General features: G+C 33.2%; 1 protein-coding gene and 1 long non-coding RNA gene across 8 annotated transcripts in view; both read right to left on the reverse strand.

The window, feature by feature from the left end:
• Positions 1-31347: 31347 nt before the first annotated feature.
• Positions 31348-33205, reverse strand: LOC134271032 (uncharacterized). Of its 5 annotated transcripts, none has more exons than XR_009992938.1 (5): positions 33151-33205; positions 32601-32738; positions 32343-32457; positions 31997-32075; positions 31453-31550 (listed from the first exon to the last, which is right to left on the reverse strand). It is a non-coding gene; the product is annotated as an uncharacterized LOC134271032 (long non-coding RNA). The 5 variants fall into 5 exon arrangements; XR_009992939.1 differs by lacking the exon at positions 33151-33205 and adding an exon at positions 32907-32962; XR_009992940.1 differs by lacking the exons at positions 31453-31550; positions 33151-33205 and adding an exon at positions 31348-31365 and having other exon boundaries at positions 32601-32840.
• A 10611-nt stretch (positions 33206-43816) lies between these two features.
• The window catches only part of LOC134271052 (uncharacterized), a 28434-nt gene continuing 161 nt past the window's right edge, over positions 43817-72089 (reverse strand). The window contains exons 2-12 of one of the 3 annotated variants that reach the window (XM_062753316.1): positions 62819-62921; positions 60421-60576; positions 56282-56409; positions 55522-55663; positions 55019-55120; positions 54578-54700; positions 54311-54426; positions 48129-48275; positions 46478-46661; positions 44992-45103; positions 43818-44375 (exon numbers count right to left, since the gene is read on the reverse strand). In XM_062753316.1, coding sequence (XP_062609300.1) covers positions 43994-44375; positions 44992-45103; positions 46478-46661; positions 48129-48275; positions 54311-54426; positions 54578-54700; positions 55019-55120; positions 55522-55663; positions 56282-56409; positions 60421-60576; positions 62819-62855 — 1629 coding nt within the window. In that variant the 5' untranslated portion in view covers positions 62856-62921 and the 3' untranslated portion in view covers positions 43818-43993. Of the gene's footprint in view, positions 44376-44991; positions 45104-46477; positions 46662-48128; positions 48276-54310; positions 54427-54577; positions 54701-55018; positions 55121-55521; positions 55664-56281; positions 56410-60420; positions 60577-62818; positions 62922-72089 lie in introns of all 3 variants that reach the window. The other 2 variants (XM_062753321.1, XM_062753326.1) reach the window with 2 other exon arrangements.

Consider the following 72089-nt stretch of genomic DNA (forward strand, 5'->3'; position numbering starts at 1 on the left):
TATTATTTCCCGATTCCCCAGGCAAGATACTTCATTTGAATCACATTACCTATGTATAATAAGCAGAAAATAATATATATTTTAATACTATTTTGACAAATAAATGTCTTTTAATGTGATGATATTGAATATATCACACTTTATTTTATTTCACATTACCTAATTCATATCTGCTTTCTCCAAAAATATGCTGAAAGTTGACATATCTCTCCACACGTAATGCACCTTTTCTTCAGTTGATGGCCTAACACCTGCAATTGTGCCTGCCGAAAAGGGGTATTCCTGGGATGGTTTCTTCAGCATTGTCATCCAAGTCAAAATCACTTTCATCTTCAGAATCAAAGGCAGATATTGTATCAGAATCAGATTTAGAAAGTGCTTCTCTCCCTCTATCATATGGATTATCACCCATGCCTGTCATTTGCGAACAGGTTGCAGCACTACCTGTTATATAATTGAGGTAGCTATGCAAAATTTATTGAACTTTATAGGCGTGATAAACATTTGTATATATGTCGCATTAATGTGCGTACATCTCAGTTTTATAAACGATCTCGTCGTTGTCTGTTCATTACATATTTACAAACATTTCTCTATTATATAAATGACCATGCTTAAATAAGGCTGATCAGGTTGAACAGGCAGTAAAATGGTAAAGATTGTATTTATCCATAAAAGTTATATTGTTACTCGCTTCTACAGAAAAAACCTAACAAACTGTCTATTTAATCGACCCTAACTTTGCAATACTTCGCAGAATAGGAAATAAACTGTATACCTGACGTATATGCGTGATCTAGATGGATATTATCATGCTATTTCTCTTCTTCATGTCTTGACTTCGCAAAAAACTCTCCGTTTTCGATTTCAGTTTCGGATTTGCAACATATTTTCTGTGCTTTCAAACCGTCCTTGCATTTACATTTTTATCATTTCAAAGCTTTTTACAGAGATAGATTTTGCGCTATTCGTTAACCATTGTTGAGATTATGATTGTTTGAAGAATTTTCTTATCTCTAGTAAGAAAGACTTCTTTTAAGCGGTGTCTGTACACATTTTGACACGAACAATGCACTCATTATACGTTAAAACATGGACGTATCCCGTTCTACCTTAATCACCAATCATTTAAAAAGAAGTTCAAGAAGTAAACATCTCTGCAACAATATCTAATAAGAGAAGTGTGTGTTCTATGTTCTAAAGAAGAATACATGAATTGTGTTTTTAAAACCAAATCCGTAAAATCCGTTGACAGCAAACGATTCCCTAACAATCAAAAAGAAGTACGGTAAACAAGGATGAAGGCATGATAATACGGAGATTGGTGTTTACACGTATAACTGTAATTGAAAATAAACACACACCTGTATTTCAATTTCATTATATACAAAATGGACTCTTGGAGACTAAATACTGTAGAAGCACACCTTTTCGTGGGGATAAAATTTCGTCGATTTATCTATCATCAAGAGTATTTCCGCGGGCATTTCATTTCGTTGTTTTGAAAGTAAACCAATTAAAAATTTGCGTGGGATGTAAATTTGTTGATCAGTGTTAACAACGAATATTTGTGCTTGTACAAAATATAATTTTTTCGAAAAGGAAGTAATAAATATTGGACAAGCATTTCTCTGATTTAAAGATCTTTAAAGCATAATTACACAAACAGATCAAAAACTATGTTTGGCAGCTTACTTGTCGCTTTCTTTTGAGGTATTTCAAAACCTGAGTCCTAAAAAAAAAAAAGATTAATAAATCCCTGACAGAATGTAGTTCATGCAAAACCATTGCACACTACATACTTATGCGTTTTTTTTTAAAATCATATTTGCTTATCGGAAAGTATTAATGTATGTATCTAAAAAATGGTAAGGAAAATCGGAAACTTTTTGCTTTTTTTTATACAAATTTTCATAAACGTTTTGTTCTTTTATGTCTTCAATGGAATGTGAGTAAGTTATAGATACTTATTAATGAGGAAAGAATGAAATTAAAAAAAAAGTATTCTGAAATATATTTTTTCAATACCTTCTCACAAATTAAATAATCAAGCTTTTCAAAACAATCAACAAATTCACAGGCAGTCTGGTTACATTTTTGACATTGATGAAACATTTCTCTCTCATGGATATCAACTGCAACACCTGTCAGAAATTGAAATTATCTGTATAGAACAACTAATAAAATGCATGTTTTAGATATTATTTTTGATAACAATATTTAATCCATAATTGTTTGCTTGATAAGAACTTCGACTATGTTGTATTTTTGTTCCATCGACTATGTTGTATTTTTGTTCCGTTTGTTTCCTCGGATATCACAAAGACGTCGAACAAATGTCAAAATACTTATATACGTATTCATCTTGTCAAGTTTCATTTATATACTTGTACTGCAAATATATCTAATATATTGAATGCCATTTACATTTTATATAACCAAGAGGCCCAGGTGCCACATTGCTCACCTGAGCAATTGGCTAGGAAAAAGCACACATCAGATCAGAACTAAAAGTTTACTGATGGGACGGGGGTCTTGAATTTTGACCCCCCAGCGGGTCATGATTTGAACAAAATGGATTCTACACTACCTGAGGATGATTCCCTATAAATATCACTAAGCATGGCTTTAAAGTACTTGAAAAGAAGATTTTTAAAGGTTTCCCTTGATATTCCAATGTAATTCAAACTTTAATCGGCCATTTGGCCCCACTCTGCTGCCGGGGGTGATGATTTGAACAATCTTGAATATACACTACATGAAGAAGATTCCACATGAGTTTCGACTTTCCTGGCCCAGTGGTTCTTGAAAAGAAGATTTTTAAAGATTTTTCCTATCTATTCCTATGTAAAACTTTTATCGGCCATTTTGGTCCTACCCTACCCCTGGGGGTCATGATTTGAACAAACTTGAATCTACGCTACCTAAGGATGATTCCATATGAGTTTCATTTCTCCTGGCCCAGTGGTTCTTGAGAAGAAAATTTTTTAAAAATGTCATTGATTTTACTCTAATTCATAATTATCTCCCCTTGGAAAAGGGCGTGGCCCTTCATTTGCACAAAATGGAATACCCTTTACCCAAGGATACTTTGTAGCAAGTTTGGTTGAAATTGGCCCAGTGATTCTTGAGAAGAAAATGAAAATGTGAAAAGTTTACAACAAAGACAACGCCAACCACGACAACGCCAACGACGACAACGACGACGACGACAACGACAGACAACGCACAAATTTTGATCACAAAAGCTCACTTGAGCCTTTGGCTCAGGTGAGCTAAAAAGGGATAATACAATGCCATGTTTAACATTCAAAAGATAAAAAAATCCAGTAGGAATGGTGTAGTGGTTAAAAGAAGAAAAGATAATAATAAATTATAGTTTTCTTACCTCGATCATACCCAGTATACACTTCTTTTGCGATGCTTAGCCAAAATAACCCTCTCTGTCTCCTTTGCAATTGCTTACAAGCCAAAGTGGCGTCAGTCAGGGAGACGTTTCCAATTAAGTAAGACGAGGGAGATCTTGTTTTACAGATCTGCATTGATGATATCCAGTTTGTTTTTATCTCTGATTGAATAATATTCATGTGTTAGTATAACGCAAAAGTCGACATGAAAAAATGGGGGGGGGGGGGTAATGAAAACTGAGACAATTCAAGGAAATTTAAATCCACCAATCAAAATATTCAATAATAAAAATTGTAATTGCATATTTGAGATAGTCGAGATTTTTTCTCATATTTTTTCTTTCAAAAATTGAAATAATTTGTTACATTGTAAGCACAAAGTATGCATTCCATTTAACTTACAGATGATTTCTATAATGGGAAGACATGTCAATTTATTACTTGCTGTGTGTTACTATTGAAATATCCCTAGTTCTAGGTGTACCAACTTTTACCAAAATAAAGCCAAAAAGCTACACATAGATAAACTCCAATCTATAACATGATCATACAACATTGTCACACACACACCCTTCTTAAAAATAATTGAACTCTTATCTTATTCTCTATTAATCTAATGTAAATGTACTTGCATATGTAGATTTTCACCCTAGATAATATGTAACTCATAATTTAAAAAGACTTTAACACTTTTAGCAATCATTTCCAACGCTTAATAAAAATCCGGGATTTCTGATATTCTTTCTGATATTATGGATATTGCTTTTTCAAGAAAAATGAACTCGTAAATTCGTTTAGCTTATCATATGTCATTTGAAAAGTTTTTTTAAATTGATACTTCACAGTTGATATCATAAATATACTTGAGTTTTTTACTACATTTTGTCTATGTGTTTTCTGAGATTAAGTCCTCTAACAATCTGTTAGAATCCCTTTTGGACTAACTGCGTCCCGTTATTACAGTATAGAACTATTTTGTATTCATAGGTAACATAATGTATTCTATGGACTAACTGCGTCCCGTTATTACAGTATAGAACTATTTTGTATTCATAGGTAACATAATGTATTCTAAAAACCTCTTCAAGGAAAAATATCAAGTCTCTTTATGTGGCCTTTAAGTCAACATTTAGATGCATTAAAAATACAACATTTAGATGTATCTGTGATGTTTTATATCATTTTCATACATCCCTTTAAGCGCAAAAAAGGATACCGCAGAGCCTGGCACATATAGTTCATATTTGGATATTTTACAAAAAATAGACGTTAATGGCGACCTGCTATGAAACGTTATATACGTGATCAAGTGAAATTTTCCATTGTCATCTTCCCTTATTTAAAAAGCAATATACCATTGTTTTCTGCATATGTTTAGTTTATATGTCTTACTTGATTCGATTCACAAAAGCATGCTCAAAATTTGAACTGTTTTCATGGACTCTTGAGATTGCGTACTGATTTCATTAAAGATAAAATCTGTGAAAACTATTTCATGATTCTGAACGGATCTTAAGAAAAATAAACTCTACAGGAAAAATGAGATAATGTAAGTTAGAAAGCATTCCACTGATAAAATATTTCACTCTTCGATCTTTTTGTCAGTGAATGAATATGAAAGAGTATAAAAATGAATTCATCAACAGAATATATAGAGAATTGGAAAATGAAAAGGAGTATTATAATAATCCTTTATCAAAAAAAAAAAAAAAAAAAAAAAAACAAAACAAAACAAAACAAAAAACAATGTTATACATTGCCTACTTCTTCAGTTAAGCTGGAAAGTAGGATGGATGCAAAGAAAATGTTTGCAGATTTTCTTGAACAATACCTGTCTCGTAGTTTATATTACTGTAGATGTTGATCCGGTTGGCACCACCACAAGTTTGCCTTGGGTCCCCAGTACACCTCATATTACATTCTCTTTCAGGCTTTTTTATAAATGATGTAAAAAAATTCCCGCAAAAGCATTCTCCACCAAACTATAAATAAAAGTAATCTCAAAGTTCTTAGTGGGAATACGTATTTCTCCTCTCTGAAAAATTGTATCATAACTCAAGTGAGTAATCAAGCAAGTTCAAAGAATTGTGATCCACTGGCTTTCAGAGTCTTGGATCAGATGTAATAATTTTTGGCAGATTGTTTCAGAAATGGACGGTTTCCAGAATATCATTCATAAGTTTTCATCAAAGTTAAAATATTTCAATATAAGGTTAAAGATGAAGGAAAAAAAAAAGAATTGAGATAAAATACTATTTTTTTTTAAATAAAGGAAAAATCGTAAAGGTCAAGTTCACAGGGTCAAACATCATAGAATATTTGATAAGGTCTTGTCGCAGGTAATGTTCATTGAAAGATAATTATAAAAGTCATATCTTTTCATTCAAAAATTATGACCAAGGTTACATATTTTGAAAGAGACCGAAAATCTGACAGACAGATTGAGAAAAAATTAGATAAAATATCCCCTGTAAAAGCAGAGGATGAAAATGCGAACAATAACTCCGTAGAACTGGTAGTCTCTACAAAACTCCCTACAGCTTTCTACAGTCAAGTTAAAGTCACCTTTACGGTTTTTTCCAGATAAAATTCGATTTGGCTGGTCTTTAAAACATCCTAGATACTCTGTAAAAGACAGAAACGAAATCAATGGAAAGTTAACTTGGATTTGCTTTGGAGTTCTTTAAAGACTTTTGATAAGACAGTAGAACTGATAAGAAATGTTTTGGTTAGCTCTATGGATATTCCTTCACGCTGTCGTTTTCAATCAATTTTCAAAATATAGGGTGACCTTTGAGTATTGAACGTTTTTACTATAAAATGTTTATTTAAAACAGTATGAACTATCCCCAAAATGATTTCTATCAATTTTGCTATGTGTCTTAATGTCAATAATACATAATCAGTGAAATTTGTTGAAATTTCGCAAATTTACATCAGTTGTTGTACGTCACTGTTGCCAAGGACGGTACCCATTTTTGTTGCCCATTACACAATTTTTGTTTATTGAAATCTACATGTTTATCTGTCTATAAAACAGGCATTGGTTGCTGTAACTTTCACATATTTCAGTTTATATATTTTTGGAATATTAACAAGTTTTACAACTGCTTTAATTAAGCGTTTAATTTTACTCTAGTTTACTGATTCTTGACCATTCACTTTTAATGCAGTGTCTCAAATAGCCCTTGTTTTCTAGCTTCCTACGATGAAATAATGCGATGAAAAGTGGTCACACAAACTGTTATCAATAGATTAAAGATTCACTAATCAGAGAAAGTCAAGCTTTATGTCATATGACTACTATGTTGTATGCCATTGAGCTAATGACATTATTTATTGAACGTCCTGCGTATGTTAACACGTGTTTTTATTTGTATTCCAGGTATAGGAACTCAAATTAATTCTATAAACCTTCCTCCCAGGGAACTCCTAGTGGTGTAAATTTTCAGTTTCTTCCGACCGAAATTGGTCATATCTATTGAGAAGCTGCTACGCTATGCAATATTGAAAAATGATTTGACTATTTATAAGATTTCTATATATTCGATTAACTTACAAGCTAGATATATTGGTGTTTATAGAGAATGGGGCATGCAAAGGTATCTCTTATAATATATTCCAACTATTTTATGTTCTTTGTTTTTATCATATATGAACATGTACTTGGACATTACCTTTATAGACACTGGCTCCAAAGTATGACTCAGAACAATTTGAAGAGTATGAAAAGCCCTGCACAGAACCACCACAGTTTACTGCAAGACATGATCCCCCTCTTTTTACTTTGTCGGCTTCTGTAAATTTTGATTGTATTGTTTACATTCATAAAATTGAAATTTGAAACAGAAAATTTCAGCTCACATAAGCAGGAGGCTCAAGTGAACTCTTCTGTTCGAAGTGCGCATGCCCTCTATCAATCGTTTGTAATTTGTTCGAGAATTCAACATCTCAAGAGCAACTAGGCCAAATTAATCCAATCTGGCTCCAATGCACCCTTGTATGAAGGAAATTAAGTTTGCTTAAATAAAGAGTCACACCTCCATTTGAGGGTATATAATTTAGTATTGATAAATACCTTATATCACCCTTTAAAAATCTTCTAAATAACCAATGGGGAAGAAAAAAATATATGATAACTTCTATATATTTCGTAGAATCATTTTTTACTTCAAATCTTGAATCCAGGGTTAGGGGTAGAATTAAAAGGAGCAAACAACAAAAATCTTCTAAAACTTTTCTTTTAAAAAAAAAGATGATATATTTAAAAGAAAGCATCCCCCGTTTGTATAAAATGGAAATTTTCAAATTATGACAACTTGGAGGAGAGTAAAAGTTACAATAAACAATAATTGTTTTATATTGGATTACAGCATATACTATAAGAAACTTTAAAAAATATATTATATTTCCAAGAACAGCAAATTATTATATGGTAGCTGAACTTTTATGGAAGAAACCAATGTAATGTAGATTTAAGCTTTTTTTGCTTTAAATCATGACCTCGGGATAGACTGTGGCACAAAGGGAGAACAAAATCGACATAGAAATATATAGGCTTTAAAAAAAATTCACTGATGAATAATAAACTAGTTTATAGTCATGGTTGTATAGAAACACCAAAGCTACAGGTATAATATATTTAAAATTATTCAATTAATGAATCCCAGGAGTACTTTAGGGCCATGATATATTGTCAAAATTTTAAATAGTAAAAATGAAGTGTGAAAATCTAAAAAAAAAAAGGAGAACAGTCGGTTCATAGTAACTCAGGTAGATCTTACCCATTGGATTTTTGTCTATCTGTTTGTTTCTTTGTTTGCTTAAATATCCTGAGAATTTTTAATGATACTTAGACGCCATTACTTGACGCTGGCCTTGGATATATGCAAGTTAAGAACTGTACTCGAAACTTTTCAGAATTTAAGCAGAAACGCTCTATTTTGAATCACAACCTACTGTGACACGGGACCTCTGTTTATACGGTCTCATCTAAATAACCGGTGTCCATGTTCCACAGTTGCATCCCAGCCCGCAATATAAATTCAAAGATCAACTTCCCCGCGTCTCTAGAGCAAACGCTCTGACCACTGCTCTACGCGGGTTATTCTCTTGTTTGTAATCTCTTTACTATGATGTTAGACATATAAAAACTTAGAATTCGTCGGAGTTATATCCGACGTAATTGAAAATGGAAATAGTTATAGGTACATGTATATAACATGCTAAATTGTTTCAATGTATATTCTACCTTATATTTATTGCCAAGTAAAGTGACAATAACCAAAGAAAAAAATGTACGATCTTTTGTAAATGTTAACCCAAAGAAGGAGGTTTTGCATTCTAATGAAAATGCTATAGCAATTAAAAATGGACCATAATGTCTTTTATTAAAATTTTAAAGGATGATGAGAAATAAAAAAAAAGTTTGGATACAATGAAAAAAAAGGATCATGTAATGTAAATATCCTTATATTGTTAAATAGAAATGCTAGAAGTGAATTTGAAATACCTGAAGTATATACAGTAAATGCATTAGGACCCCCGCATTCCAAAAACTTTATTGCTCCTTCATCATAACATGATCTGTTGCACCGATCAGGTGAGATGGTCTCTTGAAAAACGGAGTCTTCAAAGCAGACACATTCTCCTGACTAAAACATTTTGAAAAACAAAGGATTCATTAAAAAAGGCATTGAAACTTCTTATATGTAAATTTAAAAACTATTTCTGAAATATAAAATGACATGTGTATTGCAAAAAGGGCTGTTCTAGCTCATACATTTCATTGAGAAATAAACAACTATTTCAGGTGTGACGTAGAGGATTGACCTGGGTTGAAAGTTGACCCTGGTTGCATTTTTATTGATGACTATTAGAGACCAAAGGTTATGAAATAAATTTTTACAAGGGACCATTTTTGAACAGCTTGGTAATTATGATTTTGAGCTGTTTTTGAACAGGTAGCTATTTTACACGATTTATCTCTATCCGCTTATGCGTCTGAGTTTCAACGATTCTATTTTACAAGAATTTAAAAAAAAAGAAAAAGGGTTGGCATCATTTCGAATTTACATGTGTATGTGTGTACGTTATTGATCAGTATACAATTTGACCATTTTTTTTCTTTAATGCCGCTGATGACCATGACAAAAAATTTACCTAATATCGGGACACACACAGTTTGATTAAACATTTTGACTGTATCCATGTCATAACATATATAAAGGATACCTGAATTCCAAAATGAGTTGAATTTACAGTTGCACATATCTCTTGACAAAAACCTGCCGATGTAACGTTGAGAAAAAAGTTGTACGTTCTATGTTCACTGACGACTTTCGAATCATAACACCCTAAAAAGAGGGAAACGACATCATTGTAATGACAGTAAACTGTGTCATCTGACTATTCTTTTTTGTAAAAAAAAAGTAATATGAAGAAAAGTTGAGCCCCAGAGTCACGAAAAATACCTAAAAGTTTTATCCAGGGTGAATATCGCCGGTAAACACCAGTCCAGTGCTGGACAGAGTTCAAAGTTACACCACTGGTTTTCAGGGTATCATTAGAATTGCTGCAATGTTGTTGAGCTTCAAACCAGTTCCATGAGTTTTGTATGCAGATAGTAATATCAGCTAGATAATATAAAATTTATGATGCAAAATATATTTATATATACTTTTTTTCTAAAATGTCAAACAAGCATTGAAAAAATACATATTATTTTCTTTTCCTTAACAAAGTGAAGAAATGTGTCATTTCATGTTTTGTTCAAAAACCTCAGATTTCACGACTGCAATAAAATCTCTTAAGAAAGATTTTCTTTGGGGGATGAAAATTAAATGAAACTTATTCTTAAGAGCAAAACAATTTAATCGTCACTTCGTTTGCGTCTTAATCAGTCCAAGTTTCATATCGTCTTATAATTAAAAGCCCTTGAAGAAGGCAATGGCTATCATTTTCTGATAGACTAACTATATTGCATTGAAAAAAGAAAAGGAAAAATATACACATATATCTCTTAAATTTGCTATACAATTTACACAAATATTGCGAATTAAAAAGTTCTCTAGGTAAAGAAAATTGGTGACCAAATAGCAATCAATTAGTTTAAGAGTAATTTTACTACGAACACATATGAGGCAGTGTTTAATAATGTTGTAAAACTTGTAGAAAGAGAAAAAAATATTCGAAATAAACATTTTCATACATAGTTTGTTTGTTTGCATTCTTCTTCTTTGGAGTCTTGTATTTCGTGTTTAGAAAAGATTGTGAATGTGACAAATCTATTGTTCTAATTATATGTTTTATAGTGGCAAATTTCTGTCCCCTACATGCAAGATAAATAATGTTAACATACAGCATGTGGACATGCAATTTGTTTTGGGTCAAGATTGATTATTTTTGCATAATTATGTTAACATGCAAGTTATCGATCTATTTAGAGGATCTAATTTTGATATTGGAAATGTTACACATAAAAACATAATATTTGACATTTTACAGACTAGATGCTAAATGATTATGTTGACATGTAATCTTATGTTATCATGCGAGTTCATTATGTCAATATGAGAGATATGCATGTTGATAAGCAAATTATTAGTTTGCATGTTGACATAAAGTATTTGCATGTAAAATTGTAACTCAAATATGAATAAAAAAGTATTTCCATATTGACACAATCAGTTTTATGCCTATATTTTTATGTTGTATGTTATTATAATTATATACTGTAGGTTGCAAGTAGACATAAATATCTTGCATGTTCACATTAATAATGATCTTGCATGTGAGCATAATTATGTTGCATCTTGTTTGTATAATATGATATACCTGATTTGGTAAGTAAGTTTACTACAAATAAAAATTTGATTCTCTAAAAAGATTGGTAACCTTATGGCAACATATGTTTGTGCATGAAGAAATAATTTTCTTTTACATATTGACATACTTTTTGCATGGAAACATGCAAAAAATGTAATCTATCTTGCCTCTAGGGGGCAGAATTTTGCCACCATAATGTGTATATCTTTAGATATAAGTATTTATAACATAGATACTTTTACATACATAGTGGGGTATGTTGGAATATTAAATCACTTGACAGGTTATACGTTTAATCTTGACATCAAAAATTTATATTACAAAAAAATAATGCTTCTAATACCTATTTTGTATTATCGTTGATTTTTGAATTTATGATTGATTAAGGATGTTTTACGAAATTGTCCTCCATTTAATAGACCCTTTTCCTGTGACATATTTTGCCTAGGAGTTATACCCCTTAGCCTCCATCTCGTAGGGCAAAGTAGTGAATTTACCTCTTTGAGCGACCAATTTTAAACATGCATGCAAGAAATAAATGGGGAAAAACATTCACAATCTAATTATTATGAATTAATAGAGGCTTTAACAAACGTATATTCATAAGACTAATAGCATTATCTTTACCTCAGTAACCAGTAAATACAAATTAAACTTGGTTAAATAATGAAGGGATCTTGGAATGTTGCCATACAATATGGCGGCTAAGGGGAATAACTCCTACACAAAATATGTCATAGGAAAAGGGTCTATTGAACAATGAGCCTCTAAATTGTTTACAAGAAATCAGTCATTTATTGGATGTTCTTGGGATTGAATTCCATAACAAGAGGCCAAGGGGCCACATCGCTCACCTGAGCAATTGGCTAGAAAAAAACACAGATCAGATCAGAACTGAAAGTAAACGGGGGGGGGGGCTTGAATTTTACACCCCCCTAGGGGGTCATGATTTGAACAAACTTGAATCTACACTACCTGAGGATGATTCCCTATAAATATAACAAAGCCTGGCTTTGAAGTACTTGAAAAGAAGATTTTAAAAGGTTTCCCTATATGTTCCTACGTAAAACTTTGATCCGCCATTTTGGCCCCACCCTAACCCCAGGGGTCATGATTTGAACAAACTTGAATCTACACTACCTGAGGATGATTCCGCATGAGTTTCATCTTTCCTGACCCAGTGGTTATTGACAAGAAGATTTTTAAAGATTTTTTTCTATATATTCCTATGTGAAACTTTCATAGGCCATTTTGGCACCACCCTACCCCCAGGGGTCATGATTTGAACAAACTTGAATCTACACTACCTGAGGATGATCCCACATGAGTTTCATCTTTCCTGGCCCAGTGGTTCTTGAGAAAAAGATTTTTTAAGATTTTTTTCTATATATTCCTATGTAAAACTTTGATCGGCCATTTTGGCCCCACCCTAACCCCAGGCTTCATGATTTGAACAAACTTGAATCTACCTACCTGAGGATGATCCCACATGAGTTTCATCTTTCCTGGCCCAGTGGTTCTTGAGAAGAAGCTTTTTTAAGATTTTTTCTATATATTCCTATGAAAAACTTTGATCGGCCATTTTGGCCCTACCCTACCCCCGGGGGTCATGATTTGAACAAATTTGAATTTACACTACCTGAGGATGATTCCACATGAGTTTCATCTTTCCTGGCCCAGTGGTTCTTGAGAAGAAGATTTTTTAAAAATGCCATTAATTTTTCTCTAATTCATAATTATCTCCTCTTGGAAGAGGGGGTGGCCCTTCATTTGAACAAACTTGAATCCCCTTCACCCAAGGATACTTGGTACCAAGTTTGGTTGAAATTGGCCCAGTGGTTCTTAAGAAGAAGATGAAAATGTGAAAAGTTTACGACGACGACAATGACAACAACGACAACGACGACGACAGACAACGGACAAATTTTGATCAGAAAAGCTCACTTGAGCCTTTGACTCAGGTGAGCTAAAAACGCCTCATGAGCTAGAATGTCAGATGTAAGGACCTCAATTGAAACACTACATTCCTTGAATGCTTCAATTTTTTAGCAACTTCTTGTTCATACAAATCACGCGACGACTATCATTTAAGGCGACATAATTATGTTCCCCTAACGGAGTTTGGGAACATGTTTTACTCTGTTTCTTATTATGTTCCCCAAACGAAGTTGGGGAACATATTGTTTTTACTCTGTTGCTTTTTAGTAGTAGTATTATTATTATTTTTCTTCTTCTTCCTGGGTACTTTTTTGTCCGGGAATGATCTTGTAAACTGTTCGTCCGATGTAAGTAAAACCTTTTTAGCGTAAGTAGACATGTTATGTAGATTTGCGGAATCAAGGTCATTTTGCGCGCACGTGCTTGCAAGAGCGTGCACGTGCAACTCGTGAAATGACCAATATAATAGATATAGCCGTAACTTTTCTATTTTTTGATGAATTGCTTTGAAACTCATAATGTGAGGATATATTAGTAGTATAGACATGACGACATGGTCAAAATAGCAAGATCTCACGTGCTTGCACGTGCGCTTCGCTCTGATTGGCTGAAACTAAAGTCTCAATATCTTTCTTGTTTTTTGACAAAATCACTTGAAATTTTAAACATAGTCATACATTATGAAGGTCTACAGCATGATGTATAAGAATTATCATAAAAGCATGCGCATGCACATGTGCTGCAATCTGATTGGCTGAAACTTTAAATGCCTATAACTTTCTTCATTCTCAACAGAACGGGATGAAATTTAGAATATGGATAGGTATGATGAATTACTAAATTATGCTACTATCAGAATTGAATGTAAGGACACGCGTGCATGCAAGTGCACGCGCACAATACGCAAAATGACCGATATAATTGAAAAACGGTAACATTTATGTTTTATGATTTTTCTTATTGATTCTCACGACATAAACAAATGTTAATGGTTTAGACAACATGCTATGATAATCTTGCATGTGCATGCACGTGCGTGCGCGTGCAATGAGTTAAATGACATATAGTCGGTATCATTGTAGCTTTAATAATTCTTATATGAAATCCTTTGATAATGAGCATATTTTAAAAATGTCTTGCATGAAAATGGCACAAAAAAGGGATTTGGGGAGCGTTTGGGGAACATCTGTAACGGTCCCCGTTACAATTAAAACTAGTTATTATTAAGGTCTTCCGTCTTCAGCGGAAGACCTTCTTGTTATTCTACGGTTTCTTTTTCACTTTTTTTCCTTCTATATTATTAAGGTCTTCCGTCTTCAGCGGAAGACCTTCTTGTTATTCTTAGGTTTCTTTTCCACTATTTTTAAGGTCTTCCGTCTTCAGCGGAAGACCTTACTGTTATTCTTAGGTTTCTTTTCCACTATTTTTATTATTATTATTATTGTTTTTTTTCTTACCGATTTTGTGCACGCGAGTTCTCGAAAACGGCTCACTCGATTTTCATGAAACTTTCAGGACTGATAGAGCATGGAAAAAACTAGATATATAATTTTTTGTTTTGATGACGTCACTTCCGGTTTTGAGATTTCCGCGTTTTAGTGATTTTCAGAGGGTCACTTTGTCCGGTAGTTTTCTGAAAAACCACTCAACACAGAAGCATGAAATTTTCAGTGATGCTAGAGCAACCTTTGGAGAAGTGAATTTCGTATATCACAACCACCGGAAGTACGAAGCGCCGACGCTCGCTATGGCCCGAAAATAGTCCTATCGATAATTTCAAAATTTTTAACACCTTTTCTACGATAGCCTTTTACCTAGAAATATTTTGTTAAAACATGTAGAACAAAAGAAATGTAGAATTTGAAGATCTTTCAAATGATATCTCGAAAAAAGTGCTGGCCCCTAAAATTAAGGGCCTACGGGGGCCAAAAGTTTTTCCTTAATATCTCAAAAAGTATTGAGAATTTGTAATACATCAAAGAAGCAAAGTTGTTCAAAATGTCAAGCTCAATCTGCTAGAGTCATCAAAATGTGTCCGGCGTCGTCACTTCCGGCTAAACCGGAAGTAGTCGAAAAACGAGTATTTTTGCCGCTCTTGACGAGTTTTGGGGTAACATGTCTTTTGGAGCTTAAAAATTCATTTTCCGTCCGTAGTCGTCACTTCCGGTCAAACCGGAAGTAGCAAAAATTGGCTTATTTTTGCATTAATTAACTTAGCTTTAGAGAATTCAAAGCACTTTCGGGCGTTATTTCTCATTTTTGTTAAAAATGAAAGCTACATTCTGGTCAAATCAAACAGGACGGAAGACCTACTCGTTGCTTTGCAACGAGCTTTGCTCTAGTTATTATTGTTTTTTTTCTTACCGATTTTGTGCACGCGATTTCTCGGAAACGGCTCGATCGATTTTCATGAAACTTTCAGGACTGATGGAACATCAATAAAACCTTATATATAATTTTTCATTTTTATGACGTCACTTCCGGTTTCGAGATTTCCGCGATTTAGTGATTTTCAGAGGGTCACTTTGTCCAGCAGGTTTCTCAAAAGTGCTTTTAGATAGAAACGTAAGATTTTCAGCGATGATAGAGCTTCCTTTAGAGCTTACCGATTTTGTGCACGCGAGTTCTCGAAAACGGCTCACTCGATTTTCATGAAACTTTCAGGACTGATAGAGCATGGGAAAAACTAGATATGTAATTTTTTGTTTTGATGACGTCACTTCCGGTTTTGAGATTTCCGCGTTTTAGTGATTTTCAGAGGGTCACTTTGTCCGGTAGTTTTCTGAAAAACCACTCAACACAGAAGCATGAAATTTTCAGTGATGCTAGAGCAACCTTTGGAGAAGTGAATTTCGTATATCACAACCACCGGAAGTACGAAGCGCCGACGCTCGCTATGGCCCGAAAATAGTCCTATCGATAATTTCAAAATTTTTAACACCTTTTCTACGATAGCCTTTTACCTAGAAATATTTTGTTAAAGCATGTAGAACAAAAGAAATGTAGAATTTGAAGATCTTTCAAATGATATCTCGGAAAAAGGGCTGGCCCCTAAAATTAAGGGCCAAGAGGGGCCAAAAGTTTTTCCTTAATATCTCAAAAAGTATTGAGAATTTGTAATACATCAAAGAAGCAAAGTTGTTCAAAATGTCAAGCTCAATCTGTTAGAGTCGTCAAAATGTGTCTGGCGTCGTCACTTCCGGCTAAACCGGAAGTAGTCGAAAAACGCGTATTTTTGCCGCTCTTGACAAGTTTTGGGGTAACATATGTCTTTTGGAGCTTAAAAATTCATTTTCCGTCCGTAGTCGTCACTTCCGGTCAAACCGGAAGTAGCAAAAATTGGCTTATTTTTGCATTAATTAACTTAGCTTTAGAGAATTCAAAGCACTTTCGGGCGTTATTTCTCATTTTTGTTAAAAATGAAAGCTACATTCTGGTCAAATCAAACAGGACGGAAGACCTACTCGTTGCTTTGCAACGAGCTTTGCTCTAGTTATTATTGTTTTTTTTCTTACCGATTTTGTGCACGCGATTTCTCGGAAACGGCTCGATCGATTTTCATGAAACTTTCAGGACTGATGGAACATCAATAAAACCTTATATATAATTTTTCATTTTTATGACGTCACTTCCGGTTTCGAGATTTCCGCGATTTAGTGATTTTCAGAGGGTCACTTTGTCCAGCAGGTTTCTCAAAAGTGCTTTTAGATAGAAACGTAAGATTTTCAGCGATGATAGAGCAACATGTGCTGATGTGACGCACACCTTTCTTATTCTCCGGAATGCAGCACGTTGGCGCTCGCTATGGCTCGAAAAAAGACCTTTCGGGAATTCAGAAATTTTTCACACATTTTTGGCAATATCTTTTCACACGTTATTATTTTGTAAAGACATATAGAACAAAAGTTGTGAAGAATGTCACGTTCTTTTGAAAAATATCAACGATAAGGGACTGGCCCTTATAATAAAGGGCCAAAAGGAGCCGAAAGTTATTCCTTTATATCTCAAAAAATATTTAGAATTTGTAATACGTCAAAGAAGCAAAGTTGTTCAAAATGTGATGCTCTATCTAATAGCGTCGTCAGAATACGTCCGGCGACGTCACTTCCGGTCAAACCGGAAGTAGTCCAAAATTGCATATTTTTGCTGATCTTGATAGGTTTTTGGATATCATATGTCACTAGAAGCTTAAATCTTAATTCTCCGTCCGTCGACGTCACTTCCGGTCAAACCGGAAGTAGCCAAAAATGGACTAATTTAGTGATAATTAACATAGATTTGGAGAATTAAACCATTTTTGGACTTCACTCTTTTTTCTAAAATGAAAGTTACTTTCGGTCAAACAGGACGGAAGACCTACTCGTTGCATTGCAACGAGCTAGGCTCTAGTTATTATTATTATTGTTTTTTTTTCTTACCGATTTTGTGCACGCGAGTTCTCAGAAACGGCTCGATGGATTTTCATGAAACTTTCAGGGCTGATAGAACATCAAACAAACCTGATAAGTAATTTTTTGTTTTGATGACGTCACTTCCGGTTTTGAGATTTTCGCGATTTGGTGATTTTTAGAGGGTCACTTTGTCCGCTGGTTTTCTCAAAAACGGCTTAGGATAGAAACTTGAGTTTTTCAGCAATGATAGATCAATATATGTAGATGTGACATACGTATTTCATTTTCACCGGAAGTGCTGCATGCCGACGCTCGCTATGGTCGGAAAAGGGGCATGTCCAGAATTTTGAAATTTCTAACACTTTTTCTTCGATATCTTTTTACATACAAATATTTCGTTAAGACATATACAACAAAAGAAGTGTAAAATTTCTTGATCTTTCAAACGATATCTCGAAAAAAGGGCTGGTCCCTATAATTAAGGGCCGAGAGGGGCCAAACGTTATTCCTTTATATCTCAAAAAGTATTGAGAATTTGTAATACATCAAAGAAGCAAAGTTGTTCAAAATGCTAAGCTAAATCTATCTGGATCGTCAAAATTCATCCGGCGACGTCACTTCCGGTCAAACCGGAAGTAGTACGAAAATGCATATTTTTGCCGTTCTTGACATATTTTTCGATAGCACATGTCACTGGAAGCATAAAAACTTAATTTTCCCTCCGTCGACATCACTTCCGGTCAAACCGGAAGTAGCCAAAAATAGCTTATTTTTTTAAGGTTTTGACGCAAAATTGAATTTATAAAGTCAATGATGACGACTTAGCTCATTGCTTTCTTGTGTTGATGTCACTTCCGACACTTCCGGTCAAAACAGGACGGAAGACCTACTCGTTGCTTTGCAACGAGCTTTGCTCTAGTTATTATTGTTTTTCTTCTTACCGATTTTGTGCACGCGAGTTCTCGGAAACGTCTCGCTCGATTTTCATGAAACTTTCCGGACTGATAGAACATCAAACAAACCTGATATATAATTTTTTGTTTTGATGACGTCACTTCCGGTTTTGAGATTTCCGCGATTTAGTGATTTTCAGAGGGTCACTTTGTCCGCGAGTTTTCTCAAAAACGGCTTAGGATAGAAACTTGAGTTTTTCAGCAATGATAGAGCAATATCTGTAGATGTGACGTACGCATTTCATTTTCACCGGAAGTGCTGCACGCCGACACTCGCTATGGTCCGAAAAAGGGCATGTCGAGAATTTTAAAATTTCTAACACTTTTTCTTCGATATCTTTTCACATGAAAATATTTCGTTAAGACATATAGAGCAAAAGAAGGGTAGAATTACTTGATCTTTCAAACAATATCTCGAAAAATGGGCTGGCTCCTATAATTAAGGGCTGAGAGGGGCCAAAGGTTTTTCCTTTATATCTCAAAAAGTATTGAGAATTTGTAATACATCAAAGAAGCAAAGTTGTTCAAAATGCTAAGTTGAATCTATCTGGGTCATTAAAATACATCCAACGACGTCACTTCCGGTCAAACCGGAAGTAGTACGAAAATGCATATTTTTGCCGTTCTTGACATATTTTGCGGTAACACATGTCACTGGAAGCATAAAAACTTAATTTTCCGTCCGTCGACATCACTTCCGGTCAAACCGGAAGTAGCCAAAAATTGCTTATTTTTTAAGGTTTTGACGCAAAATTAAAATTATAAAGTCAATGGAGACAACTTAGCTCATTGCTTTCTTTTGTTGACATCACTTCCGGTCAAAACAGGACGGAAGACCTACTCGTTGCTTTGCAACTAGCTTTGCTCTAGTTATTTTTATTGTTTTTTTTCTTACCGATTTTGTGTACACGATTTCTCAGAAACGGCTCGCTCAATTTTCATGAAACTTTCAGGACTGATACAACATGAAAAAAACTAGACATATATTTTTTCGTTTTGATGACGTCACTTCCGGTTTTGAGATTTTTGCGATTTAGTGATTTTTCAGGGGGTCAGTTTGTCCGCGAGTTTTCTCAAAAACGACTTAAGATAGAAACTTGAGTTTTTTGAGCAATGATAGAGCAATGTCTGTAGATGTGACATACGCATTTCATTTTTACCGGAAGTGCTGCACGCCCACGCTCGCTATGGTTCAAAAATTGGCATGTCGAGAATTTTAAAATTTCTAACACCTTTTCTTCGATATCTTTTCACATACAAATATTTTGTTAAGACATGTAGAACAAAAGAAGTGTAGAATTACATGATCTTTCAAATGATATCTCGTAAAAAGGGCTGTCCCCTAAAATAAAGGGCCTAGAGGGGCCGATAGTTTTTCATTTATATCTCAAAAAGTATTGAGAATTTGTTATACGTCTAAAAAGCAAAGTTGTTCAAAATGTCAAGCTTAATCTGTTGAAGTCGTCAAAATGCGTCCGGCGATGTCACTTCCGGTCATACCGGAAGTCGTCACAATATGCATATTTTTGCCGTTCTTGACATATTTTTACGTAACATATGTATCTGGAAGCATAAAACTTAATTTTCTGTCCGTTGACATCACTTCCGCTCAAACCGGAAGTAGCCAAAAATAGCTTATTTTTGAAGGTTTAAATACAAAATCAAAATTATAAAGTCAATGGAGACCACTTAGCTCATTTGCTTTCATTTGTTGACGTCACTTCCGGTCAAAACAGGACGGAAGACCTACTCGTTGCTTTGCAACGAGCTTTGCTCTAGTTATTCTTTTGTTTCTTTACCACTATTTTTATTATTATTATTGTTTTTTTTTCTTACCGATTTTGTGCACGCGAGTTCTCGGAAACGGCTCGCTCGATTTTCACGAAACTTTCAGGACTGATAGAACATCAAACAAACATGATATATAATTTTTTGTTTTGATGACGTCACTTCCGGTTTTGAGATTTTCGCGATTTAGTGATTTTCAGAGGGTCACTTTGTCCGCGAGTTTTCTCAAAAACGGCTTATGATAGATACTTGAGTTTTTCAGCAATGATAGAGCAATATATGTAGATGTGACATACGCATTTCATTTTTACCGGAAGTGCTGCACGCCGACGCTCGCTATGGTCCGAAAAAGGGCATGTCGAGAATTTTAAAATTTCTAACACTTTTTCTTCGATAACTTTTCACATACAAATATTTCGTTAAGACATATAGAACAAAAGAAGTTAGAATTACTTGATCTTTCAAACGATATCTCGAAAAAAGGGCTGGCCCCTATAAATAAGGGCTGAGAGAGGCCAAACGTTTTTCCATTACATCTCAAAAAGTATTTAGAATTTGTAATACGTCAAAGAAGCAAAGTTGTTCAAAATGCTAAGCTAAATCTATCTAGGTCGTCAAAATACATCCGGCGACGCCACTTCCGGTCAAACCGGAAGTAGTATGAAAATGCATATTTTTGCCGTTCTTGACATATTTTTGGGTAACACATGTCACTGGAAGCATAAAAACTTAATTTTCCGTCCGTCGACACCACTTCCGGTCAAACCGGAAGTAGCCCCAAATAGCTAATTTTTTAAGGTTTTGACGCAAAATTGAAATTATAAAGTCAATGGAGATAACTTAGCTCGCTGTTTTCTTTTGTTGACGTCACTTCCGGTCAAAACAGGACGGAAGACCTACTCGTTGCTTTGTTATTATTATTATTGTTTTTTTTTTCTTACCGATTTTGTGTACACGATTTCTCGGAAACGGCTCGCTCGATTTTCATGAAACTTTCAGGACTGATAGAACATCAAACAAACCTGACATATAATTTTTTGTTTTGATGACGTCACTTCCGGTTTTGATATTTTCGCGATTTAGTGATTTTCAGGGGGTCTCATTGTCCATCATTTTTCTCGAAAACGCCTTTAGACTGAAACTTGAGATTTTCAGCGATTATAAAGCAATATGTGCTGATGTGACACACACCTCTCTTTTTCTCCGGAAGTGCCGCACGTCGGCGCTCGCTATGGCTCGAAGAAAGTCCTATCTGGAATTTTGAAATTTTTCACACGTTTTTGGCAATATCTTTTTACACGTTAATATTTTGTAAAGACATATAGAACAAAAGTTGTGAAGAATGTCACGATCTTTCGAATGACATCAACGATAAGGATCTGGCCCCTAAAATAAAGGGCTAAAAAGGGCCGAAAGTTTTTCTTTTATATCTCAAAAAGTATTGAGAAATTGTAAAACGTCAAAGAAGCAAAGTTGTTCAAAATGTCAAGTTTTGTCTGAGGGGGTCATCAAAATACGTCTGCTGACGTCACTTCCGGTCAAACCGGAAGTAGTCAAAAATTGCATATTTTTGCCGTTCTTGACAGGTTTTTGGGTTATATATGTCACCGGAAGCTTAAATCTTAATTTTTCTGTCCGTCGACGTCACTTCCGGTCAAACCCGAAGTATCCAAAACTGGCTCAATATTGCAATAGTTAATATAGATTTGGAGGATTAAACCATTTTTGGACTTCATTGCTCAATTTTTTTGGAAAAATGAAAGTTGCAGATATACTTCCGGTCAAACAGGACGGAAGACCTACTCGTTGCTTTGCAACGAGCTCGGCTCTAGTTATTCTTTTTTTTCTTACCGATTTTGTGCACGCGATTTCTCAAAAACGGCTCAATGGATTTTAATGAAACTTTCAGGACTTATGTAACATTACTTGAACCTGATACATATTTTTTTGGTTTGATGACGTCACTTCCGGTTCGGAGATTATTGCCGATTTTATGATTTTTGAAGGGTCAGGTTGTCCACAGACTTTCTAAGAAATGGTTCTAGATAGAATCATGAAACTTTCAGGCATGATAGTCCTAAGTCTATAGATATGCGTAAGGTATTTCATTTTTATCGGAAGTGCCGCACGTCGGCGTTCGCTATGACCCGAAAAATGACATATTGCGAATTTCATAATTTTAACACCTTTTCTACGATATCTTTTTACCTGGAAATAATTTGATTAAACATATAGAACAAAAGAAGTGTAGAATTCCAAAATCTTTCAAATGATATTTCGAAAAAAGGGCTGGCCCCTAAAAATAAGGGCCTAGAGGGGCCGAAAGTTTTTTCTTTATATCTCAAAACGTATTGAGAATTTGTAATACATCAAAGAAGCAAAGTTGTTCAAAATGTCAAGCTTTATCTAATGGGGTCGTCAAAATACGTCCGGCGTCGTCACTTCCGGCCAAACCGGAAGTAGTCGGAAAACACGTATTTTTGCCGTTCTAGACAAGTGTTTGGAAAATATATGTCTCTGGTAGCATAAAAATTAATTTTCCGTCCGTCGTCGTCACTTCCGATCAAACCGGAAGTAGCCAAAAATAGCTTATTTTGAAGGTTGTGATGCAAAATTGAAATTATAAAGTTACTGGAGACAACTTAGCTCATTGCTTTCTTGTGTTGATGTCACTTCCGGAACTTCCGGTCAAAACCGGAAGGAAGACCTACTCGTTGCTTTGCAACGAGCTTTGCTCTAGTTAAGGTCTTCCGTCTTCACGGAAGACCTTATAGCGATTCTACTGTTTCTTATTATTATTCTTATTCTTTTTTTTTGACAAAATTTTGTGCAGGCGATTTCTCGAAAACTATTCAGCGTATTTTCATGAAACTTTCACAAAATATGTGTCATTATATGATGTTGTTACATACGGAGAAAAATTTGGAAAATTCGCTTTTGGTGCCAAGTTATGGGCAATTTCCTGATTTTAAAATGCGATTTTGTCGCGCACTTTTATCGAATATGGCTTAGGATATGAACTGGAGACTTATTGGAGATGATAGATCATGACTTTCTGGTTTGCAGAATTGCCTTTTCGTGTGTCGTCAGTACTTCCAGTTGTTACGAGATGCAAATTTAAAAAAATCGAATTTTCTAACTTTTTTGTTTTTCAGTATTTTTCATTTATTTTTGGTATGTTAATAGAAATTCTCTCTATAATGCTTACTATCTAATTTGTTTGAATATTCATAAATCTATACTCTAGATATTAGCATTCAAAAATCTGAAGCGGGTTCGAAATGGCGGCTGTCTCTGTCAACGCCGACATTTCCCATAGGGTTTACGGAGGCAGTCGAGCGTTTGGTTTAACGAAAGTAACATAAGAATAAATGAAATGTTAAGGAATACTTGGATTGTCACGTCGTAGTTACGCTGCAGTTCTGTGTCAAACTAACGTCTTCTAAAATTGGTTTTGGCTGGTTTTCAAAGTAAAAAAGAAAAGACTAAATGTGGAAATGAAATTCGCTACCTAATGTCATTTGTGCACCACGGAAAACAGATCTTAAATCATACTTATGAGTAATAATTTCTCAAAAAGGGATATCAATTAATATTGAAAGTTCAAATCTTAACCACTGTTTTTCCTATGCACACTTGTATCATATTAAACTAAAAAATAAGACAGAAATAAGAAAACAATTTTTAAAAGATCTCTTCATGGAGTTTATTTTAGAATTCTTGTCTCAAAGACCTGATTCAAGTTATTGAGCATAAATGATCTGATTCCTTGACCGTCGTAGTGCGAGCCATGTTTTTCGGCGAAACATTTCAACCTCTTTCGATTAACTAATCGGGATAGTTCACTTTGGGGATAAACAGGGAAATTGAAAACAAGTTAAAAATTCATAACAGTTTCACCGCTTTAGTGTTACATGCATATATACGATAAGGAATTTGTAAAATGTTTTAAATATACTTTCTAAACCTCGAATCTAAGGCTATAAGAAGGTTTTTTTTCAAATTAAATTGAAGCTATCACACCTATTTAATAGAACATTCCAGAGAAAAGGCGCGAAGATTAACTCCTGGTGTTTGGCGCTAAAGGCTAATTGTATTTGGCGCATCAGCGCGCTCGAGCAACAGATTTTGTAAATAAAATTTATCGCTTATGCAAAATTAGTCAGCATCGGGCTCGATATTTCACTCGATATTTCTATACTAATCAAAGTACTGAAAGTACCGTAAGAGTTGATTTTGACGATTTCCATAAAAATTTAATGTTTGATACTTTGTTCACAACTTTTTCAAATTATGTTCATTTATGCTCCATAAGAGAGATGTGAGAATTAAATGAAAAAAGATTCTACAGAGTCAAAACGGTAAGGTTGTTTTGATCACCTTAGAATGATATGCCAAAAAAGTAAGACTTTTCCTCTGTTCTCTTATTTTCAATAAATTTCAAAGTATTTTTCTGACCTAAAGTTTGTTTAAAAGGGCTATTAATAGCAAAAACATTTCTGTAACTAAAGTTACTCCCCATCCTCTAGTAAAGACAAGTTAATCTTTAGTAGTATTATTTTTAAAAGTAACAAGGCATCTTGTTCAAACACTTATACCAATGTATGGTAGCTTTTTGCCATGAAAATCAAGTCTTTAAAAGGAGGTTAAACTCTAGAGTATAGGGTCATAATGTAATACTGGTAAATTTAATTTGTTACATTGGCGTCGGGAGCAAATTGAAAGGGGGGGGGTAAGTGAAATAAAAAAAATAAATTTCGAACCTGCAAAATCTTGGCAAGCAACCCCCCCCCCCCCCAAAAAAAAAAACAAAAATGTGTCTTTTGTCCAAACAAGAAAATCCTATTTCGTGAGGGGTGAGGGGGGCGAACTTCTTTCAGTACCAATTTTTTTCTTTCAAACATTACCACTTACACTACCACTTACCCTTCTTCTAGGACTACACTGCCTTGCCTGATGAGAGTTGGGGGAGGAGGGGTTTAAATGAACCTACGCCCCAATGTTGAATACCTATATGATGTCCATCTTTATAAGCCCCCCCCCCCCCGATTCCGATGCCTATGTGTTATGCATAAAGTTGATTTATAAAAACAAAAGCACTAAATCTTTTTTAATGCTATAGTTAAAGTCTGGATATATAACTATTAATGTATAATATGTATGGAGAGAGAGAGAGAAAAGAGAGAATAGTTCAACTTAAAAAATGCAGTAAATTTCGGATTACACTTGCACAAATCGTGGTTAGACATGCATGGATCAAAAAGGATCCAGATCCCTGGAAATTCTATTTTTTAAAAAATTGACATAGTAAAATTACTAAAGCTATGTCTCAAATCCTTTTCCCCTTCCGATTTGAGCCACCACCTCCTAAAGGAAATTTTCTGGATCCACCTAACCAAAAAAATACAATCGGGCTCGGGGTGTCGACTTGAATATAGTCGATAATGCTTAAATAATAAATAAAATCGCTGTCATTTGAGTGTTTTAATGCAGGGAGAAAATACTTGTGTGATATTGGGATGAGATGGACGCGCTGGCGCGCCGACGCGCCGAATACAATTAGCCGCGCTAAATTTTGAAAAGTGACTCACCTTTCATACTTTTAAGAGAGAGGCACTGCTTCGTAGAGTAGATGTCCCGATAGTGTAATATTTAGTGCTTTGGAATTTTATGCTGGCGACTTGGGTTCAATCCCCTTGTTTGCAAATCTTTTTTACATTTTCAGCTGGATTTTACGTTTTCTTTCCGGAATCGGACGGTAGACCTCTCGTTGCTCGCAACGAGTTTCATCTAGTTATTATGTTCCCCAAACGGAGTTTGGGAACATATTGTTTTTACTCTGTTTCTTATTATGTTCCCCAAACGAAGTTGGGGAACATATTGTTTTTACTCTGTTTCTTATTATTATTATTATTTTTCTTCTTCTTCTTCCTGGAACTTTTTTGTCCGGGAGTGATCTTGTAAACTGTTCATCCGATGTAGGTAAAATCTTTTTAGGGTCAGTAGACATGTTATGTAGATTTGCGGAATCAAGGTCATTTTGCGCGCACGTGCTTGCAAGAGCGTGCACGTGCAACATGTGAAATTACCAATATAATAGATATAGCCGTAACTTTTATATTTTTTGATGAAATACTTTGAAACTTATAATGAGAAGATATATTAGTTGTGTAGACATGCTGACATGGTCAAAATAGCAAGATCTCGCGCACATGCACGTGCGCTTCGCTCTGATTGGCTGAAGCTAAAGTCTCAATATCTTTCTTGTTTTTTGACAAAATCCTTTGAAATTTTGAACATAGTCATACACTACGAAGATCTACAGCACGATATATAAGAATTATCATATAGGATGCGCATGCACATGTGCTGCAATCTGATTGGCTGAAACTTTAACTGGCTATAACTCCTTTGGTTATCAACCAAACAGGATGGGATTTAGAACATAGATAGGCATAATGGATCCCTACAAGAAGGTATGGTCAACATGCACATGCATGCACGTGCGTGCACGTGAAATGAGTAAATTTAAAAATACACTTGAATTAGCGTAATTTTTTTTAACTTTTGAATTAAATGCTAGAATATTCAGTATATTAAAATATATAGAGAGTGTACACAAGTTGATATGGTCATTATGCACATGCATTAACATGCGCACGCGTGCAAAGCTGAAATTTGAAGATACTTGGTATACTTCTGGGAAAACGTTGTTAAAGTCTAAAATGCATAGAGTTTGCCTTATTTAATAAAGCTTACAGGGAATATGGCATAAAAAGGGAGTTGGGGAGCGTTTGGGGAACATCTGTAACGGTCCCCGTTACAATTAACACTAGTTATTATTATTATTATTATTTTTTTTCTTATTTCTTCTCCGGTACTTTTTTTGTCCGCGAGTGTTCTCAGAATCTGTTCACCCAACTGAGCTAAAACCTTTTTAGGGTTAATAGGTGTGTAGTGTAGGTGTGCGGAACGAAGGTCATTTTGAGCGCATACGCCTGCACGTGCGTGCGCGTGAAATGAGTGAATTGACTGATATACTTAATATAGCTATAACTTTTACATTTTTTGATGAAATGCTTTGAAACTCATTACATAAGGATATATTAAGAGCCATTCTCTGTAGTGATTTGAAATTTTATATAGGAGCTGTGGCACGCATAGTCTCAGAATTTCTCCAAACTCTCTATGATAAAAGTCATTGATACCCTAAACTGAAATCAGGCAAAAATTGGTTGCTATGCTTTATAGTTACCATGGCAACATGTCTTAATGTTCGAAAAATGGCATTTTTTAACATGTTTAGAGCCCCATAGTTAACATTTGTGGCAAAGCAAACAATTAGCAATGACTGTTTCCAAAAGTTGAAGGTCAGATGTCTCAAATGCATGATAAACATGTTTGATAAATCAACTATTGCATACGTTACTATGGTAACAAAGTATTCAAAAGTAAAAAAAAAATATTCATTGAATTTTATAAAGTCATACACATAAAAATAAAAAGCAATTATAGGATGAAATGTGGTCGAATAATAGAAAAAAGAGCCTTGAAACATATACCAAGAACAAAATATGATATTTCATTTTGGTTGGCAATGGTTGCCAAGGTTTTTATACCACAGAGAGCCTTCAAAGTAACACTCTGTATGTTTAACTCTGATCCTATCTTTTAGAAAAGGACATTTCCTCATAAATAATGATCAATTTTTAAAGATGTTGGTGTGTTCCTAGTTTTCCCTTTTGAAAAAATTCAGATTAGATTCTTTAAATAGAGCCTTGCTATGGAAATAAGCAGAAAATATATGCTTGAAAACCTGAAAAATATTTTCTTTCCTTGGATACGTACCCTTAAATGTAGATTCCCAAAACTTTTATGATTGATATTTATTAACAGCTAACCTGACTTTTAATTTTGACGATCATCCAATCTCTAAGTGGATGCAAGAAGTTGGCAAACAGGGTTTAATATTGATATAAAGTTCACAAAATCGAACATTTTCCCTTCTTGGTAACCATAGCAACAGTGTTGTTTTCTTCATCAAATTTTATCAATATATGATATTCAACTTCAGTTCTAACAGATAAGTACTATTCAAGCTGAGTCCTTTAATTTGTTTCTTGATTATATGGCGATTTAATTCTTAATGCAGCAAAAAATAATTCACTTTTAAGCACTGGTACTTTGTTTCCATGGTAACACTGCAAAGTAGCAATTATACCCAATTTTTCTTATGGTTTTGGTGATGCAAGGTCCTAAGGATGCATATTTGCCAGTCTTGAATTTTCATGTTTTTCCTCAAGACAGTAGCATTAACCCAATCTTAGTTACTGGTTTTGCATGGTTACACTCTGTTACCATGGCAACCAAAAAAGTTATTTATAGAATAATATTGCTTATACTTATATACTTAAGGTCAAACATTTTCATTGTTTTTCTTAAGTCGTTGATTGAATTTGAGCATGCAACACCTACCATTAGTGAATACGGAGTGTTTATCAGCATATTTCAGCATTTTAAATGTATTCTAAATGTACGAGTACCCTTGGTTACCACTTACTTAGAGATATATTCTAAACAGTTTCTTTACAATATAAGTGACATCAAGGTGTCATGTTTTTGTGAGAATGCTTTGTTTGCTCTTTCTAGTTTTTATTAAGCCACAGTCAAGATTTAAAGTGGCTGAAAATCTTGATTTTTCAAACTTTTCCGGATGTTGCCATAGCAACCGAGACACTTAGCAACGAAATTTAGTTTGATATTTGTTTCTGGTGTCAAGTTATAACCATGGGTGAAGTTTCATCAAAATCGGTTACCATGCGTGGCAACGAAGTTCAAGTGGTTACAGAGAATGGCTATTAAAAGTGTTAATAATATGACACAATCAAATTAGCATGAACTAACGCGCATGCACGTGCTCCTTCCTCTGATTGGCTGAAACAAAAATCTCAATATCTCTTTTGTTTTCCGACGAAATGCTTTGAAATTTTTAACATTGTCATGAATTAGGATATCCTACAATATAATATGGAAAAAAATTCATGAAATTACGCGCATGCACGTGCGCTGCAATCTGATTGGCTGAAACTTTAAATGGCTATATCTCCTTTATTTTTTGACGAAATTCTTTGAAATTTAAAACATAGTCATGCATTAGGATATCCTACAGTATGATTTAGAAAAAAAATCATGAAATCACGCGGATGCACGTTTGCTGCAATCTGATTGGCTGAAAATTTAAATGGCCATATCTCCTTTGATTTTTGACGAAATGCTTTGAAATTTAAAACATAGTTATGCATTAGGATATTCTACAATATGATTAGAAAAAAAATTCTTGAAATCACGTGGATGCACGTGTGCTGCAATCTGATTGGCTGAAACTTGAAATGGCTATAATTCCCTTGGTTTTCAACCGAACAGGATGGGATTTAGAACATAGATAGATATAAGGGCCTCCTACAAGAAGGTATGGTCATCACGCACGTGCACGCACGTGCACGCACGTGTGTGCATTTGGAACGAGTGAAATTGAAAATACATTTGAATGAGTGATTTTCGATACTTTTGGACTAAATGCTTTCATATAAAGTATATTTTAATATATAGAAAGTGTAGACAAGATGATATGATCATTACGCACGTGCATTCACATGGGCACACGTGGAATGTTAAAATTTGAATATAATTGGTATCCTTTTGGGAAAACGTTGTTTAAGTCAAAAATGCACAGATGTTGTCTTATTTAATAAGGCTTACAGGGAATATGGCACCAAAAGGGAGTTGGAGAGCGTTTGGGGAACATCTGTAACGGTTCCCGTTACAATTAGCACTAGTTAACATTTGTTGTTAAAGATTTCAAACGTATTTTTTTTTAAATTCTATTTAACGCAGTATCGCAGGAATTTTGATCTTTATTAATTCGTAATCCATACTGTAGACAGTTGTGAACATGGAATTCAAAGACCATTTTATAAGACCCTTGCCTGACAATTGAGTTTAAATATGTAAATTTCACTTTTATTTCTTACCGGTTCTTTTATATATATTTTCACCTTGTACATATCATTCAGTGAAGGCCTTTAAAATTTCATTGTGAATAAGTACGTATTATATGTACCTTAGATTATATTTATCTAAAATACCCTTATGATACATATGACTTGGGTTTTCTGATCATCGATGTGCTTTTAATTTTCTTTAAAAAGCTGCAATGTACATCGTTTTCTAATTTAAAGGATTTGCTTTGATTTGTTTTTATTTTTTGCTTCATGTATGTGAAAAACACTATAAATAAAGAGTGCTCAATTAAGCATTCTGATCTCAAAATGATCATTTTTTAATTAGATAATAAATAATTAAAAAGGCTTACCAACCATTGAATATCACGAAGGAAAAGCACACAAGAACGAATGTTTTATCCCTTATCTTCATTACAAATTTTTCTCTAAAATAAATAGAAGTTAAACTGACTTGTATAGACAGTACATTTATTTATTAGTACACGTATAAAGAAGGAAGTCGAAAAAATATGCACTTAAAGATAAAAAATTAGACTATTATGCGTGAGTGTTGTGAACAATCTTCCGTTATTTAGGATTTAATATGCTTCTAAAATTCAAGTGGTGTGCTATACACAGGTAAAATTGCAACGTATGTTCAACATATGTTGAACATACGTTTAACATACGTTCCGAAACATATGTTCGCCATGAAAAACGAGCAACATATGGTTAACGTATGTTTCTAAACATATGTTGATTATACGTTTAACATATGTTATTAATATGTTTTGTATGATCATATTATCAACATACGTTTATGTTCATATGTTGAGCATATGTTAATTTTATTTCTTTCTTTAAATTTTCCTATTCATGACTGGTATTTCCTTGGATTGCAATGTGAACTAAATGAACTAAATATCAAACTTGTCCTTAAATGCCTTGAATTAACAATTAGAAATTAAAAGAACAAAATTATAAGCATTTAATCCTGCATTTATTTTGCAAATTTTTACAAAATTCTGGGTTCATTTCCCTGATAGTGACTGCATTGCTTCTGAAATGATGAAGAAAATAATTGAATAATTAAGAAGTGCCAATGTCATGATAATTACATGTATTATTAATTAAAATATGTTACCACAAAAAGTAATTACCTTGATCACTTAAGAAAATTTCATCAGTCCCTTGGATCATGGTCAAATGATTTGAAAACCTCTCATGTTAAGGCATGGATGGAGCCTACAATGTAAAGATTCTGCTAATTGAGCTCTTGGAAAAAACGAAAAAACACTGCAAGTAATTTACTTATACGTAATGTAATTTGAAACTATATAAAAGATGATATTAGGAAAAGTTTACGATGACAATGATTACAACAGACAAGGGACAGACTTCAATCCAAAAAGCTCGTTCTAGTCTTAGGCTCAGGTGAGCTTATAAGCAAATTAGCAATAAATTTTTCAAAATTTTGACAATTGAAATTGGAATGTTTAAATAGTAAATACAGATTGGCAAAAATGCTATAGGCATGATTCAGAATAATTGAGATACAAATGTATAACCTTTGACTACAAACAAACAGACAAACAAACAAAAAACAGACATTTTGAATACAGTATATCCTAAAACTTTCATGGGAAGAATATATAAGAAAGTTTCAAGTTTATTACAGAGTATTTACTTACATATTTTGAAGCAAGCTTGGGGTCATGGTGTCTGTTCTTCAATGTATTCATTATGAAAAAGGCAGGCTGAATATTGAACCTGTAAAAATATCAAATAATTATTTGCACAGTTTATTATGTGCATATCTAACTACAACAGAGACTCTAGTTTCTCTGGTGTTGAAAAAAATAATTGAAATGTTAATTGATATATAAGTAATCAATGAATTACCTCATATACTTGTTGGCGTTTTTTAATTCAGTTTTTTAAAGTTTTTTAAGGCATTTTTTTTTTAATTTCATAAAATTAAATACACACATTTTTTTGACACTTGTAAATCATGAACACATAAACTAATCTAAGTACCTTGTATGTCTGCTTTAGATGACAATTTATCCCCATATGTAGATATTGTGTTGTTTTATGGCCAGAAATTCTCTCCATACCTTACAGGTTTTTAAAAATGTGCTGGAATATTGTTCTGTAAAAAAAGAGTTGGATTATTTTTTTTAAAAAGCCATTAAATCATGAATTAAGATACAAATACAGAAAGAATTTTCTCAGGAAATATTCTTTCCTTGAATAGTCATTAATGGTAAACACTATGCTTATTGTTGTATGTACCTGATTTGTCATCACGCAATCACCAATAAAATCGGCATTGGTTCAATAACTTTGTTCAATCGATCATCACTAGCTCAGTCAAATAAGCATTGGGTTCTTTGAATAAAAACGGCATTGGGATGCTGAACTTCAGTAGGCCTAATAAAAACAAAAAGTTTTCATTAAATTGTTGAAAGAACCTTATGGATAACGATCTGAATATATCATTTTACTTCAACTGCTACACAGTGTTTCTACTTTCACTTTCATATCGATATCGTGTATAATACGGAAGCATAACTTCTGACGAAAGGAAAACAAATTTACATGAAAAATTGGTAATGCTGGATCCGTATGGTTTTTCATTTATCATAAACAAATCCAGATTTTCCTATTTACCGTCACCAGGTTCGGCTTTTATGAAATGCATTAGGCCTAGACCTGTATCTACTTGTGGATAGGAATGCTGCGTTATACACAAAGTTTATTCGCTTCTCTGTAACCGTAATTAAATGATTATAACACAATGAACTAGGCCAAAAGTCTTTTAAAAATATCTGAGAGCACTTACCCTTTTCCAACACCATAGACTTCTGCTGCAGCAGTGACGTCAAATGTGACGTACATGCACTTTCATCCGATATAAACCGAAACCGGTCCAGAATAAACCAAATCAAAACGGTTTATACAATACATTTTTTTTCCACTTAAATTTAGTTTAAAAAAGTAAAATATTTTGTGAAGATTAGAAGAGGGTGGGGGTGAGGGTGCAGAGTAACAGAGTAGACATCCTTCCTTTTTATGTGAGCGTGTACAAGAAATGATCATCTACATTCTTGTAAATAAATATACATTCAAATTCATCTTGATATATGTATGCTTTTGAAAATATTTTTTTTTTACTTGAAGTCCATTTGTTTAATTAGAATTAACATAAGATAAATTTCGTGTAATTTATATTAAGCTTTAAAGCAGGCACAGATCCAGGATTTCTTTTTAAGCCGAGGGGGGGGGGGTCTACGAATGCTGTACCTACCCAAAAATGTAACCCAGAAATTAATGTGGATTACTGAACTTAGTCTATTATGAATTAAATTTATAATTTATCTAAAATGTAAGGTAAATCTCAACTTTGTCGGCAGGAAAATTGAGCTGTTGAACATTTCCTGACGTTGGAGATGTTTTATTGTAAACAGTGTGAAACTCAAAACATATGTTAAACATATGTTTGAAATGATCATATGTTGAACATACGTTAAACATATGTTAAACATATGGTTACCACAAACATATGTTCAACATATGTTTTGAGTCGGCTATATGTTCAACATATGTTTTAAACATATGTTCAACATAGGTTTTAAACATATGTTAAACATAATGTAGAAAATTCATATGTTCAACGTATGTTTAACTTATGTTCAACATATGGTTCTCAAAACATATGGTGAACATACGTTGCAATTTTACCTGTGTATGATGCACATTAAATTTTGTCTTTGATATATGAACAAGATGTATTTATGAAACACTGATACCCCCATTTGTCAGCTCATGACGAAGGTTTAAGTTTCTAAATTGCAATTCAGCCACTATGGTCAAAAGATAAAAAAAATGTTAGGCAAAGAAAAATCATGTCACAGGGAGAATAACTGAGAAATGTGAAAATCCTAGCTCCAAACATTAATATGTTATGGCGAAAATTAAAGTTTTAAAAACGTTGTTTTTATATTAAGGTCAATGGTCAAAATTAATGGTGCCCAAAGATAAGGCTCTGTATCAAGAAATGTACTTGTGAAATACAAAAGCCATATCACCAACCTTTTAGAAGTAAAGGACAAGGTTAATGTTTTTAAGGGAAGGTAAAAGTCAAGGTCATAAAGTCATAACGGTATATGTTGGTATCTGATGGGAAGTTTTGTCACACGAAATACACCTATGAGGTATGAAAGCCCTTTCATCAACAATTCAAAAGTTATAACATTAGTTTAAGTCTTCGTTTTAAGAAGAGGAAGGTCTCGTCAGAAGAAATAGACCTATGAGTAATGAAAACCTTTGAACTAACTGTTCAAAAGTTATGGCCTAGGTTGAAGTTTGATAAAATTGGCAAAACTCCAAGGACAAGAGGTCAAATATATTGGTTCCCAAAGTGGGTTCTTGTCTCAAGGAATACACATGTGCAAAAAATGAAAGTCATTGTATCAATCTATCAAACATAACGGGCAAAGTTTTTGCGGACAAACATAGAAACAAACTAACAGACAAACAGACAGAACGTCCTCGAACCTTGGATTACATGGTCTAAAATATAAACTTCTCTTCAAATAAATATCTATCTTCAAAGATAATGAAGAGGTGGTTAATGAATAAAATGATAGACACATTTCACATCAAAATAATTAATGTTTACTTTCGACATAAATGATTATATAAGCTAGCATTGTAAAATCAAAATTATTGCTTATTCTTATCAAGGAGTAATAATGCAATCAAATTCAAAAGGCTTTTGTGATTGCAATCAACTATAAAATACAGATAGGGATCGAGTTTTTAGTACATTGTGAATTATTGACTGAAAACAGTCTTTCTAATTCCTGTGATGTGCTCTGAATAATCGGCACTGTAGATGCATCAACAAAAGAAAATATATAATTGTTTAATTATCCCGGAAGAAATGGTAGCATGAATCTATTTAGAGTTTTAATCTTCCTGTTGTAATAAAAAAGATCTCTAGTTCGCCTGCAGAATATCTATGTTGCATGTAGTAATTGTTTAACTATACCGGTAAAAAGTGTTAGCTATGGAACGCCATCACTGCCTTATAGCATATAACTATGCATTTATTATATCAATTTATCATAACGTGATGTTAACATATCTTTACTTTATGTCAATTTTTATGAGATGATGTAAAAATATCTTAACATCATGTCAATGCTGCATTACATGAAGTAAATACACCCTTTCATTATGTCACCACTTCATTACTTGAAGTAAAAAATTCATTATGTGAAGTGATAAATTGTTTACATTGTGTTATAACTTTATTACGTGAAATGAATGTTTCTTTACATCATTTCATTTCTTTAATATGTGCGGTCAAAATTGCATTACGTTAAGTAAATTGTGTTTTATAATTAAAGTTATCATTACATGAAGTCAAAAATCCATTCCTTTTTGAGAATGTTTATTTCTATTATATCAAAGCATTATTATATGATATGGATTTATCTTTATCTTACGGCGAGAGCATCATGATTTGAGGTGAACACATCTTACCTTTATGTCATTGCTTTATTATTTGGTGCAAAAAGTGTATAACATGTGAACATATCTTTATATCATATCAACACTTTATTACATTATGTTAAAACTCCATTCCGTGATGTGGATATATAATTACGTTATGTCAACTCTTTCTTATGTGATCTAAAAATATCTTTATATTGTATTTACTCTTTATCGTGTATGAATTCCAAAAGTGCATTACTTGATGTAAAAATACATTTACATTATCTCAGAGCTGTATAATGAATGTTGACGACCGTGTTTTAATGACTGGTAAGGGGGGGGGGGGGTCTGAATGAAAAGGAATAATTACAAGCACAAAATATCAGCCCCCCCCCCTCTTTTCCCAAACATAACTTTACTATAGAAAATGTTATGTTCATTGAAAGTACAGCCCCCACCCCCAATTGTTGTTGAAGTATAGTCCACTGAGGGTAATGTAGTATATCTGGGAAAAAATATTAAGACTGATCGAAATTGGACCCCCCCCCTCCCCGAAATAGGATTTTCGGGATTAGACAATTTTTTTTGGCTTGTCAAGTTTTTTCGGGCAAACATTTTTTTTTCTGGCTGACCTTCCCTTTCAAAAAAGATGCTACGTCACTGGAATTAGTAATTTTTTCAACCATTCCAGGGCCAGAATTCTATTACAAAAATCTACCAGTCCCTCATCTTAATCAACTGAAGATGCCTTAGTAAGCATGCATGGGCACATATCAGTGGCGGATATAGGAATCTTGAGCAAGGAAGAGGGACGGTATATGGTTGGAGACCAAGGGGTAAAGCGGAGAAGCTCTCGGGCTTTATAGTTTTATAGAAAAAAGTTTTCAACTTAATTCAGCTAAACTTAATGTGAAACTAATGCAATGTCCTTCAAAGTAAAACCAATAAATTTATTAATTTTATGTATATTTTGGTCACTAAAGATGGTAGGGCGGGATTCCCCCCCCCACCCCCCACCCCCCATTAGTGTACGTGTGTTATACGATCTGTTTACACTTTTAAAAAAGGAAAGTTAAAGACTGATAAAAAAAAACTTATGAAAATGTTCTTAGTAAGATCAGAAGTTTAAGACTTTTATCCCAAAAAAAAAAAAAAAAAAAAAAAAAAAAAAAAAAAAAAATCAAAAGAAAAAGAAAAACAACTGCTGCACGAATCATATAATATTTGATTTATTTTAATTATCAGATTAAAGTAAACGCCATTGAATTTCGACGTGTGACTTTAATTCACAGTCGCAGTGTTAAGGCTTTGCACGTTTTAAAGTTTTTATTTAAAGATGCCATTCCCAAATCGCTTAGAATTTCTTTTACGACAGTTTTCTCTCCCGCCAATTTTAGTGCATGCGGAACGCGGAAAATACGTTATGCTCATATAAAGGCCGAGGATATCCGTGTTCGTATAACGTAATAGTGAATCGACATAATGTAGAAGAGTGCGCACAGTATGATACGAGCTTTTCACATCAGATCATTAATAAAAATTAGATGTTTTTTTATCATGAGAATATAATTTCATAACATGGAATGGAGGATTGGCATCACGTATAAGACATATATTCATATCACGTTATAAAATATTGACGTAGTGTATTGACTATTTTAGCATCACATAAATGTACTACCAACTTCAATATAAAGAGCGTCTATATAATGTATGAGTACATCTACCTAATGTAATACAATGTTGATATTATATATATAATATATTTACATCATGTAAATTGGTGTTGAAATAATGGTACGATTTTTTTACACAATGTAAATAAAAATTAACAATACTTAAAGATATGATAAGTTGATATAATATAATTGTAGTATGTATTAATTTCATAAAGAGTTGACATAATATAAAGGAAAGTTGGCACGATGCAAGGGTAGTGTGGGTTAATGTCATAAAGAGTTGACATAATATAATGGAAGGTTGAGACAATGCAATAGTAGTGTGGGTTAATGTCATAATTAAAGAGTTTACATAATATAATGGAAGGTTAACATAATGCAATAGTAGTGTGGGTTAATGTCATAAAGAGTTGACTTAATGTAATGGAAGGTCAACACAATGTAATAGTAGTTCGGGTTAATGTCATAAAGAGTTGACCTAATATAATGGAAGGTGGACACAATGCAATAGTAGTGTGGGTTAATGTCATAAAGAGTTGACATAACGTAATAGAAGGTTGACACAATGCAATAGTAGTGTGGGTTAATGTCATAAAGAGTTAACATAACGTAATGGAACGTTGACACAATGCAATAGTAGTGTGGGTTAATGTCATAAAGAGTTGACATAACGTAATGGAAGGTTGACACAATGCAATAGTAGTGTGGGTTAATGTCATAAAGAGTTGAAATAACGTAATGGAAGGTTGACACAATGCAATAGTAGTGTGGGTTAATGTCATAAAGAGTTGACATAATGTAATGGAAGGTTGACACAATGCAATTGTCGTGTTCTGCTATAAGGCAGTGACGGCGTTCCATAGTTAGCACAGATATATGAATCTGTTTGAGATTTTTTTTCCTATCTTAATAATAAAAAATGATTTCCACGTTGTAATGATACTAATTACATTTATCCACGTCAAGGGTTTCTGATTAACTCTGCTCCACAAAAACCTGACCAAGAATTTTTTTTTATAATTCTTTATTTTCGTTTTGCACATTATGTTATTTAATACAATAAATTATTAGTAGCAAATACAGAAGGTGTATTTTTTTTTCATTTTAGAAAGAGAGGGAAAAAGAGAGAAGGGGAGGGGGGAAAGAAGAGAGGAGAAAAAAGCTAGGGGGGGGGGGAGAAAATAGAGAGGAGTGCAATCTGACCAAGATTTAATTCTGTGCCATATACTGAGAGTACACATTTTGAACTCCATTGACAGAGTGAACGAACAAACAAAGAATGTGAGATAATATTGGAATTCGGTAACGAATTCAACTTAATTTTAACTCCAAAGATGAGACAAGCCTTTATAACTGGTAATGTTGGTTTCGTTTGGACTTAAAGTGACATGTTGTCTCAGGCACATGTACATGACAAGGCGATAACAAATGCTGAATCAACAAATTTATCCAAATTATCCATAACAACCATTTTCGTATTCTATTTTTATGCCCCCCGTAAACGAAGTTTCAGGGGATATATAGTTTTTGTCGTGTCTGTCTGTCTGTTCGCAAAAACTTTGACGTTGTCTATAACTTTTGATTTAGTGGAGCTTTGACTTTCATATTTCACCTGTGTATTTCATGTGACAAGACCTTTTATCTGGTACCACTAAATTTGACCTTTTAACCTTCACCCTGGAGTTTGACCCACACAGAAATTCCAAACTTTTACTTGGTCATATCTTTTAAAAGGTTGATACCAAGACTTTTATACTTCATATACATGCATGTATTCTTTGTGGCAAGACCTTTCATTGCATACCAACAATCTAATATTGATATTCAGTATCAAACTTTTGAAGAAAAAGAGGAATCTGATTACGGGAGTTTCTTTAAGATCCAGTGCTCACATAATCAAACTAACTTTGACAGTAATTATATTTTTAAGATAAAAAAAATATTCTTGTTCATAAATATTCATTAGTTTTAAAAATTTGCTAGAAAGTTGAAGGTACCACGTTCGCCTCTCTCCTTCGAACAAGTATTGATTAATAACTCTCCTGTTGCCTTCTGTTACAATGTAGGTGTTCGTGTAATTTATGTAAGTGTACATAGGATTAAATAAACGAAAATTATTCATTCTCAGGGATGTCTTTGCGTGGTGTGTGGTTGCGTTGTTCAGTGGAAACTGTATAGGATAAAACAAGGTTAAGAAAAATTTTTCACAAACACAGATCTATACATGTAATTATAATTTTTCTGAACTTAAGATAAATTAAATAAATTAAAATATTCAATAAATTTGAAAATTCTAAAATTTTCTGAACAGGATTTACTGTATGAACTATAGGAAACTTGTGACATTTTACATATTTAATCTGAAAATTAAAAAAAAAATCTCAAGCTGGATATATAAAAATTATGAGTAAATTGAAAATGCATAGAATGGCAGAATAATCGTTCTGGACTTGAAACGTTCATTGCATATCTTACATGTATCTTCTTGTTCTGAATTCACAAATACACAATCAATAGCACACTTGTAAGTATATACTAGTATAGTATATATGTAGACATTTTTAAAATGTCGAGCATATGTCAAATCTTTTAATGTTTTGCAATGAACCACATTATAAGAATGAAAATAAAACAGTTATCTACTTTTATTTCAGCCGCTCTACGCAAGTGAGTTGAGGCTACATATGGAGGTTTATATGCAAAATGTCTAATTAAATTCCATGATTGCTCTACCTACCGCACAGAAAATGTTAAGACTTGTTTTCTAATGCATTCTTGGTACCCACGACATGCGATAGCCAGAACACATTATGACGTGATATTATGACGTAATCAACCTCTACTACAAAAGTTAATAAGAAACATCAGCAAAATCGCTTCAGCGCAAGGGTATACCTTTTTTTTTGTTTAACAGAAACAAGGTATGAAAGCGACGCAGGATATTCAAAGGATTTAAGATATTGTTGCACAAATGCCGGCACTGCAATTGTTTAGTTACTATTCGTGCAGTTTTAAATTTAAACAGGGTAAATTTCCTAAAATTTTTATCGATTGAGAAAGTGCATAGGATTTGTGCAGCAATTTGATTAATTCTAAGAGCATTCTCCTTAATATTATACATTGTTTATTTTAAATTAGATAGGATATGCCGTTGCACCGACGTGCTTTTATTGATGTGATTCATTACCTTGAATGGGAGAGAATAATGACTCATAATATGACGTCATAATGTGCACTTGCATAAATAAAATGTGGGTACTAAGTACGATGTATAAGAAAATCTATTTGAACTTTCTCTGTACACAAAATATATAAAATTTATGAATTTTTATTAGCTCATTTGCATAGATATATCCATATTTAGCTTTAACTCACTTGCGTAGGTTTCAAAGATGTTTTGGCCTTCAGTCAACTCAGTCAGGTACATGCAATAAAATGACATGGGTTCATCATGTGTTAAAGTCTACCGGTATTTGATTAGCTGTTGCATTTTCAGACAGAAACCAGTCTCTTTGGCCTGTCTGCATTGGTTTCTTTTATGGGTTTGATAAAAGAGCCTTCGAAATCACAGCCAGTGGATAGGTGTTTTCCTTTTCCCTGATGATGTCTAAGGAGGATGGAAAGCTTTTATATGTGTTAAAATTTTAGATTTTAAGAACAGAAAAAATTTTACCCCCTAAAGGTTTTAAATGTTTTTAAGGCCCATATGTACGTTCATTCATTGATAAAGAAATTATAATCAATTAGAGATTTTCATAGATAGTGATCTACAATGTGAACATGTATAATTTATGTCACTGTAAAATTGAAAATAATTTATAGATACATGTACATAATGATGTAAAATAGTTTTTTTGACAAAATTTCTAATTATCGGAGATTTTATTGTAAACTACCAATGGAAGCCCAAAATAGTATTTGTGAAATTAAAATAAATACTGATATAAATTGCAAATACGAGAACCATAAGAAAAGCAAAGAAAAAAGAATATAGATTTTTTGCTTTATCCTGGAAGAAATGACGCTCGAGTTTGTAAATTTCCGCGAGTTTAATTTCATCTTCGTGATACAAAACTTTTTTGCCTTTTTCTCAGCTTACCTATATTACAGGCTCAAGTAACATAAAGGATTCTGATGGTCTCGTAAATATGGAAGGCCACAACACATATGAATACTAGCAAAAAGAAATTAAATCTTCCCATCAACGACCAGACCATAGGTAAGAAAATCTGTGTTTTTTTAATATAGAGAAAAACAACAAAAGTAACACAGACAAATATTCTCCCTCACAAACACTCACACATACCCTCACAAACATACATAACATACATATATAAATATTTACATTTGCCATGATTTTCTAATAAGTTAACTGCGAAATGGATTTGAATACCATTTTCTTGTATTATCACGCGTAGAAATATACACGAAGAAAAGTGCGCTAACATGACGTCACAATAACGCTACAGCGTATACAGTAAGTATACAGATATCTGGCAGTGAGAAATTCAAATATTGAGTATATTTATATTATATTTTTGGTGCTTCCGAACATGTAAATTGCTAATAGAATGAATATATTAAATAAAGTTTGAATTATTGGTGTGCAAGTCACACAGAATTGCACAAAGACATATTTTTCATGAAGCGCTTGTGCACCTCATGAAATATGCCTATGTGACAAGTCTGTGTGATTCACAAATCAATAATGCGCACAAAACTTGAAAACATTCCTAAATTACATTCTCCTATTTCAAGAATAATTATAGAAATCACAGCAAAATGAGACACGCACACCACAGGTACTTGTGGACAGGACCCCCGACCAACCATATACACCCCTGGTCAAAATATTTTTTTCTTTTTTTTCCTCATGAACTTTGTTTCTACTAATAATTTACAATGTAATCCATATGAAAAATCCCAAAAAATAAGATAGATTTAGCGATTGACGAAAAAAAAATATCCCTGGTATTAGAACATAGAGAAGGTATGTCATTTCGATTTGTTTACAGAGGACCCCTCTTGAATATCGGGTCTAAAATATCATAAACCTATTACATATCACCAAAATGTGTCTTGATATCTTGTTTCGGTAGATATTTTTGTCTTTCATCGTGCTATTTAATTGCCCCAATAATTCGAGTATTCAGCGTCAAACGTGAAAAATGCTCCAAAATTTGGAAATGTCATACCAGGAATTACGGATGTGATTCAAAAACGACACCTAGCGGGAAACTCCCGAGTTCCGAGTGGCATAGAAATGATGGAAAAGCCAGAGAACTTCGAAAAAAGTTCGGGAAAATCTTGATAAAAGAATTCGAATATGATTCATTAGAATTTAAATTTTGCGGCATATTTTCGGGATGAATAAGGATCGTCTTCATTATTATTTTAGAGGCTCTATCTCTGTGTCGTAGACAGGTCCTTGATCAGTTATTGGAAATTAATATTAATTACAGATGTATTAATAGTTTATCTTTTTAGATTGGAATTTCAGATAAAAATATTTTAATTTTCAAACATTTTACAAGTAATTTTCTCATCTTAAAATCAACTATTACCTGTATTCTAACAAATTAAAGAAAATCCTCATTGATATGAAATAAATTAAATATTTTAGCTCTAAATCTTCAGACAGAAGGATATTGAGATAACGAACAGAATTCATTCTCAAGGTCCGTAAAACAATACAAAATAAGAGCACAGCAAACAAGGACCCCCAAAACATCATAGGTGGGATCAGGTGCCATGGAGGAGTAAGCATCCCTCGCCGAACGGTCACAAAATTGTCCGATTTTATATCCTTTTTCAGAAACAATACAAAATGGACAAAATTTCAACGATTTTAGCTCTAAAATTTATAGAGCGCATATTTGTTCAGGAACAATATTTACATATTAAATTGATATAATATTTCTACACATTAAATCAAAACATTGATCCTCTACACACATGCGCTCGGTGACTTTTACTCAAAATATCGACGAAATATGTACATTTTTCTGTAGAATTCATAAAAAACTGAAATTTACGTCATGTTTGTGACGTCATAAAGTACATATGGCGTCATTAATTATGAAAATATTCAGTGCTTTGAAGTCAGCATATACTCCCCTGTTTAAGAACTTAATTGAATATACCTCCATCAAAGTTTGATTTGGGGGCAAATATTGGTTATTACCGATTAAAGTTCTTTCTATTTTATCCTTCAGTAAAAATGAATTCTTGCATTGCTCGTGTATATAAATAAATAATTCTAGATATGTTAATTTTTTTTAATGAATAAAAAAACAACACATAGCGAAGAGCCTATCACTAAAACACATATACCGACGTTAGTATGTTTTTGTGCACTACAATTGAAGCTGTACGCCAAAGATAATTTTCACTTCCTCGAAAAACTTTTGAAATATTGTTTAGTGCCCTTCTAATTTATTTTTAAATTACATTTTTTGCTTTAGAATACTCAGAAAAATTATTTAAACGGAACTAGCAACGGTACTAAATATCATTTTGAAAGTCCGCTTCACCGTAAGGATTATCAATAATTCCCTTTAGCTCGATTCCTAGTGTAAAAGTAGAATAACTAGATTCACTTTCAATTTGAAGATGATTATAGATATCTTCTTCTACATTTTTGTTTTGAACATTATCTCTAAGATGATCATAGTGACTCTCTTCTTCAGTGTTACATGTAAACCTTTCTTCCTCCAAGTTACTGTTGTCTGCCAAATCATACGTGCATTCCTCTAAACAGTGTTCATCTGTTTTGTTCTTTATTTCAGCATACTGAGGGCTGGAGAGGTTTTTGTCAATAATTCTTCCTGATGAGAAGTCTTTTTGTGATTCTAAACTTCTTTTTACTCGTGAATTTTGCTTCCTTCTGCATAAAATATAAGAAAACGAAACCATAACTTAGAGATGGCCTTTCTATATAAAATAATTTTTGCCTATAATATGCTTACTACCATTTAAAAAAAACTTTGAAATATAGAATGCTAATTGCATCAGAATATAAACAAGATATCTAGTAGCCGGAGTTTTATAGAGCAAAGTGTTAAGTGTGCTTAGGATACTTATCTAAATATAACTAGCATTCTATATCTGATTGAGGAAATTATTCCAATCACACGTGATTTTGTAGGATACTTGATGGTTATTAAGGTGGTATCTTTTATTCTTTTGTCTTTTCTGTGGTATAAAATATTCACTCATTTGTAAAATGTATTTATTCCTGTGCATGAGAGTATTTAAACCTTTCATTTCACGATTTTTAATAGGTTAAAGAGGTGGTGCTTTCGAAGAAAATGTAAAAAGCATGTTATGGATAATATTGTTATGAAAAAAAGCTCGTAAATGCACATATAAGTTATAATAGGTTCTTGATATTTCTTTTTTTCTTCCGTGTGGCTTAAAGGTATTCAAAAGAAATTTGTATTATTAAATATGAATCTTCTACTAGGATTTATTCATCGTTAATAAATATTTTCTCTTCATACCTGATGAGTTTGATGACAACACACATTAAACATGCTGAAATTACAATAGCTAGTACAGGAATTACAATCTGGATGAAGTCTTCATGGCTTTCTTCATTGCTTCTATCTTCATCTTCCAAAACAAAAAAAATTAAAATAAAATTTTAAAGTTTTTTGCCTGTCTGATTTAACAACTCCCATGTTTGTATGAAATTAATACTAAACTTATAATCACATGACCGAAATTCAGGACATATAGGTAAATGATCCGTTTTTACCACGAGACAAATTCTGAACAAAAATCATTTTAGATTTATATCCTGCGTCAATTCTTTATAGGAGCAGTGAAATCAAAAAAAAAAAAAAAAAAAAAAAAAAAAAAAAAAAAAAAAACCCCAAAGAAAGAAAAAAAAATAGCAAATTTATTTCTATTTTTCAAAAATGCATGTATACAGATATGTACCTTATTTAATAACACAAATCTATGAGCAGTATATTTTGAAACTTGTCAAAAAAATAATCTTACTTACTTAAAAAAAAAACACAGCTTGTGAAAGCTAAGTAAATTAATTACTCTTATTTTCATGGTGCTGAAATCAATATAATTTTTTCGATAAAATTTCCACTCACAAATCAATGTTCCGGTGATCATAGGAGGAATAAAAGTTATTTTTCGAACAGTATTCGTGAAAATTAAGAAATCTACAGTACCTCTCTAATATTCTGATTACCCAATATTAATGTGCTTCCTCATGGTGATTAGCAATAACTGTACTCTAAGTATAAAACACAGCATTAAATTGTGAACAATATGATAAATGCAAATTTCATTTAGAACCAATCGCTGTTTGATCTACCTTTATGTAAATATATGTCCTGTGTTTAATACGAATTCCAAAGAATCCTTGTCCCAGAATGGCGTAGAGGACATAGTACATGTACCTTACTCCTCTTGTGTACTTATTCCCGCATCTGAATTTTTCAGATTTTTTTTTTGTATAGATTTATCACTGTATTCTATCTTTACTTACTTTATTGAGGAAGAATGTTAGTTTTACACACCTATAGGCTATACATAAAGGGCACCATTAAGTGTCATAGACAACTGTCATTATTCTAAAGAGTATCTGAAAATGATAGCTGTATAAGAAAAGTAAACTGCCAGACATTGTGTTTTGGTTTAGAGTTTGTTTTTAACGAAAAATGAATTATTTTTTGCAACTACAACATATCAACTGGCAATTGACAAGTTTTTTACTTGTACATGTCTTTTAAGGTAGGACAAAGCAACCATGAAAATATGACATATGCAAAAAAACCTGTATTTATTAAGCAGTATATATTGAATAGTTTTTAGAATCATTTCGTTTATATAACTGATCAGAGTGTGAAGAATGTAACCCTTTTTTCAGAATCAATAACGAAAAAATATATAGGCAATTTCAATTATAAAACTAATTATGATTAACGATAATACATATATTTTGCATATTCTATTCATATGCACCTTCCTTGTTCATGGTTAATTCTACCGTTGCCGTGTAATTATTCAAATGCGTTGTAACCTTCCAATTGATATCTTTTGTTTTATGTTGATTCATTGTTGTTGCTGCATATGATGATTGGTATGTTATGACTGTTGGTTTACCCTCAAGTGATATATTAAATGAAGTATGCGGGGGAACTGTGGTCTGTTTAAAGGAAAAGAGAATAAAGTTTTATTTGCAAAAGCATGTTTTATAATAATGTTTTATAAAAATAAATGAACTTTAAGTTTTACTTAAAATATTTTATGTACATTGGAATGCTCTGCGTGTAAGAGTTATCGCGCTTCCCATATCGTTGGAAAGTTTTTGCCGTGTCCAAATAAGGAGAGGCAGATGCAAGCGATTCTTCGAAATGACAACGTTTAGTAAACGCCCAATAAAAATCGTGCGCGGTAAAAATCAGGACCTGGTTGTCCAGATAGCGTCACTTTTTAGTTTCTTTTAGGACGCCGTGAATGAACTTGATTAAATTTAATCTAAAGTATAAATTAATCAAGTACATGGCGGTTTCAGACCACAAGAACGTTTGATAAATTATGTAATCAATTACGTCATATATAATGTAATCACGGTTTACATATTAATCATATTCATAATTCGGTTTCATTCTGTTGTAAATTTTTGATACAGATAAACAGTTGTTTATTGATAATTTTATGGATTTCAAGATCAATCCTTTCATAATTAATAACAAGTATGTTCTCTAATTAAAGTCACATTAGTGGCAAAGTGCAACATACCTAAATGTCTTGTTGTTTATGAGAATGGAGAGTGAAGGTGGTTTCTTGAAATACTGCGATAGTGCAATAAATGTGAGTTGGAATTACAATAGTACACAAAAATGTTAATAAACGAGAAGTTTCTTAAATTAGTTATTATGTCAAAATAAATTGGCATTGGCAATTGTATATAAATGAATTTTAAGTTTTACTTAAAATATTTTATGTACATTGGAATGCTCTGCGTGTAAGAGTTATCGCGCTTCCCATATCGTTGGAAAGTTTTTGCCGTGTCCAAATAAGGAGAGGCAGATGCAAGCGATTCTTCGAAATGAAAACGTTTAGTGAACGCCCAATAAAAATCGTGCGCGGTAAAAATCAGGACCTGATCGTCCAGATAGCGTCACTTTTTAGTTTCTTTTAGGACGCCGTGAAAAGTACACGTGTGTTGGATAGCTTCAGATTATTTTAAGCCGCCTCCACCCCTCCACCTTTTCCTTTATTTTAAGGTTGTCCAATTGCAAATTTGATCTATCTTTTAGCTAATTAAATGTTGATTGACATTTTTAAAAGGAACTTTAAAAAGCCTATTTTTGCACATTGAATTGTCTATTGATTTTTCCTTATTAATTGATCGTGACGAAAGGCACAACTCAGGTGTGGCCTTTTGACAGGGAATCGTCACTCCCTCATGGCATCTGATCATGATCTAACTTCTAATTTTGAGAGATCTTTGTTTGTTCGGCTCACAATTGATTTTATATGATTCGACTTTAAGCAGGAATAAAAGTATTGCACAAAAATATTATTCTAAAATATAGTAGACTTTCTTGTAAAATCAAAAATCATTTATATGTATGCTGTAAAACATTTTTTTAAAGTTTTATTTTACCTCAGTGTTGGTTTTTGTCGTCTTTGGTTGATTTATAAATGATGAAACTGACGTTGGTATCCAATTCTGTTTGGAGTATATTTTTGAGGAAACATTTGTATTCGTTTCTGGTGTTGTGCTCATAGCAGGTCGAGCGGTAAATATGGTCTAGAGAGTGAACGAAAATGTTTTAAGATGATAAGAATTAAGATTGTGATCATTTGTCAGAAATACACTAAAATAAATCTTTCGATGACTCTTTGAATATTAGTTTCAGGAAATAAAGATTGAAATGCTGGACTTCTAAATGAGAATAGAAGTAAAGTCTCAGATGTCAAATTTAAGACACAGATTGTTTAGTCATATTTTAATTTAATATTTTTCTCAAGAACTTATTGCATGGATTTTGAACCAATGAGAACAAATTGAAAATATGAATGCACAAATCAAGATTTCGATGAGAAAAATTTGGCGTTTAGCCTGCTTAAAGTTATGTCAATAATTTTGGTGTAATTTATTTTAGCGGACAGAGGATTTTTACTCACAGCAGAAGAAGACTAAGAAGACTACTAAATATTTTATCGATTAAAATTTAGGCAGGCTACTATCAAAACGCTGAAATAAGCCAAAATTAGCACCCTGCTAAAATAACCCGCTATACGGTAGCTTGGTCCCTTTCTTCGCCCTTATATAACAGAATATACTTGAGGATACAGTTTTATTTTAATTTTCATAATGAATAACATAGTATTTCTAATTAAGATACTGTTGAATCATTATAAGTTACTTTGACTATCAGGAAATACAATCCATATTCCAACAAAAACCGAACAAACAAATTACGGAACATTTTCTTTCGAACAGAGTACGTTTTTTTTTATTACAAGAAAATGGGCGAAGCCATTTAAATAAGGTTCTATATTAAGAAAGACATTGTGAGCTGTAGCTTGAGATACGATAAATATAATAATATCATTGCTTGTTTTTTTATTTTGCATATTATGTGCATTCTTTTAACTTTGAGTGGGTGCGGTTCTTCTTTTCGTTCTACCGTTCACGGTGGCACAGTCGGTAGAGCGCTCGCTCCGTGATCGGGAGGTCGTGACTTCGCATCTCGGCCGCGACCGACCTAGTCGTTAAATGGGTAGCAACTGTTCCTTCGCCATGCGCTCGGCACTTTGAAGTGAAAGTTGCGGTTCCTTCGAATGTGACCTTAAAAACCGAGGCCCCGTGTCAGCGGCAGGCGTTGGCACGATAAAGATCCCTCACTGCTCAATGGTCCTGAGTGCCGAGTAAAGGTCAAAATTTGAAGCCCTTCACCGGCATACGGTGACGTCTCCATATCAGTGAAAAATTCTTGAGAGGGACGTTAAAGAAAATACAATCAATCAATCAATTTTTTCGTTCTCCGGGTATTCTTATTCGGTGTTTTGTGAAAAAATAGACAAAAATAGATACGTACAAAAAGTTTGATAAAGCGAAAGAAGAAGATGAACCCAGTTTCCAAACTCGAAAAAAAAATCGATTATGTAAGAGTCAAACTTTTACTCAATTTAATTTAATTGAAAAAAAACATCAATTTGTATTTTATTAATATCGTAACAGCTTAAAAGACGTTCAAATTTCTTAAAGGGGGGGGGGAGTGGTGGCTAAGGTTTATCTCCGTAACAAGGTCTCACCCCTCCCCCTGATACTACCTTCCTGACATGTATGCCATGCGTATTTCTGAATTTCGCTCTAAATGTTGTACATAATAAATATTCGGCTTTACTTATTGTTAATTGATCATGACCAATGCATGACGTGTACAAATACATAATTATACACTTCACATACAGTTGCTGGAATAAAGAAACATTATTTATTTTATTTCACATGGATTTTTTTCTGTCTTATGATAAAATTCACAAGATTGGGAGATGAAATCCAAACTTAATTATCATCTTCTTTGTTGCATTTAGTTAATAGATTCGAATAATTTTTCTGAATTTATGAGCAAAAAACGTGGATAGAGTGTAAAGTTTCTTTGGATATTCAAACGGTTAGTATAGTGTACAAGACAGGTATTTGTTTAGATTAAATGAAATAATTGTAACTTCTTTGGAATAGTTTTTGTGCTTTTTTGTTTGTTTTTTTCGGAAGAAATTGTTTTAATGTGTATTTATATACATATACTACTATATTCTTTCGTGTGTTCTTCGCAGTGGCAATGTCCAGGAAAATTGCGATAATTTACACGCCTAAGAATTAAAACATGTTGAAAAATCTTCAAAGCCAACGGTGTAACATACGCAGCTCTGTTAAGGTCTTCTATGAGAATTCAACGGAAAATAAACGTGCTAAAAGGGGACCTTTTTAAAAATGAATATATTTTAGTTAAGCTGTTTTATTATCACAGAACTCAAATACTTATGGAAATAGCATAGTATAACCCACTCTGTACTGTATGAAGTTTGGCCCCATCGATGGACAGTCGCGTGATGAATGCATAGGTCGTGTACTGAATGTAGGTCATGAACAAATTTCAATATCGCATACCCTAGTTGAAATTAAAAATTCAAACTATGAATTGTTTCTGCATACTTTGTAATTTCTGAAAGGTGCTGATTTGAATAGAATTCGCGTTTTAATAGTCACATTTTCAGGTAAATGATCCAATGTCGAAATTTGACTTTTACCAAATATTTTGTGTACTTATAAAATCACTCCTTCGATTTAACGAAAGCAGCAGCACTTTTCAAGCTGAGAAAAATATCCTTTTTCTAAAACACGACATAATTAATAAAATACATTCTCTTGATAGTTAATGAATAATTGCACTTAACAAAGGATAAACATTGGTATTAATCGACTATTTAAACCTGATAAAAATATTCCGTTTAATAATAAAACACATTTTTCAATGCAAAAAAATTACTCAATCTGCCTCTCGTCAAAATGTCGTCATGCTTACAAAGAAGAAGCTATGGTTTTAGCTTTATTGCGCCCTAAAAATGTAATGACATCAAAATGTTTTGAAACTGGCTTTAATATTAGTTAAATAAATGACTCTGATAATTTAGGAAAGAATATGGCATGAAGGTTTACCATTCTGGAAATATGACGTCATTAAAGTGAAGCATTTTTCTATTTTCAACAGAAAAAACCTCAAAATGGCACATTTCAAGGGTGATTTTCCTATAGAAAACAGTGTCCACAGCCGTCGCCCACGTTAATTTTTTGATATTTTATGCAAAATTAAATAACAAATCACATATCTCAAGATCTTTGTGGGCGATGCCTGTGGACAATGTTATCTGAAAGAAAATTACATTGAAATTTGGTGTCTTCTGCAACTTTTTAAGAAAATACAGGAAAATGCACATGTTTATGACGTCATAATTAGCATTTAAAAACACATTTGAGAAAAATGACTTGTATGATTTTTCTGCATTGAATTTAAATTATTTAAAAAGCATGAGTTTTCAACTTTTACACCAGTATCATTTTTCAGAAAATTACAGGGCAAAATTTGTATGGAAACCATACCTTCTTCTTTATCGCAATTAGTGCTTTGTCTATAACCAGCTACATGGGACTTAACTAGCAAGTCTTTTAAAATGCATTAATAAGTTTTATTGTTGTTTATTATGCTTGTTTATTAAACTTTTCCTGTATAATCAGGCCCCGCTCCCTTATTCAAGCCTTTACAATGCTGCGTAAATGATATCTATCGAAGTCTCGTGAGAACTTTGTTTTGAATTTTAAAAAAATGAAATTGGTTGATTGTACTGCTCAAATACAAGCTCCATGTGTAGCCTCATAAAATAAACACGGTTTCCGGAGGTATTCACCTGTGACGGTATGGATTTACGTGACATATTATCTATTCTTAGTAGGTCAACAAGATGTTAATTCTATGTAAATGTACTTACTGAACAGATTCATAATCGTGATACTTTTAAGTAGGAAACATAGAGCGCAAGGTTGTTCAACAAAGAAATTTTGACACAACCTTTTTAAATATAATATTTACATTACATTTCGATCTCGACTTTGAAAAAAACCTGCTATCGATATTTATGAAAGCTTCAAAGTGTGTGACTGTCACACATTTCTTTTGATATTCATGAAATCAAATGACCCCACCTTCAAAGCACTTCTTCGCGTGTCGTCGACTATTTCAACTATTTAATATTTTTAAACCCTTGCACATCTATAAAACACAGACTTCAGACTATAATATAAAGTAATTTTTAAGATTTTTACTGAAGGTTTATAAATTGACGAGTAACCGGGGACCACAGATATTGTCTTAATGAGAATTGTTTATTTATAAATATACAACTATTTTTAGGTCACCTGAGTAAACTCAGGTGACCTATTGCTATCCGTTTTCGTCCGTCGTCGTGCGTCGTGCGTCGTGTGTTAACATTTGAACATTTTCAGCTTCTTCTCAGCAACCACTGAACCAATTTCAACCTATTTTGGCACAAAGCATCTATGGGTGAAGGGGAACAAAAATTATGAATTTCACGATCCCTGCCCCCCCCCCCCCCCTGGGGCCTGAGGGGTGGGGCCAAAACCACTAAAATTAATGCAATCTTTAAAAATCTTCTTCTTTACTTCTGGACATCAAGCAGTCAAACTGTTTGCATGATTGTAATCAGCATTGAGTCCTCTACGAAAACTGTGAAATTCATGGCCCTGGGGTCAGGGGTTCTAGTGCTAGGGCGGGGCTAAATAAGTATATAGTGAAAATGCATTATTTCTTTGAAAATCTTCTTCTCTGCTCCTGGGTATCAAATAAATCTAACTAAGTGCATAGTTATGATGAACAAGAGTGCCTCTACCAAAATTGTGAATTTTATGGCCCCAGGGTCAGGGGTTCTGGTGTTGGGGGGGGGGGCTCTATTGATTATATATAGTGAAAATACATGATTTCTTTGAAAATCTTCTTCTCTGCCCCTTTGTCTTAAATATACTAACTAAGTGCATAGTTTTGATGAGCAAGAGTGCTTTTACCCAAATTATGAATTTTATAGCCCCAGGGTCAAGGGTTCTGGTGTTGGGGGGGGCTCCATTGATTATATAGTGAAAATACATGAATTCTTTGAAAATCTTCTTCTCTGTTCCTAGGTATTAAATAAATTAACTAAGTGCATAGTTATGATAAGCAAGAGTGCCTCAACCAAAATTGTGAATTTTATGACCCCAGGGTCAAGGGTTCTTGTGTTGGGGGGGGGGGGTGGCTCTATTGATTATGTAGTGAAAATACATGAATTCTTTGAAAATCTTCTTCTCTGTTCCTAGGTATTAAATAAACTAACTAAGTACATAGTTATGATGAGCAAGAATGCCTCTTCTAAAATTATGAATTTTATGGCCCCAGGGTCAGGGGCTCTGGTGTTAGGGCGGGGCTCTATTGATTATATAGTGAAAATACATTAAATCTTTGAAAATTTTCTTCTCTGGATCTGGGTATGAAGCAGATGAACTACCTAAATAGTTATGATGAGCAAGGGCCCTAATCTTGCAGAATTGTGAATTCAAGGCCCCAGGGTCAGGGGTGGGGGTGGGGGGGGTCTACTTATATACTGAAAATGAATTAATTGTTTGAAATCTGCTCCTTTTTATATATAAAACATTTATTTATTTTTTGATAGGCAATTCTAAGGGTGCCTTTTTAAAATTTGTGCAATTTGTGGACCTAGGATCAGGGGTTTATGTCACAGTGTTAGGGGCACTACTGATTATTGCTGAATATTACTGATTAGTTGGAATGCAATATTGTTCCCCTATCCTGTGTATGGATATTCAGTAACCAAGCTAAGCAACTGCTAAGTGTATTGTTATGATGATCAATGGTGCTTCTTTCAAAATTGTGAATGCCATATAGCATCTAGCTTAAATCAAATTCAATAACTGGAAAGTTGTTACATAATGCTCAGGTGACCTACAAGGCCCGTGGGCCTCTTGTTAAAATCAGACTTTGTTTCTTGTTAAAACACCAGAACCATGCTAAAAAATTGTTGCTGATTTGAATAGCATCTTTTTTAACTTATGCAACCAGATGATTAAAAAAGATATTAATTATTGCAAATAACGCTTCTTGAATGAAAGCAAAACTCTTTCTGGACATTCATGTTTTACAGAATGATTTTCACATTTAAAATCCAGGAAAATTGCACTGTTTGAATGATAAAAAACATTAATGATCATACTTTTGAGCAGAAAACTGTATCCACAGAATCGTTACAATCAACAAATGGACATCCAGTTTTAAGGCACTGTTGACAAGAGGAGATCTTGCTTTTGTCGAAGTCGGTAAGCTTATCACCTGCAATTATAAATGTGTCATACACTTTAATTATTTCTATCTTAACAGGAGTGCAACACGTTATTCGAAATCAAATCAATTCAAGTTTCGAAACTGAGATAAAAAGTTTATTTAATATTTAACATTTATTTAACACAGAGAATAAAAACACCTTGATCAAAACTTGTATAAGTTTGCCTTATGAAAACAATACAACTGGACTTGTTCCATAATGGCGGTTTTAGCAGATCCCATATTTTGCGGAACGCAAAGGTAAAATCACGTCCTCTTGTATCTGGATAAAAGAAATTGTGAAAAAAGTAAACAAAAAATGCAAATACTTGTGTCTATAGAGAAGTTCATCAAGAACAATGAACATTTATCATCTAGATATAATCTTTCTTAGACTTTACTCAGAGATATATCTAAAAAATAAATATTATCTTTAGAAAAAAAAAATATCATATGCAGTTTGATTTCATCTTTCTACTTAAAATCATGAAAGACAGGTATAATCAAGCGGAAGTGAATGAAAAACATCTAAAGCGATTGTAACTTCTTGATCTTGTCTTCATAATGAATATAAATAAAATATACAAACTGAATTACTCACTTAGATTTTCTCGTTCATTCATTCGATTTATATGTATTTCACAGCATTTATTTGTTTTGTCACAGTTTGATGCCGGTAAATTGATGTCCTTTTGAAATACAACTATATAAGGGAAGTTAATATAAGTTTATAAGGAATTCTAAAAAAAACTATATGCCAAATTAAATATATATTCGATAATTGAAAGGAAACACCGAAATATGATTTTTTGAACTAAGCCATCGTTATCCACATTTAGCAATGAATTTTCGAGGTTTTTTCTGTTGTTTTTTTTTTGTTACATAACCGTATATACAATTTTTATTACATAAATTTTATTTATCCTTTTATTGCAATTTGTATACATCGGCACATTTGTTCCTTTGAGTCGTTTTTAGCCTAAATCATCAATTCATGATAGATATGGATTCAGACTTTAATATAAATTGTATTGTGTTTGGTAAAATTATTAAAAGAATTTAATATAAAAACAAGCGTTTCAAGTGTGACTGGTATTTACTTACTGGAGAAGAATACTCTGAAAGGTAATTTGCCATTACACTCTGGCTCCGGTGAGAATTTACTGTTTACCATGCAGAATTTACAGTTGCTAAGTTGACTTGATGGTTTCTTGGGAGGTTCATTCAGACAGATGCATAAATTGTTCTAACGATAAATATAAGATGTATATTTGGTTATGAGCAAATAAATGGACACAGGGTCGCCCCCCTAAAAATGAAACACTTAATACATTTCATCAAATTGACGTTTGCCTACATCAATTATTTCGATTTTTTTTTATATTTTGCAAAATTTGAAGACAAATGAATAATTGTATTTAGTTTTTGTCTATCGTTGCAAGACAACAGTGTTGCTTAAATCTTAACGACGTTTCGGTACTCATTTAGGTGCATCCACAATGTCTTACAATAAGATTAAATGCATTTAACTTTGATTATCTAAAATTATTTTTCACTCGCATTTTTATGTTAAAATTAAGTAAGTACTTATCTATTTAATATAAAATATAAAATTAACCTCAAATTCAGACCGTTAAGCGATTATTTCCTTTGGAAGCAGCCGTAATCTAATTGTGTATCTTCTTTTTCATTTAAAAACATTGAATTATATGAGCAGCAGTCATAATCGATAGTAGTGTTAGTGTTCAAAAATTTATTTATAATATTCTACATTTCAAAGTTTCAAAGAACTTCTTAAATTGTTTTTGTTCTATTTCGTCGACATCTTTTAGCTGTTAACACACATTATAAAATATACAAAAACCTTGATTGCAAACAGAAATGTGCTCGGCGTTCTTTTAATACATCTTTCTTGACATAATCCAGGTGATGGAACATTCAGGGAATAATTGTTCATTCTTTTGAAAGAAAGATCTTTATCTGAGTAACATCCTGCAAAAAAAAAAAAAAAATAGATTTAAGGGGGCCAACTATAGTTTTAATGCGCAATATATCGCGCATCATAGTAAAATGAAGCGTAATTACTGTTTTAATGCAACTTTTTTCGCTTGATTATTGAAATTAAATAAAATTAAGAAATTAAAGGTAAAAAAATGTAATTACAATTTGATATAACTGATTTTTTAACCGATTATGCATATGATAGATAGGTTGACATCGTTGCAGTGCGTTTTTGACGTTATGATAATCTGTAGCTCTTTAAGAAAGGGGTACTAAAAATATTATTCAAGAAAAAGTAATAAACATAGGCTCTTGAAATTTAAAACTTAGAAACTTGAGAATATCTCCAATATATTTATTATGTTTTAATGTGAATCCATTGTGTCACTCATATATTGTAATACTCTATAAAAATAGTAAAATTTGCTAATTTTTTGCATTTTGAGATGCCCCCTCTGGAAACAAGACGGTAGAATTTTGTGTTTCCTACATATATTGTATAATACAGTATAACTCATCAAATATTATAGTTTGAACAAAATGTCTATTGTAGTATTTGTATAATTTGCTTTCAAGTGCTAAAAACTGACACTTTCCTAAATAATCCTATGGTAAATGTACATGTATTTTGAGACGGTCCCTCAAAAATACCTGGACGGTAGATTTCCCCCAAACTTTGCATGTACACTGAAGTTAATGTAAGTTATATATGGTATAAAAATGAAGAGTTTCGCTATTGTGGTTTTCTCACAATAAAACAATAGTCGGCCCCCTTAACAGTAACTGATATTTGTTTTTGTATAATTTATTCTGACATGATAAAACTAATGGAGATAACAAACAGTATTAAAAATATCAAAAGTCCAATTAAACAATGCAAACAAGAAGGAGCAGAGCAAATACGGACCTCCAAAACATTGGAGGTTGGATCAGGTGCCATGGGGGAGTAAACTTCCCTGCCGACCGGTCACACCCGCTAGTGCTCATTATCATGATTGAGAAATAACGTGAAAAACCGTTGTTAATTCAGTGTATAAGTAATGGACTAACAATTAGTATGATAAACGTCAGTCAACATTTGACTTAATAATAAATTTTATTTGCTGAAGGCCATTGACCATAGAACCGGATATTCTTGTTTTCAACAACTTGTTTATCAATAATTTACCTCGTTTTAGAAATTGTTCAAACGCAGAGCAAGCTCTTGCGTATCAAATCAACTGAGATACATAAACTTTGTATGCAGATGATGAATGTACGCTACTGCATAATAAGGGAAGTTGATGATAGAAAGAAATGAAATCACCATTTTTATCATAGTTTTGTTTTTAGATTACCATTAACATCCTTTTAAAGGTAAGTATCCAAATATGAAACAGATGTGTTTTTTTTCACGCTCAAAATTTTGCTCAAATACTGCCTATATCTCTGTAAAAAAAAGGGCGTAATAAGTATCCATGAAAATTTTAATAGATTGTTGAAACCTGGTCGCAAAAAAACCTAGATATAACCAATCAGAAACTCAAGCAACTAAATAAGGTTTGTTATTTAAAGGAAATTGTTTTGAGTATTGTAATTGCACTGTTTTACTTGATACTGTGGTTTCATCAATATTCGTGGAACACCAATTTTCGTGGATTTCGTTGTTGAGTTGATCAACGAAATCAAATGTTCAACGAAGTTTGGTGCCTCATTTTGATTTACGATAAACCTTTTAAAAGCCCATTCCGACTTTCGTTAATATATATTAAATAGCCTTTCTCCTTTTTTTCCTCAACAGATCGACTTTAAAGACCTATTTTTCCTTTTTTTAAAATAATTATTTTAAAAAATGAAGAAATAATTTTAAATAATTATCTGAACTTTTTTTAGGAAAAAGTTTTGCACGGAGATAAACAAACAACACGTAGATCTGTCCGCAAACGCAGTGCATATACCAATCAGCGATATACCCACCAAAGCCATAGGATGATAATCAGGCGTTAATGTGTTAAATTGTTTTCTCAAACAATTTTTTAAGTGTCTAAACCCTAATTATCACCTGTACAGAGAAAATAACAAATTACCGTTACCTAAAAAATCTGATAAAAATAATTTATTACTCTCTGCCGTTAAAAACATGCTCAATTCATACAAATTATCAACATAATTTAATGCTATTTGAATTTTATCTGTTTGCTTAGAAACATATTTTTGTTATACATGAGGTAATGAGTATACATGTATGCTGCGAAAGTCCTGTCATTCATGGTTGAATGATTGTAGTTCATATTACTTGTTTAAGCGGATGTTGTACCCATCGCGCATGATCGCACGTGAATGTGTTTTATTCCGAGATCTTCAAACAAGGGGTCTGGATGTCTCTATCAAGTCCCGAAACACGCCGTGCATGTGAAAATGAGTAACTAACGCCATTTTGTGAATTGAAATAATACTTAATTGTTGTTACTTCTGATATCCTGTTGCTCCTTAATTACCGTCCGTATTCCACACTTGCGATCATAATTTTTGTCCGTGCGCATTAAAGGAATAATTCATTGTTGAAGGTTCCAACTTTTGAAAAGCCAATGGAGATAAATAAATAATTAAAGAGTTTTCTCCTGTTAGTAATTTTCTTAAAACATATCTACGTACCCTAACATTGTAAACGGCACAATGTTCCCGCTAAAGCATAACGACGAAAGAAAAAATGAAAAGATAGACATTTTTTTTCTGTTAGGACCATTATCCACGAATTTACATATCCACGAAACTGTGAATTTTACTAAATCCACGAAAATTGATGCCCACGAATATTAATGAAACCACAGTAACTATATATTATTATTAACAAATTAGGCCGAAGAACTATACACTTGGAGAGGGCTTATATAGGATATGCCTGCTGCCCAATCCATTTTGTAATTGTTACATAATAAAATATGCTTAAATGAAATCGAACAACTATACATATTGCTACATGCACTGTACAATTATACTTGAATAAAATCCTTTGTAGAATTGATTTGAAATCAATTTAATCGTTTACATACAATATATTGTGTAGGTATGTAGTAAGATTCCTTAATACGTAAATTACAGAAAACATTTTTATCTTGTCGATCACATTACAAAAAAAAAAAAAAAAGAATTGTATAATCCACTCAATGCCATTCATAAAATAAATGCACAATCAGAACACTGACACATGCTTCTAGTGGGAAGGGTATCCATGATCATTTAGATTGTCTTTCTATTTGAGTTCATGAAAACGTGCACGTTATACGTTTTCATGAACTACCGTTGGATGAGTAAGATTATACTTAAGGAATGGAGCTTATTTCAACTTATGTTATTCGATATAACATAACTTGGGGCAGTTTACGCTTTATAAACTGCGAATCGGTTTATAAATAAGCGTAAACTGCCCCAAGTTTTGTTATATCGAATAACACATTTGAATATAAGCTTCATTTCTTATAATTTAATTTTGATGTAGACAATGAGACAATATTTCCTCCAGAAAAAGGCTTCAAAGAGAGCATTATTTTAAAAGTAACGTCAAGCGGAATGATACGTTTTTGACGTAACTCATTGTGACGTAGGCAAGTTATATTATACGAAATGGATAAAACCGTTTAACCAATTAAATGACGCATTACAACTGAAATTAAATTATTCTCATTTAGTGTTATTGAACTAAAATAAAAAGTGTGCATTTTTAAAATTAGAAGTGATTGTTGAATTACAACATATTCGGCAAATCATTAATAAGAAATTTTCGGTGATTAAATTAAGTTCTGAGAATTCATGAAATATATATTACTAGTTCTGCAATTGGTATTTAGAAAATATAACGACGAATGCTTATTTATTGATTTATATATAATATAAGTCAAATACTTAAGTAAAATTAAATAGGAAATACAAACTTCCTTAAATTACAATCCTTGTATAAAATTTATCAATATTGTTTTGAAACTGCTGCCAATAACATTCTATATTGATTAATACTAAGTTTACCTAAATTACACATCCAGTGAGAAGTGCGTTTATGGTATGTAGTCCAATAAGATGAGCTTGGCTTAGATTCAGGACCAGTCGGTATTTTTTGTCCATTTCTTTGACATTTGTCTTGGGCTTCAAACCAGGTAAAACCAAATACACCAAGAAAAATAGCTAGATAATTTAAATAACAAGAAATACATCATAACAGTTTAATTTTTTTAAACTGTCATAAACACGAATTTCCAGTTTATTTCACTCTTGGGGGATCATGGAAATTCAAACTAAGAGAACATGTCCTCAATACAATCCGAGAAAACTAAATTCATGTTGCCCTCCTTTTAAACACAGCTCTTATTCATTTTGAAACAATATTTACATGATTTAGAATTATTTAATTTTCATAAAGGGAATCTACTATTTTATATATAAAGATTTTGTATGAGTCTATGACGTGTACTGAACGTTCTTTCCTCGATTAGATTTTAATCTGCAATGAACACTTTGGTATGACATTTTTGCCGTTAACATTTGAAAGACATTTTTAGTTATTTGAGGAGAATTTAAAACAGGGTGTTCTCAATTTAGCGAAAAGTTGGAGATATTCTTATAATACCACTTTCATTTGTCTTTTCTCCTTGTTTCCAATTTTTTCAAGATTAAGACTTCATTAAATTGACAATGATGTCGACTCTCTTAAGTCTATTACTGTATGACTTTTTGAAAAAAAGCATTCCCTGGGAATGATTTCATTTTTTAAACGTATCTGCTCAGGAACCTATTTTCTATGTTCTCCGAAAGTTTTTTGCTCATAAATGTAAGAGGAAATTTGAAGTTTGTACATAGTTATGTTCCCCAAACGGAGTTTGGGAACATATTGTTTTTACTCGGTTTCTTATTATTATTATTATTCTTTTTTTTCTTCTTTGTTCTCCGGTACTTTTTTGTCCGCGAGTGTTCTCAGAAACTGATCACTCAACTAAGCTAAAACCTTTTTAGGGTTAATAGGTGTGTAGTGTAGGTGTGCGGAACGAAGGTCATTTTGCGCGCATACGCATGCACGTGCGTGGGCGTGATATGAGTGAAATGACCGATATACTTAATATAGCTATAACTTTTACATTTTTTAATTAAATGATTTGAAACTCATTATATAAAGATATATTAATAGTGTAGATAAAATGACACTGTCAAATTAGCAAGAACTCACGCGCATGCACGTGCGCCTTGCTCTGATTGGCTGAAACAAAAATCTTAATATCTTTTCTGTTTTTTGACGAAATGATATGAAATTTAAAATATAGGCATACTTTAGGATGTACTACAATACGATATGTTACAGTTTTCTTGAAAACACGCGCATGCACGTGCGCTGCAATCTGATTGGCTTAAACTTTAAATGGCTATAACTCCCTTGTTTTTCACCCAAACAGGATGGGATTTAGAACATAGACAGATATAATGGACTCCTACAAGAAGGTATGGTCATCATGCACATACATGCACGTACGTGCACGTGCGCTTCGATCTGATTGGCTGAAACAAAAATCTCAATATCTTTTTTGTTTTTTGACCAAATGCTATGAAATCTAAAATATATACATAGTTTAGGATGTACTAAAATATGATTTATAACAATTTTCGTGAAAACACGCGCATGCACGTGTGCTGCAATCTTACTGGCTAAAACTGTAAATGGCTATAACTCCCTTGTTTTTCAACCAAACAGGGTGGGATTTAGAACATAGATAGACATAATAGACTCCTACAAGAAAGTATAGTCCCCATGCACGTGCATGCACGTGTGTGCACGTGAAATGAGTAATATTAGAAATACGCTTAAATGAGTGTACTTTTTAATATTTTTGGATTAATTGATTTGATATTAAGTATATTGAAATATATAAATAGTGTAGACAAGATGATATGATCATTACGCACATGCATTCAGATGACCACGTTTGCAATGCTAAATTTTAAATATATTTTGTATTCTTCTGGGAAAACGTTGTTTAAGTCTAAATTGCATAAAGTGTGTCTTATTTAATAGCGCTTACAGGGAATATATGGCACCAAAAGGGAGTTGGGGAGCGTTTGGGGAACATCTGTAACGGTCCCCGTTACAATTAGCCCTAGTTTAGTTTGGTTTGTCACTCCTCGGCTTTAATTTAAGTATTAAAATTATGAATTTCTATATTTTTGTATTTTTGAACTTTTATTATGTTTTGTGTTTCTGTGATGATCTAATGCCAATTATTCTAATTATCTTTCACTTTTATAATCATCATTTAAAGTTTCATTTCTATTTGCTATACCTATAATTCCATATCAATATCAGAGAGAGAGAGAGAGAGAGAGAGAGAGAGAGAGAGAGAGAGAGAGAGAGAGAGAGAGAGAGAGAGAGAGATATTCGAACCTGTAAAAATTAAAACATTCGTTGTTTGATAATCCATAACTGTTGGTACATTATCAGATGGTAAATGAACACTTAGTAGTCAAATTTCTGTGATGGAAGAGTCCTGTAATTAAAAAAAATATGTATGAAGGACATGTAGATAAAGAACAGTATTCGAGTCCTTTAAACGATATAAAATAGGATAAGAAATAACGGAAAAATCCGCCGTTAATTCAGTGTAAAAATAATGATCTAAAACCTAATATGAAAACCCTCAGTCAGAATTTGACTCAATGATAATTCTATTTGCTGACAAAGTCACTGTATTGATCATAAAACTTAGGGAATAATGCCTTGCTTCATCAATTTGTTTGTCAATAATTTGCCCCATTTTAGAAATTCATACGTGATGAAGGAATATTGCTGCATAAATAAGGAAAGTTGACAATAGACGAGTACAGGTTATCACGTTTATCATAGAGCTTGTTTGTTAGATTACCCTTTACGCCTCTTTAAAGAAAAAATATCCTCGTATAAATGTGTCAGACTCTGAGGTATCTGCTATCTTAAGTTCATCATTATATATTGTATCGACATAAGAATGTCAATTATTATTGTTAAGGGGAGGAAGGATGTATGGTCACGTGGCTCAGTTTAATTACGTCATAATCTCTGATAAAATATGTACAAAACCAGATTGAAACCACAGTATTTGTAAAAAAAAAATGACTGTTTGTTTGAGTTCACCATCTTATATCTATCTAAAAACATTCAAACTTTCTTGCAAATAATTTCAAGTTACGGAATAGATTGATCCACTCTTCTGTTTCCCTACACTACGCGTCCAACGAGTCACTGATGTCACATCTTAGTACAGCAAGATTATATAATCAAGGTAAAATTTGGGTAGTATGATATCATAAAAACGAGTCATGATCAGTACATGGGGGGATATTTTATATATTACAGAACACAAAAAAATATTTTTACATAGTTGTTGACGGAAATATTTTGTAGTTGTGTCTTACTTCGCTTATTTCGCAAATGTGTGACGTCATAGTAGGGTTTTCCCGTACGCGAGAAATGTAAACATGACGCGATTTTCTCATGCTCATGTCTTATTTAACTATGCCCTGTGCAATATTGAGCTCAGCTTCACCCATTGATATTTTTGCGGTTAATCAATAGGATTTTTAGGAGATTAATTTTTTTGGTGTTTCAGTTGTCTAAAAAAAGAACGCAATTTTCCGTCTCCAGATGCGATGTGACAAAAGAATCTTGTTTTCGAATTTTTTTTTACGATATTCATACTTTGAAGTATTTTAAAAGACACATTTTTGCTGACATATTTTTTATCTATGCTGAAAATTTTTTTATGATCGACCGAGTAATTAGCCCAGAAACATGGAGAATCCAAACTTCACTTGGACACTGTGGAGTTTCGTAATTGTCACTCAATATCTCAATAATAATTCTAGAAACCTATTGATATTTCTGCTTTAAGGTATTTGGGACATACTAAGTTAGAGATATGCAAAGTATGAAAAAAATTGAATGACAGGTATTTTTTCAGCTAAAGGTTCTTCATCCCCTTCTATTTACATCCACTGAATTTTTTCTCCTTTATTTCTTAAGAAACCCCATTGCGTTCATCACTGCATAAACTAAAGTAGGCATGTCGGCTGTACAGATTTCTCAATCAGTGGCTGTTCCATCAATGAAACGTATAAAGATGTTCGCATCATTCATACCATAATTAATCTTTTTAATCCTACTTTAATTGATTATTTAAACAGATATAAATATAAACAATAAAATGTCTTTCTTTGTTTCTTATTACTGGAATGAACAGTCGCAGCTATCACAGAAAAAAATTACATAAACCGCTTACGCGGGTTATGTATTTTTTCTGCAACAGCTTCTTCCGTTCATTCCAGTAATAACAAACAAAGAAAGCATTTAATTGTTTAAAACTGACAATACGTCGTCGATATATCTTAATGTCGAGTTGAAGGCCTTAGCAAGATTTTTCCTCTTTTCACGCATGATTTTGCATAAATTCTGTTTCATATGAATACAAAAAGGAGTCTGCTAATAACGGGCGCAATTGATATCTACGGGGATCCCAATTGATTGTTGGAAGACCTGGTCTCAAAAAACCACATAGTCAGTCAGATGTCAACTTCAGAGTTTGTGCGTGTGCACTGGGAAAATACATGTATCAATAAATGGTAATATATAAATCATCTCCATTTGAGCTGCTTAAAAAGGACTAAATACAATGAAAGAAATAGATTTATGTTCGTGTATTTCGGGATAAATACATGAATGCATATTAACTTGCATAGGACTAATCTACCTGACGTTATGATCAAATATTTAACTTTATACGGTATACGTATAAGTGTAATTTTATCTGGACGCAAGATTAGCGATTTGTCCTTAAAAAATAGCATTTTATTTTTAGCGAAATGTATTTTTAGCAATTTTAAAAAGCTCACTTAAGAAGCTATTACAAATAAACTGCAATCATTTGTAGCGCTATTCAATCTTAGCGATCTTGGTACCCTCGCTAACAATTCCAAAAATATATCTTAAGTAAAATTCTGCTAATACGGTATTAAAATTTCTTTAAATGTAGCTAGATTTTCTACTACATTCAATTACAGAATATAAACAGGATCAATTCTAATGGTTCGGTACCTCTTTGACTATGCATATTGTACCTTTCCTCGGGTCTCTATTGATAGCAGAAAATACGTGTTTCGTTCTTTTTTTAGATTTATAGCTTCCAGTACCCCTCTTCAATGTCAGGGATTCTTCTTCGTGGTGCAATTCTAATTTCTTTATCTTTCGCTTATTTGTTATTTTACTCTAATAATTTACTTAACAGCTGCCTTGCATTCCGAAAAAAAGATTCTTAAACTCTCATTACAGGCTATTACAAGTATATACACATGTATCACCTTATACTAGTTTTTTAAGGGAGAAGAGATTAATTCATCTTAAAATTACAACTCTGTCTACTATGTCATGTTCATATTTTCACTAATCATTACAGTACAATGAATTCTTGTCTGTTAAATTGTTCACATTTATACCGTCATTTTAATAAATGACATTATTCATCTTCATGAAAGAGTTTTATTTGGCTTGTAAAAAATTAGCAAAAACAAGCTGCGGTGAGCTTGCCTATTAACATTAGAATACATAATGTAAAATTCTGTTGCAGGATAAACAAAATACACGATAACTATCTTGAAATATAAGCGATCTTTGGTCTCGGGTCGAAAACGTAAGAGGGCTTGGCAAGCCTCGTCCTCTATCACGTTTTCTTACCATCGCCCATATATTGCTTTAATTTCAAAACAGTAACCATGCATTTTTACATTCGTCGATTATATTTCCTTTCGAAGGCAGTCAGCTATTTAACTACATGTATACTGGTCGACCTTTCCTCTGTCATTCATGTCAAAAATAGTGCAAAGAGCAACAGTTAGATAGACATATCAGCACATATGATTTGTATAGATTGACAAATTGACTTGAAATACTTGGAAAGTGCTGCTAGAATCCCGAGGTAAGCATAGGTTCACGAAAATTTTCGGGTTATTAGTATAAAATTAAAAACAATGGGTAAGATTTCGTGCAAATGTTTCGAATAATTATTCTACCAATCAGACAGTGGAATTCTAGCTGTGCGTTTTAGGCATAACAGATGTTTTTCAACTACTATACGAGTAATTAAAAAAGCGGACCATATTTTTGCAGCTTTGGCTCAGTCAAAAATGAGCTTATTAATGAATCGCTAAGAATTCATTTATAAATACAATCTACAGTGCAGAAGTGTGTACCGCCAATTCAGGCGTATGCCAGCAACTCGATATTTGTAAATACTCAGTATACATTTCTTATAAAACTCAAAGAAGTTACTCCACGGTACTGTTGTTCTATCAACTTATTTCTGTATCAAGGGACAGTTCGCTATTTATAGAAAATACATAATGACATGGTGGTGGTTCACCTCTTTTGCACTCTTTTTAAAATGTTTAATATACAATATTTAATGATAAATTAATCTTATGTATAAAAAAAATTTAACTTAATTCTCTTTGAAAAATCTAAAATTCCCAAGAAATTTTCAATGATTTCTTAATATAGCTGCGTGACTGTACAAAAAAGGAATTTTTCAGATGATTTTGATTAATATTTTTTTGTTATTTGTTCTTTTATTTCTTTTGTTACACGTTTAGTCCATGAGCCAGGCCATGAATTTTTCGGTATCGGTACCATCTCCGGTGAATAATTTTCATAGTTAATAATTGAAGGACATACATCTCTACCTTCAGAAAATGTATGATAGCATTCAATTGATTGTGGCTTTAATGGTGTATCAACTGTTTATATACACTTACCCAACTTGTGCGTTCTCTCAGCTGTGTCTTTGAAAGAAGAAGGTTGGTTTTTCAATACGCAATTTCTATCTTATTTCGGATGACATTTTCTTGAAAAATTCCTTTGAATGCAGACCATGCTATTACTCTAAATTACATAGGAATATAATTGTACCCTTGAGCATAAAAGGGGAATACGCAATTTTGAAATTTTGATCAAAGGAAAGCACTTACTACTGTGACAATTTGCACACCAAAAACATATTGCATGGTCATTTTATTTAAAGAATTTTTATCACGTATAAGCATTTCAAAATATTATTTCAGTAACAAATATATACAACTTGATTCAATAGTAAATCTTTATCCCTATCCTAAAAATGAAAATTGAAGGAAAATTCCCTTGATTTACCCTATGCGTATATTCTTTATTTACTTAATAATGTCACATCTGAATTCGAGCCTTTACGTGAAATATTTTATTTATTTAATCTCATGCTAAACCATGGTGACAATGGACACTTGTATGTTCATATAAGTTAAACGTGTAATATATTATATGATTTTCATCAAACTTAAGCAACATATGTGCACAATCATATATATGCTTTGTGGGCATTGGGCTGTGTCTCACAACCTGCAAATGCCTGACGCCCCTTCCCTCCACTAGTCCGGGTATAGGGATCCCGTACACTCTCAAGGGAGATCCCTTTAGGAGAGCTCTCTCTTCACAAAGCGCTGACCGTCTCAAACCCTGTTTATTAAGGCTTGCCTACCTATAACGCATGTAAGTAAAGACTATGCACCGGCGGACTCTGCCGAGGAAACCGTCATGGTTAAACGGAGAAGAAGGGGGACACAGCAAGCACCGTGGAATGCTTGGAGCAAGGCAAAGCACATATAGCACGTCTTAGTCATCCGCTGTATTTATCTCCATCTCCAGACGTCCTGATATCTGTCCTGCCTCTGGATCTAGATGGTTGCGGGCGAGAGAGTGAGGTTGGTGACGCGCAACCCCTCTTCATTTTAATCAAACTCATCGTGCAAGTCATTGATCATCTTCATTCCTTCTATCATCCACCCAAAAGCCCTGTGGCGACAGGAGAGCAACGAAGGTGACATGTACCGATTCACTGGAAGTCGGTAGTCGCTGATCTGCACATAGGCGTGACAGGCCATATGGTCGCACTTCACCGACCGGAGCAGCATTGAAGTTCGGCGGCCACCTGTGCGACTGAGCAGCCCTTTTTAGGAACGCACTGCTCACCTCCATGGCAAGAGGAGCGGATTAGAAAAAGTATCCCAAACGATGGCCTGCTTCACTTTTACCTAGCCAATTTACCGCAGCTGATGAGGACCCTATACATGCGGTCGAAATAACAAAGAGAACAAGAAGAAAACAAGGATCAGGACTACATCATTGTCAGAAAGAGAGACAGACAGTTCGTTTGTTCACCAAGGCTATGTGCTGCACGTATTGCTTGACAGATCATTGTCTCACAGTTTCTAAACTTCTCCTCTCAACTTCCGATTCAAACTCAGGATACGTCCCCGGGAGACTAAGGCTTCAAAATGTCTCAACGTTGGTAAGCTCAAGTTGCCTTCTACCTCTCAGTACTTTGCTGACACCCTGGAGGAAAACCTGAACTCCACCCTGCTGAATGACCACGACGTGGAAGCAGCATGGAGCACACTTTGCAATACGATGTACAATACAGCATTCGAGTGTCTTGGGCCCTCCACCAAAAAAAAAAAAATAAACACGAAGACTGGTTTGATGAGAACCTTGTCGAGATCATGTAGCTTCTAGAAGACAAACATAGCGCTTACAAGCTAAAGGCTCATATAGATGATCCCACCTCAACAGCCAAGAAGACGCTCTGAGGAACGCTCGCAGCATAGTACAACAAAAGCTTCGGAATATGCAGGACTCTTGGCTGAATGCCAAAGCTGACGAAATCCAACGCTACGCAGAATTTCATAACAGTAATAACTTTTACTATGGACTGAGGGAATTCTACGGGCCATCTCCATCAGACTCACCCCCTCTCCTCAGTGATGACGGGTTAACACTCATCACAGAGAAGGAAAAGATACTCAACAGGTGGGCGAAACATTTCAATGGTCTTTTGAACCGCCTTTCTACCATCAACGACGAAGCCATCAATCGACTACCCAGGTTCCCATTAATCAGTCACTGGACGCCGTTCCCATGTTGAATAAGATCCAGAAAGCAGTTAGTCTGTTGTCATCTGGCAAAGCACCTGGCGGATACTCCATCCCAGCTGAGATTAACAAAGAAGGGGGTGTGGCTCTAGTTGAAAAACTCCATCATCTGCTTGTGCAAGGATCGGCCTGACCAGTCACCTCCGCACCAACCGCCCAGGTCAGCCCCCTCCCCTACGAAGATGAGACAGTGGTCATCGTCGTCACCGACGGACGAATAACTAGTATATGTGCATTGGTACTTATCTTTTTCTTTTTACAATTTTTTTAGGTATATGTAATTGTTGAGTAAAATTGGTAAAATGCAATTTTTGCTAGAATCAAGGCTAGTAACTCAGTTAATGCTCTTTTAATATGTTCTTTATATCTCGGAGTGATTTTAATAGAAGTTTCTATCACGGTTGGCAACTGTGTGACAAACACTTTGCAGGTCGAAAATATATTTAGCTCAAAAAACTAATTTCATCAAATAAAAGGCAATAACTGTGTCTCCAGCGTTGAAGCCACAACAGATTTGATGCTATCATGCATTTTCTCACTAGCAAGGAGTATACCTTACCAAATATCACTATAAAGTTTATTCACCCAAAATGGTACCGACCACCCACAGTGGCTCATGGACTAGTTATTTTTAAATTTGAAATAAAAATCCTCGACAATATATTCAAAATACTCTTTTATCAGACAACTACAGTAAAATTTGTTGGTGATTACGAATAACCAATAGTTAAACAAGACCATCAATACAAAATGTTTGTCTAAAATATAATAGTTTCTTGATATATTAGAAACTAGCCTAATCAATATGTTGATAATTTTAATCAACATGAAAAGTACAATACTTGCTTCGTTTGATATTCATTTATTCTGTTCAACTCACAGTTCCGAAATATTTTAAAAGATCTTTTTTCGAAAGGATTTTTGCTATGAGTTACTTTTCACACAATGTGAAGCTCATCTTTACATGTCTATAGTGCGTAGACTATTTGTACGAAAGAAGTTTTTCAATTTGTCATATATTTAAATTGAAGTAGCAATACATTGAGTTCGACCTATGGAAGTTGGGATCAACCTGCAGAGGATTGTACCCTTAACATCTATCTTAAAATGCGATTAAAAAAATATTTGGCATACTTAATATTTATCATAAACGAATGATACATCAAGCTTTTTGCATGATGTACCTGTAGTACAGGATTTATGATTTAAGATTGATTAACTGGTTGTATACTGTTTAGCAACCAATTTGCAGCCCTTCACCGGCACCATTGCCGGTGAAGGGCTGCAAATTTGGGCCTATGATCGGCGCTTAGGGCTATTGAGCAGGGAGGGATCTTTATCGTGCCTCACCTGCTGTGACACGGGGCCTCGGTTATACGGTCTCATCCGAAGGACCGCCCCATTTAGTCGCCTTTTACGACAAGCAAGGGGGTACTGGGGACCTATTCTAACCCGGATCCCCACGGGATTCATGATTTAAGAAAAAGAAAAGACGTTCTGCATTGGGCAATATGTAATAACTTTGAAGCTGTCATAATGAATACTTTCGTCAACTCCATTCAATATTTAGGTAGTTTTTGTGCATTATGATTTACAGCAATAGAAGGAAATTACGATGTATTAAAAAAAAACAGATTCCATTTTTTTCCTCTTTTAGGCGTAGTCGACCATCTCCATTTTTAAAGGACAGAAAATATACCGCACATACATTTGGTTGATGTTTAAATATATACACATATGTATATACTAAAAAGTCACAAATATGCAGAAAATATGTTTATGACTTTATGAAATAAAATCTTGATATCAACAGAGTGTAATTTTTTTTTTATTAAGAAAAATACTTCCGTGTTAGAATAATAGTGTGTTCATATATCACTATTGAAGTCCATATCTGACTTGAACTATTTTTAATGAGATGGAAGTTTTCTGGTTTCCAAGAACAGGAAATCTTTTTAAGCTCTTTACAGGAAGGAAAACGCTTTTTGGGTACAAGGTTAACCGATTGAAATCTTATCAAGTATGTATGAAATTTCGAAAGAATGCTAAGGTTCAAAAATACCTATATTTTTCTACTTTAAAAATAATACATGTAATGAACATTAATAAAGAAATTACTATCAAACTTCTAAGTAAACGTGATTTTGAAAAATTATTTGTATTGAATTACCCACATAAAGTACAAATAAACACAATCAATCTAAATATTTTGTTTTTTATCGGTTTTTCAACGAAAAAAAATGAGGAAACTGAATTTTAAACAAGGAAATTAAATTAATATCGTATACATGCACATATACTAGATATTATTATAGTCTAGAAGGAAAAAACATCAATATTCTGCAGATCATAATGTTCAGCAAAATAACTGACTCTGAATTATGGTATAATGTTTGTTTATAATTACAGTGTATAGGTATCAATAAAAAATAAACAAAATTTTTAAATTTCGATTGGCCATACCGGCAACCCCCATGTTTTAATTAGAATCATCAGTGTAGAGTAAAGCGGACAACAATCCTTATAAAATATGAACATACATTTATATGTTTTTACAAACTTGATGATTGAAGAAATTCTTAAATCAAGTCATAGGAACATGATGAATATGTAAATTGAAAACAATGTTGTATTTTGTAAGAACATGACATACAGGTAAAGTGTACATTGTC

The sequence above is a fragment of the Saccostrea cucullata genome, unplaced genomic scaffold (genome assembly GCF_032062105.1).
Source record: "Saccostrea cucullata isolate Sc308-1 unplaced genomic scaffold, CSIRO_AGI_Scuc_v1 ctg698, whole genome shotgun sequence".
NCBI lineage: Eukaryota > Metazoa > Mollusca > Bivalvia > Ostreida > Ostreidae > Saccostrea > Saccostrea cuccullata.